Source organism: Oryza glaberrima, chromosome 2 (assembly GCF_000147395.1).
Source record: "Oryza glaberrima chromosome 2, OglaRS2, whole genome shotgun sequence".
NCBI lineage: Eukaryota > Viridiplantae > Streptophyta > Magnoliopsida > Poales > Poaceae > Oryza > Oryza glaberrima.
Window position 1 is genome coordinate 18,928,283 of NC_068327.1, and position 70,812 is coordinate 18,999,094.

The 70,812-nt window shown below is 42.1% G+C and overlaps 6 protein-coding genes across 6 annotated transcripts; 3 read left to right on the forward strand and 3 right to left on the reverse strand.

Annotated features, from left to right (window-relative positions):
* The first annotated feature begins 9,789 nt into the window (after positions 1–9,789).
* On the forward strand, positions 9,790–15,638 carry LOC127761398 (acetyl-coenzyme A synthetase, chloroplastic/glyoxysomal). The gene is made up of 18 exons (XM_052285684.1): positions 9,790–10,290; positions 10,644–10,790; positions 10,880–11,035; positions 11,155–11,277; positions 11,358–11,526; positions 11,985–12,067; positions 12,202–12,303; positions 12,389–12,477; positions 12,599–12,689; positions 13,016–13,129; positions 13,654–13,730; positions 13,817–13,895; positions 13,993–14,061; positions 14,305–14,480; positions 14,592–14,648; positions 14,743–14,833; positions 14,927–15,025; positions 15,161–15,638. Exons 1-18 carry the CDS (start codon positions 10,081–10,083, stop codon positions 15,344–15,346), a joined length of 2,118 nt encoding a protein of 705 aa, XP_052141644.1. The 5' UTR covers positions 9,790–10,080; the 3' UTR covers positions 15,347–15,638.
* A 423-nt stretch (positions 15,639–16,061) lies between these two features.
* LOC127761399 (uncharacterized) lies at positions 16,062–26,394 on the reverse strand. The gene is made up of 14 exons (XM_052285685.1): positions 26,143–26,394; positions 25,774–26,033; positions 18,807–18,944; positions 18,632–18,713; positions 18,394–18,470; positions 18,165–18,271; positions 17,753–17,864; positions 17,548–17,664; positions 17,365–17,456; positions 17,183–17,249; positions 17,014–17,092; positions 16,827–16,918; positions 16,587–16,730; positions 16,062–16,398 (listed from the first exon to the last, which is right to left on the reverse strand). The coding sequence occupies exons 2-14, from the start codon at positions 25,966–25,968 to the stop codon at positions 16,372–16,374; spliced, it is 1,329 nt and encodes a 442-aa protein (XP_052141645.1). The 5' UTR covers positions 25,969–26,033; positions 26,143–26,394; the 3' UTR covers positions 16,062–16,371.
* Positions 26,395–38,428: 12,034 nt separating this feature from the next.
* Positions 38,429–43,490, forward strand: LOC127761881 (chaperone protein ClpD1, chloroplastic). The gene is made up of 12 exons (XM_052286217.1): positions 38,429–39,437; positions 39,865–40,034; positions 40,131–40,360; positions 40,467–40,575; positions 40,668–40,795; positions 40,912–41,013; positions 41,095–41,376; positions 41,470–41,579; positions 41,661–41,955; positions 42,052–42,285; positions 42,515–42,745; positions 42,977–43,490. The coding sequence occupies exons 1-12, from the start codon at positions 38,824–38,826 to the stop codon at positions 43,286–43,288; spliced, it is 2,817 nt and encodes a 938-aa protein (XP_052142177.1). The 5' UTR covers positions 38,429–38,823; the 3' UTR covers positions 43,289–43,490.
* A 733-nt stretch (positions 43,491–44,223) lies between these two features.
* Positions 44,224–47,367, reverse strand: LOC127761883 (chloroplastic import inner membrane translocase subunit HP30-2-like). Its single transcript, XM_052286219.1, has 6 exons — positions 47,007–47,367; positions 46,238–46,353; positions 45,865–45,991; positions 44,887–45,035; positions 44,736–44,798; positions 44,224–44,595 (listed from the first exon to the last, which is right to left on the reverse strand). Exons 1-6 carry the CDS (start codon positions 47,295–47,297, stop codon positions 44,568–44,570), a joined length of 774 nt encoding a protein of 257 aa, XP_052142179.1. The 5' UTR covers positions 47,298–47,367; the 3' UTR covers positions 44,224–44,567.
* Positions 47,368–47,537: 170 nt separating this feature from the next.
* On the forward strand, positions 47,538–49,563 carry LOC127761882 (protein WHAT'S THIS FACTOR 9, mitochondrial-like). Its single transcript, XM_052286218.1, has 2 exons — positions 47,538–48,872; positions 49,263–49,563. Exon 1 carries the CDS (start codon positions 47,538–47,540, stop codon positions 48,732–48,734), a length of 1,197 nt encoding a protein of 398 aa, XP_052142178.1. The 3' UTR covers positions 48,735–48,872; positions 49,263–49,563.
* A 9,198-nt stretch (positions 49,564–58,761) lies between these two features.
* LOC127761234 (uncharacterized) lies at positions 58,762–60,702 on the reverse strand. The gene has a single exon (XM_052285498.1). It carries the CDS (start codon positions 60,302–60,304, stop codon positions 58,949–58,951), a length of 1,356 nt encoding a protein of 451 aa, XP_052141458.1. The 5' UTR covers positions 60,305–60,702; the 3' UTR covers positions 58,762–58,948.
* Positions 60,703–70,812: the final 10,110 nt, after the last annotated feature.

The window sequence follows — 70,812 nt, forward strand, 5'->3', positions numbered from 1 at the left end:
GGACCCACGTACGTAGCGGGGCCGACGTGTCGGGCCGGCCATGTCTACATACTATACGTACTACAGCGACGTGCCATCTGCACCTAGAATTCGTGATGTGTACGCACTTATTCCATTTGGTTATGAAATGTTAGGGTGTGTTTAGTTTCACATTAAAATTGAAAGTTTGAAGAAAAAAGTTAGAAGTTTACGTATGTAGGAAAGTTTTGATGTGATGGAAAAGTTGAAAGTTTGGAACAAACCTCGGCCTTAGTCCACTTCAAGGCCTTGGTCCACTTCAGCTAGCTGGATGTACTGCACGTACGTTCTTATCATTATCGGTGGCAGATTATTCTAGCTAGCAATATAAATATCTTGCTAGTGGTAGTTATGAAAAAGATAATGTGCACATCATCCGGAGTAATCTAGCAACTGATAACTTATATAACCGGCGTGCAGTGATGGATATGAATTGTTAGGAAAAGGATATATATGCGTTCTAGTAGCTGATTAGATCCCTAGCGGAATGATATTTGAACCCAATAGCATGCTAAGTACATATATACCAGTATAACAAACTAGTACTCACTCCGTTTCAGAATGGATTCATTAGCATCAATATAAATATGAAAAATACTATAATAACTTATATTGTGAAACGAAGGAAGTAAGAAACTATAGGATGTGGAAGATATATATAATGTACTTCCTCCGTTTTACAATATAAGTCATTCTAGCATTTTCTATATTCATTAATGGCTAGAATTGAGCCGTGCATCATGGTCTTCAATTATGCGTGGCACCAATCAATTCTGTTGATTTACAATCTAATTAGTTTGATTTTTAATCCCGGTTCTAATAAGAACCGAAACTATTGTGATTGCAAATATCAATTCTCGAGTAGTGGGGCTGGGGGACACACCCCAGTGCTACCTAGAATTCCTGGAAGATCTAGTAGTAGCCCCTTGGAGTAACCAAAGGTTGTTCATCTTGTCAATCGTCATTTCGTCATGGCCTCATGGGTAGAAGTAGCACCTGTGTCTGGCCCATCACAAGTTGATTCATTTTCATTTTCATTTTTCTTTTTGGAACAATTACATCTATGTCTTTACTTTTAAACCTAACTACTGTTTTACCGTATTTTTTAGGGTTTACAGTTTTATCCATATGTTTTAAATCCGAACAAGTCATCTACCCCACTTCTACAGCCGTTTTGTGGGTCCCATGTTTTGTGTTAAAGAAATAAAAAAATTTAAAAAAAGGTTTTATAAAATATTAATTTACCCTTGTACCCTAAGTGAATGGATAGGGATTGAATCCCTCTCCTCCCAACCTGAAATTCTAACCTATCGGCGGCGCGTGGCAGGGCAGCGGCGGCGAGGGCGGGCACGCGGCGCGGCAGCGCCGTTGAGGACATGCAGGCGTGCGCGCCAGCGGCAGCAAGGACGGGCGGGCGTGCGCGGCGCTCCGACGGGCTTCCACGCGGTGGGGGCGGCGGCTGCAGGGCTTTCACGCGGTGGCAAAGAGCCAAAGCGCATGTCGAGAGAAAAGAGAAGGGGATCCAGCGGCGGCGCATCCTCCATCCCTACTGCCCCCGGCAAGACCTCTGGCGCCGCCGTCTCCGTCCTCTCCCTCGTATTGCCGCCATGCAGATATGGCATGGTTGGAGCATAGAGAGGATCCGGTGGCGCCGGTTCGTGTTGCCGCCAGATCTGGTGAGGCAGCGTGAAGACATGCGGACGGCGACGAAGAGCAACTCCTCCATCCCGGCGGCTGCCAGCAAGACCTCCGATCCACCGCCTCTCAGCCATGCCGTTGCATCGGGAGCCTCGGCCTCTCTCACCACACAGGCACACATAGAAGAAGCGCCCGAATCTGGCTTAGCTTCCTCCTCTCACAATCACGGTCACACAATAGTCAATAGGTACAGAATCACACAAGCTGGAAAAAAAAATAGGGGCAAAAATACAATAACCACTAAGGGTATAAATGCCATTTTTCTCTACAACTAACACCGTTAAACCGGCTCTTAGAAGTGGGGGCAGATGGTTGGTTCAGATTAAAAAGCATGCTCCTATTGGGCGATTGATCGCCAGGGGCCGCCAGGGGCGATCGGATAGGGTCTCCTCTCTCTCCACCTGGTTTCCTTTTTTTGGCACCGCATTAATTTCCTATTTTAGTAAATTTATATACCTAAAGTTTATACACCTCAAGTTTACATATCTAAAGGTTAGAGACCCAAAGTTTATAAGTCAAAAGTTTATATATCCGATTCAAATTTGAATTTGAATTCAATTTTTTTTATATATATAGTATTTCTATACATCTAAAGTTTATACACCTAAAGTTTATAGACCCAAAGTTTACAAGTCAAAAGTTTACATACCTGTTTCAAATTTGAATTTGAATCATATCTGATTCAAATTTGAATTTGAATTCAAATATTTTCTATATATAGTATTTTTATGCATCTAAAGTTTATACACCTAAAGTTTATAGACCTAAAGTTTATAAGTCAAAAGTTTACATACCCGATTCAAATTTGAATTTGAATTATATCTGATTCAAATTTGAATTTGAATTCAAATATTTTCTATATATAGTATGTCTATACATCTAAAGTTTATATACCTAAAGTTTATAGACCCAAAGTTTATAAACCAAAAGTTTACATACCCGATTCAAATTTGAATTTGAATTCAAATATTTTATATATATAGTATTTCTATACATAAATTTTTTCAACTTTATTTTTTTATTTTTTTAAATTTATAGTGTAGTAGGAAGAGAAGAAGAGGAGGAAGGAAGGAGAGGTGTGTACAGGGGGCGTGGGGATCGATCGCTCATTAGCCACACCCGGGTAAAACTGCAAACCCTAAAAAATAAGGATAAAATAACAATTGAATTTGAAAGTGGGGGCATAGATGTAATTGTCCCTTTCTTTTTTTGTTTTAGGGTCAATTATCCGGTGGCGATCAAGAGGTTGTCGTCTTGTTCAATTCATGTCTGTCGGGCTTGACGCAATCCAACATTTCCTTTAATGATAGCCAAAGGCCCAATGCTCCAACAAACTAACGGGACTGGTTAGGCTGCTGGGATTGGGCTGGCCTTCTGTGTCCAGCAATCCAGGCTCATCTACGAGACTATGACGACGACTCGACGAGTTCATGCACAACAAAAGCTTGCATCTTTTCATCTTCAGTACACTTATGGAAAAAGTCTGACTTGACTCCCTCAAAATTATATAGATCAGATGTAATTTATATCTCTCAACCGCAAAACCATATGTACCGACTCTCCAACTATTAAAACCGGTGCGAAATGACTCTATCGACAATATTGATGGTGGTTCTCACCAACGTTACATTGCATGACCTGGTCCAATCGACCGAGTCAACATATGGGTCCATGTGTTAGTGTCCTCTCTTTTTTTCTCCCCCTCTCTTTCCTTTCTCTTGCTTTCTCCACACTCTAGTATCATTTCCTCATGTCGGGGCGATGCAAGCCCATGGCGGCACCAGGGAGACGACAGTGTCTAGGGGGAGGAGTTTGAGCGGCTAGCGAATCGACGAAACCCATGGCAAGGCTGGGGTTCTCCGCTCTCACGAATGTGCTTGTCGTCTCCTACCTTAATTGGTGCTTCCTTGGTGGCGCACTGCAACCTCGCCAGGTCACCTGCGTCGTGCTTGACGCACCACCTACGGACCCACTTGTGTCCAACCTCCCTTGTGGCAGCACTCACAGCCATAACCGGACTCGATCGGCTAACGGTTGCTGCAGAGAATGACGGACGACCGCTCGACTACCCCACCAATGTATTGGGACGGCGTGGCAAGCACCTCGTCAAGCTCCCATCCTGTCGCGCCCTACTCAAGCTCCTCCATCATCGGCGAGAACCTGTTGTTCCACGAGCTTTGGGTTTGTAGCTTCCGTGATAGCTGCCTATGGAGAGTGATGTCATTGGACACCTTCTTAATGATCACGCCCTTTGGTCCGACGGGGGAGTGTCTCCTGATGACTACTCTCATGACGCGCAAAGGAGTCAGGGTACATCCTACTCCCGGCCTCCCTGAGCTCCGGTTCAGCACTGGTGCCACCGCCTAGTGTCTAGCAGAAGCACGGTGCTGAACTCCTGTCGGAGAGGACGACGACGATATGGCCGAGACGATGAGATGTACTTGCTGACATATAGGTCATGTAGGTATTTAGTTATTTTTTATATAATCATGTAGATGCCACGTCAGTACATTTGGACCAAGTGAACGTGTCATGTCAGCGAAACCACCATTAATATTGTTGAGAGTCATTTTTCACGGTTTTAATACTTTGAGTAGTGGTTACTACCCGATTTTGCTTCGATCCGATCTATATTTGAGGGTGTTAAATTGGACTTTTTTCTACCCCTACAAAAGTTCATCATCCATGACCATGGGCCTCCTTTCATTTCTGTCCACTGGAGATCTTTTTGTCCCTTCATTTTTTGCCAATTGCTGACTGTTACTGATTATCGGTCCTGACATCCGTTCGCATTTTTGCTGACAGTGCAGAAGCGGCAATGCTGAACTAGGACAAATTACTGATTGCCAAATAACAGTACAACTCAGTGAGTGCATGTATTGGTGATCTTATGGCTGCGAAATTTGCTCTTATTTTCAGTTGTTACGTCCCTCCGGAGTCTGCTTCCGATCGAGGGTCACAAGCAGGAAGAGTATTGCGGCTTTTACCGGCAGGAAATATTCTTTGATCCAACAGAATGCGTAAGTAGAGTATCTGGTCGTTCACAGTTCCACACAAGTGACATCCGAGTATCTGCACAAGCCAGGGGTAATTAAGCATGGCTAAACATATCACAATTCTAGCTAGGTCAACACAAGTGATACAAGCTAGTTAAATTAACATCCCAGGTTATCAAGGATGGAATATCAAGCAAGCATGGTCACAAACAAGCAGAAAGGTAATTCATATTCTCATTATTTAAAAAAAATTAATTTTATTTACAAATGATAAACATTCTATGAAGTAGTCTCAACGTACTAGGGGGGGGGGGGGGGGATGTGTGACTTAGCTTCATGTGATTACTCTCGCTAATTAGCTTCATGCTGACCACCCGGTTTCAGAAGATCCCAGCTTAGAGAACGTGAGTGCCACCTCATTGCTGTTGCATGCATCTCACATTCCCATGGACCCAAAAGAAAAAAAAAGAACTCGTCACTCTAGAATTCCACACAGTCAGCATCAACATGGAGGTATTTAACTCTGAAGAGGATTGCGTACCTAACAAAGTTATACTGCTTTTATATGAATAAAACCCGCAAGTTTATCTGAGACGCTCATCTGAACCGTTCCCTTTTTTACTACTAGTACTACTGTACGTGCCATCCTTCCGAACGCTTAATTGGGCTGTGGCATCAAACGGCAAAGTGGACAAAATCAGTGTGTCGCCATCAATTTGGTCCAGCTAGCGTCCAGTCAGGTTCAAGTCGATCCAAATTGAACAGAGTAACGTCGGCGTCGGTGCCGATCATTTTCATCATGAAGTCAGTGCTGATATTTCATTTGGGGACCTTTCAAATGGATATTTCAATTTTGTCCATACCAAGATATTTCAGTTTGAACATGCAACCAACTCCGTCTTCTCATTTCCTTACCCTTCGCTTTCACTATCCAACATTTCAAGGCTTAGTTTCTTTTTTTTTTTAAAAAAAAAGGGGAACACTTGGTTCTTTTCGGATTATTTACTAGACCGTTGATTTATTCTATGTTTGGAAAAATTAATCTTTTTTCAAAAGACTTTCTTATATTTGTTAAGTCTATTTATTAAAATATTTAATATACCATATAATCAAGTAGATAATTTGATCGGATTGCACGAATGTGTAACACCCTATTCTTGTATATGGACTATGGATGATCGGGAATGAGTTACAACGAGTGGAGTCTAAGGGTGGAAGCTAACTTGCTTCAACGAGAGCTAAGCTATTCGAACTAGTCGAACCCCCCTTTTTGGTGGTGTGTATCCTCCTTTTATATACCAAGGAGTCCAAAATGCCAATACATACATGTGAGATTGGGATAGAGGTGACTGTTTCACCTATCAATTGACAAGTGGAGCGAAGAAGTCAAAGGTTTCTTCATCTGAGTTGTCCACTGGCCTAGCTGCCAGCCTTCGAGGGCAAAGGAGGGCACGTGGAATGCATACTGAGAGGGTGCCATGTTGCTTGTCTTTTTTCTCTAGGGAGACGTGCGCTACAAACGCCGCCATTCCTGCCACGTCATTGGTAGGCTGTGTGATTTTTGATTTTGTCTTAGATGTCTCTAAGCTTGTGAGAGTTGGTTGCCCCGAGCATAGCCCATAGAGGGCCACGCCAGAGGAGAGAAGTGCCCCAAGCACAGCCCATGAAGGACCGCACCCGAGAGCGGATGTGTGAAATCCCAGCCCACGGGGGCCGCGACTAATGAAAGAAGTGCCCCGAGCATAGCCCGTGAGGGACCGTGGCTGGAGGTGAACGTGCCTCGAGTAGCTAGTGATGGGACCCTAGTTCCTATTTCTCCGATAAAACTAAAGACCGTGTTATTTTAAGTCTGTAAGTTTTTACTAATTAGCTACACAAATACGATTAGCATATGACTAAGTGAGTATTAATTATTAAAATTTTAAAAATTAATTAATTTATTTATTAAAGCACATTTTATATATAACTTTTTTCATGAAACATAAAGTTTAACCGTTTAAAAAGCGCATCAACAGAAAATGAGAAGTAGTTAAGCTCAATTAGTTATTTGGAACAGGGCCTGAGCCTAACCAAGATCAGATTTTCTGAACCCATCCAATAAAGGAAAAAAAATTAAAAAATATACTCTTTTTTACTGTTTTTACATAAATATACACGTTTAAAAGAAAATTATAGAAATATACCATTTTTACAGAATGGAAGTGCGAAATCGCGTGTTACCGCGCAAGTTCACGGGGTGAGGGCGAAATAGTTAAAAGAGCTAAGGGTGGTAGATGGATAAATTGACATATGATAAATTGTATGTAGACTATTTCTTTGACATATGATAAATTGGATGTAGATGGATAAAAAAGTAAGGGTGGTGTAAAGTGACACAAAGATAAAAATTACTGATTCAAACTAAACAGTATAGATTAAATATATAAATGGTGATCAAATCCGTACATCCATAATGATAAATAGTTCAAAGTGGAGTACATAGGCATGCTGCAACAAACTTGAAAAGGCACTAGTATTTCACTATTTTGGAACTTTTTGAGAATGATCAAGCTCTGGGGCCACCTGGACAGGAAACTTGAGTCTTACGAGAAGTTAAGTAGGTGTTGGCCAACGCCTGATAAGCTGTAAAAGAAATAACCAAAATAATAATAAAAAATAATTTATAGATAAATTTTGTATTGATATTTTTTAAAAAATTATATCGATGTTCTTAGAAGTTCAAAAATTAATATTGAGAAATAGACTAGGATGAAAAACCATGCAATGAGAGTCATGCACATGTATATATCGTGGAATGGACTAACCTTAAAGTAGGTTGTTGCCGTGTCACCGTCGCAGGTACGAGTTAGTTGCCACCAAACACCACGACATGCCAACCAAATGACTGCAGATGCCTGCACGCATATGGAGTCTCCGACCGAATGGCAAGCTACTAGTTTGAGGATGATTTGTGGGAGCAGGTGGATTGGATTGAAATTAGTATGGTTTCGCACGCATAAAAGAGCGTATGATATGATGAGAAAGGAACGGAAAGAGAATGATTGCGCTTTTAAAGTAGTAGAGAAAACAAAACTGAATAATGAATGATTTTTTTGGAACTGAATAATGAATGATTTGAATTTACCACGCCTCGCTCCTTAATTTGGACTTATAGAGAATTAGTGACCTCTTTGTATAGTACTACTATATCAGAAGTCATTATAACTGGACATAACCTTGTTGACACATGATTTGACCCGTCTGACAGTAATTAAGGGTAGTATCGGACTGCAATATGTCCGTTGTTCAACAGGCCGGCCATGCGGTGCCGGGTTATGGGACCAGTCGAACGCCCGCTGTTCGAATGCAGGCCGTCGATAGGCGGCATGTCGATCCTCCCCCGTTCGATTGGTCTATAGATTTGCGATTTGCCAACCATTTTTGCGATTTTTCATTAAATTAAATTAATAATATTTCTATACAAATATTTCTCTAGATTTGCGATTAGTGCATGATTTGTTGAGTTTTAATTTTTATAAATTTTGAAAATAAAATTATTTAATATTATAAAACAACTTATATATAGAAAAAAATTACACCAAATATATCGATGAACCGTTTAAAAAACGTTCTAAAAAAGATCAAGAATTCAAGAGAAAATATATATCTTAACTAGAAACGTCTACTGTTCATTACCAAGATCATATGCCCCTCGTTTGCATATACAAGTTGCACTCCCACATCACATCTCCAGGAAGGATCGATGATCGTGGTAATAATGTTGACAAAAATGAAAAAAGAAATTCCCAAAGAGATCACATATCATTGACCAACATCACCCTACGGCCAGCTGTGCCATGCTACCACGTCCCGCACGCACTTGTCATGTGGGTACTAATTAATTTACGGATCAATTATACTGACAGCATAGTTTAATTAGCAGTAGCGGTTTGCACGCACCACACCTCCCCATGTTAGATTAACATTAGAACATGTACAATAGCGACTATAAGCCAGCTATAAACATATTTTAAAGAGATAAAAAGAAGAGAGATAATAGCAGCGGGCTACAGATTTGTAGCCAACTGCAGTACGAACTCCAAGATATAATGTGTGTATGACATGTGGGACCAGATATTAATAGTATATTAAGCAACTATTATATGAATTGGCTATTACATTGGTTATAAATGATTTGGGGTTATTAGTGGACTATACTATTAAACTTGCTATTATAGAATCAGGGAGGAAATTGTGCAGCTCGTGCACAGCGAGCAATCGGGTGATAATATATTCTTATCTTGATTACCTCTCTCCAACCAACGTGGATAGATCCAGTGATCCCACCAACCAGCAACAAATGGCAGCCACCAATGCAAATTTATGACGAGTAATGCAAGACTAAGAGTAACCATTGGCACAAACCTGACTTGAGCTTTGACTCTTAAGTAGCGGCCAAATCTGAATTCTAGATTTAATTCATATACCAGGATTTTTTTTCTCACTTTCATCACTTAGTTTTGGCTTTAGAATCGTCAAAGAGTAGCGATATAGAAGTGTTATCCAAAATTATTTTCCCGTAAAAGCTCATACAGGCATCAGCACAAATTTAACAAGCACAGATTCTAGATATTTGTCATGTATTTAGGATATATTTAAATTATTACTAGATAGCTATGAATGAAAGATTAATGCATATATTTAGGATATATATAATACAATACCTTTTAAGTATATTTGTTACACTTTCTTTTTTTTAAGAAAAAGAAAAATAAGTGATCAAAGTTGTAATGAGAACACTATCTAGTGCCAAGTGATATATCTTAGTACTATCATCTGAACATGCTCTTATATCTAGATATTCGTAATACTACAATACAATATGTCACTGTCCGTTTTAAGTTTATTTATTTTAGGATAAACCGAATAAAAATTAACTAAACCCCAACTCCTAACAACTTCAATCTGTTCCAACCTTTTTTCCATGGATGCACGGTGACTTTTTTACAATTCAGCGGGTCACAACTCGATTTTGATTTGGCATCCTCTGAGGAATGAATTGTAAAAACAAAAAAGGGAAAAAAAAAGGAGGGAGAAGAAAACAAAGTCAACCTCTCGTCGGTTACATTACAATTTACAGGAGCAAGCAGCTTAATTAGCAAAGGCTGCGTAGCGTAAACCGATCACCGATGTATCCATCCAGCAATCCATCCAAGATCGATCAACCCCTCGTCGTGATCTCGTCGTCGTACTATTATTTATAGTCCACCGCTAGCCATCGCACTCTGCAGCAGCAGCAGCAGCCGCGCCCCCACACCTCGCCTCCTCCTCGGCTTGGATCTCGCCGCATCATCTGCCGCCGACGACGACGAAGAGGAAGACGACCGCCATGGGGACGGCGAGCGGGGACCAGCCGGCGGGGGCGTCGTCGGACAAGCTGCGGCACGTGGAGTCCATGTCGGAGCTGCCCTCCGGCGCCGGCAGGATCTCCGGGATCAACGCCGTCGTCCTCGGCGAGTCACTCGCCGCCGAGGAGCACGACCTCGTCTACCCCTCCGCCGAGTTCTCCGCCGACGCCCTCGTCCCCTCCCCCAAGAAGGTATAAAACCCCCAACCCCAATACCCAAACCTCGCGTGTGATCCCTCTCGCTTCCCCATTGGGGACGGCCAAGATTGATTGCCATGGCGCTTGCTTTAGCTCCCGGGAGAGATCTTTCCGTTTTGGGGGGTGTCCTCTTGACACTTGGGATCGTACGTCCTGATCAAGATTGTGTGACAAAAGTCAGATAGGGACATGAATATCAATCACTATGCCAAGAGGAATCCTGAAGCTTGGATCCAATCATTTCATCCTAGTGAATTCTTTCTTTCTTTCTTTGTGTTTGGTGATTGTGATGTGCTAAAGGTTGTGATCTTGGTGTGTGTGTGTGTGTGTTTCATGGTGGACATCAGTACCAAAAGATGTATGAGAGGTCAATCAACGACCCGGCCGGGTTCTGGTCGGAGATCGCCGACGCCTTCTACTGGAAGGAGAAGTGGAACCCCAGTGAGGTCTGCTCCGAGAACCTCGACGTCACCAAGGGGCCTGTTCAGATCAGTGTGAGTGCGCGTTGACTAAATTTCTGCATTTCGTTGTGATGGTGATTTTAAGTGGTTCTGAATCATGTGGGTGATTCTTGGGGTTGCAGTGGTTCAAAGGTGGCAAAACAAACATATGTTACAATGCTGTTGATCGCAACATCGAGGCTGGGAACGGAGACAAGATCGCGATGTATTGGGAGGGCAATGAGCCTGGTCAGGATGGGAAGCTCACCTATTCAGAGCTCTTGGACAGGGTTTGCCAGGTAAATGCACGCTCATACCTGAGAACGTATTGAACAATAGGTGTTTAACTGTCAATGTGTGTCATTGGATGTTTGTGGAAAATGCCGTAATGTAACGTGTTGCGTTATCCTTTTCGTAGCTTGCCAATTACTTGAAGAGTGTTGGTGTCGGCAAGGGTGATGCTGTGATCATCTACTTACCAATGTTGCTGGAGCTTCCCATTGCCATGCTTGCTTGTGCCCGTATTGGTGCTGTTCACTCGGTAATGGCCACAGCTAAAAAGCTCTCGTGGTTATCCTGGTTAATCCTTATGATTTAATGCATACTGCAAAAATTTCTCAGGTTGTATTTGCTGGCTTTTCTGCGGATTCCCTGGCCCAAAGGATCGTTGATTGCAAGCCTAAACTTGTGATCACTTGCAATGCAGTCAAAAGAGGGGTGAAGCCCATCCTTCTGAAAGATATAGTGGATGCTGGTCTGGCTGAAAGTGAGAAACAAGGAGTCGCTGTAGGTATGCAGTACAATCTGAATTCTGCATCCACACAGGCAATTCTAAGCTGTTATCGTTTCTTGATTTGCATAAGATGACTTATTACTTATTAGGAGAATAGGAGGTCCATTCTAAATATGTAAACCTTTATAGTGACTGAGCTGTGGGTGATACAATTTATCCAGTTTACTGAAAAATTGAACAGAACACGACTAGGGATTTGAAAAAAAAATCACTATATTTAGTTTTTAACATAGGCGTTAGGTTTTGCAAATTAAATGAACAATAACATTATAACCATTAGTATGTAAATTTCAATATCTATCCAATATTTGCTGCATTTTGGCTGAAAGTTTATATAAATCACAAGATGTTCTTGTTGGAAATTTTCTTATCTTGTGCCATGTGGTTTATTCTGTGAGCACATGAATATAATTGCATACAATATCTTGTTTACTTACTACTACTGTGTTGGACAGGTCTATGTTTGACATATGAAAATCAGTCAGCAATGAAGAGAGAAGACACAAAATGGCAAGCAGGAAGGGATGTTTGGTGGCAGGTGTGTGAGTTTCTTCCTTCAACAGCAACCTTGTTAATACTTCTAATATACATAAGAAAATTTCAGGATAGAGATGTATATTCTTATAACATCAATGTCAATTTTCCATCATCTCCTTGAGTCATACCTTTCAGGATGTTGTGACCAGTTTCCCAACCAAGTGCGATGTAGAATGGGTGGATGCAGAGGACCCATTGTTCCTTCTGTACACAAGTGGCAGTACAGGAAAGCCAAAGGTGCTTATGGCCTTTTAATTGCATATGGCATAGAATTATCCTATTACTGCATTACCCAGATATTAATCTCTTTGAACATATTTAGGGTGTGTTGCATACTACTGGGGGCTACATGGTTTACAGCGCAACAACATTTAAGTATGCATTTGATTACAAGCCGTCGGACATATACTGGTAAAGACAAGTTCTTTTTTTTTTAAGGAGATGGTTATGGCATTTTCATATTTTGGGGAACTACTCCGAGAAACTTCTATTTCCTCATACAATCTTTGGCCTGTGTGTGTCTCAACATCAGGTGCACTGCAGACTGTGGCTGGATTACTGGACACAGCTATGTGACGTATGGTCCACTCCTGAATGGAGCAACAGTTCTCGTTTTTGAAGGGGTATATTCCTAAATACGTTCAAGTTAGTATGTTCTGAAATAATTGTGGTTTTGATATGATTGCAATGTGATGGTAAAATAATCGTGTGGTTTTGATTGTTGTTGGTCTTCATATTTATTTTGTCTGACTTATCTTCTTGACTGACAACTCAGAACAGTCATGCCAAAATCTACTTTTATTTCCCAATCAGTGCTTGACTTCTTTCACTTGTTTTATGAATTTACTTACATGCCATTATGTTTAATTTAATAAGTTCTTTGTTAGGTATTCATTTTCATTTGCCTGTCATCCTTTGCCTGAAGTTTTCCTTTGAACCATAACTGTAGACTCCAAATTACCCTGATTCTGGTCGGTGCTGGGACATTGTGGACAAGTACAAGGTGACAATATTTTACACTGCACCAACACTCGTTCGATCACTCATGCGTGATGGCACCGAGGTACGCATGGTGATTCTGTATTGTGCTCTTTCATTTTTCCAGTACAAGATATACTTTCACAAAATCTGCAAGTGATACGAACGAGCCAATCTGGTGATTCTGGATGGCAGTATTTTAGCCCCCATCATGTCAGTTTGTCTGGACTCAAGTTGATTGACTGCAATCAACCATTGAATTTTGATATTTGATGCTGTTTGCTGAATCCCAACCTTTGCCAACCTAGTTATACTACTAACATGCAAAAAAGAATAATCTTGCTGCATGTGTACTGTGCAGTTAATCTGCATTAGTGGCACACTTACATTATAAAACACAGTGGAACTAATATTAAGTGTACAGACAGATATTTCATGCAGGCATCAGCACTACCTATTTGGTACATTATTTGACTTGCTAAGAAACTTGTGACTTACCAACTTGAAAAATCGAAACTTCTACAAGACTGAATTAATTAGCTAATTCTGAGATATTTTATCTCTGTTTGTGAGTAATCATCACTGATTTTTTGTTTATATGCTTTGCAGTATGTTACACAGCACTCTCGAAAATCTCTTCGAGTCTTGGGAAGTGTTGGTGAGCCTATTAATCCTAGCGCATGGAGGTTTGTGGAGCATTTATCAAGTGCCACAGTACTATATGTATAGAGTTATAAGATATCAGTTTCATGCATGGTTGATTTCATTTCAGATGGTTCTACAATATTGTCGGGGACTCTCGATGCCCTATCTCCGACACCTGGTGGCAGACTGAAACTGGTGGCTTCATGGTAAGTAAACCTCTTTATGTTCCACATCTCTTTCCAGTTTTCTCGTGAGAGTATTAAGTAACTCTGATGATCTTCAATGTTTTGATTTTCTGTATAGATCACTCCTTTACCTGGCGCCTGGCCTCAAAAACCAGGTTCTGCAACCTTTCCTTTCTTTGGTGTTCAGGTAATAATTTATGTCTTAAATGTAAAGACACCATTATAGAATATATTCTCACTACCTTGTAATTATTGTAATTTAGAAAATACCATAATAAATTGGAAGGATTTTTAAAACAGTTACGGTGATGGCATTTTCCTGAGTTCTTCATGTTTGCAATGTGATTTTATTATGTGAGACCTTTGCGATGGGTATTTTCCATGCTGTGTTTCTTTCTAACTAACTTTGCTGTGTCTGTTTGGTATTCAGCCTGTCATTGTTGATGAGAAAGGGAAGGAGATTGAAGGAGAATGCAGTGGATATCTTTGCATAAAGAAATCATGGCCTGGGGCTTTCCGGACTCTCTATGGAGATCATGATAGATATGAGACCACTTACTTCAAGCCATTTGCTGGCTACTATTTTACTGGGGATGGTTGCAGCAGGTAGTGAAGTCTTTCCTTCAATATTATACAGGATTCAGGTGTATTTTTTTAATTGCTTTTGTACTTTTCAGTTTTCCAAACAATTTTAGCTAAATAGTATTTGCATATCAGGGACAAAGACGGTTACCACTGGCTGACTGGAAGAGTAGATGATGTCATCAATGTCAGGTAAGCTGCTTCGTTAGGTCCATGTTACTTGCTATGGTTTAGTTCAGTGTTCGGAAATTATAAAATTAAAACTTTTTGGCTTCTTAATTTGTAGTGGACACCGGATTGGTACAGCAGAGGTTGAGTCTGCGTTGGTTTCACACCCAAAGTGTGCAGAGGCTGCTGTTGTTGCTGTTGAGCATGAGGTATTGTCCACTGTTTTTCCCCCTTGCTCCAATCTCTATTGTGTTGGCTATCCTGCTACATATGATGCTTAATCAATAAATTGTCTGCTTCAGGTGAAAGGTCAAGGAATATATGCTTTTGTAACTTTGGTGGATGGTGTTCCTTATAGTGAAGAACTACGGAAAAGCCTCATATTGACAGTCCGCAACCAGGTCTGCCTTGGTCCTTTTGGATGTTCTTTCTCCATAGTGACACGTGACAATGCTTTTCATTTTTTATTAACTTTGCGCACATCATCAAAAAGCACGAAAAAAAACTTAACATGATTTTATCTTGTCTTGTGGCAGATTGGGGCATTTGCAGCTCCTGACAAGATCCACTGGGCACCAGGACTTCCTAAAACGAGAAGCGGTAAGATAATGCGCAGGATTCTGCGCAAAATTGCCTCAAAACAGCTGGATGAACTTGGTGACACAAGCACCCTTGCTGATCCTGGCGTCGTTGACCAGCTGATTGCGCTCAAAGATTGCTAGATTGTAAAAATTAGATGACAGATGCACTTCCACTGATGCTTGTGCGTTCCATTTCTCTTCCTATATGATGGAGATGCACTTTCTCTTCCTACATTTTAGTGTCCATAGTCTTTCGTTTATTCGGTGGAAGTTTGCTCCTGGTCTAGGGAACTGAAACACGATATGGAATGATCTGAGAGTGTGGTGTTGGACTTCTGTATACTTGTGTTACACATTGAGATGACTTGCTCCATGAATGTATTTGATGGACGCAATAAATCCATTTCAATAAAATATTTTGTATGATTTTCCCCGTTCTAGTTCAAAATAGGCAATCTATTGTTTTTCAATTTAATTTGAGAATCAAGGTATTGCTTTCAGGCCTTATAACAATTCATTGGTAGTGAATCCTCTTGTGCTATTTTGCTTCAAACTGCATGCTCGTCAACCTTTAACATCTACTTCCTGTGTTCTCAAATAACACAGCACTGACTACTTCAGTTCAATTTTGTTCATATAATTACGCTTGAATGCGCTTAATGGATTAGACTACGATGAATGCAAGTTTTGTTTTCTTTTTTTTTTCTTTTTGCAGAAAAGAGAAACGGTCCAAGTTGGAAAATTAATAGTGTTAATTGGCAGTATGTTTTTTTTTAAGAGATTGGCAGTATTTAAAAACGGGTAAATGCTTGATTTTTTTTATGCTGTTCGCAATGCTGGTAGAGTTGCTTGAGTATCCGTCAGAATATGTACTATATATATTCATCTGAATCACAGAGCGCGTCAATCATATACAAGAGCCTCCTCAACATATATTGATATATACAGAAGAGCTCAGGGAGGATACGCTCTGGCATGTGGCAACGACCATTGTTCAGTAGTGTCAGAAGCTGAACATTGCCGTTCTCTAACCACGTAGAAAAAATAACACGGCCTGAACATTTTTTATCTCCATATCCTGGCCATCCAAATAATCTTATATACGGATGTCTAATTATCTAGGAAATTATCTATGGCCTAAGTACTGTTGCGCAGACGAACAAGCTTCATGCCCCAACTCCGATGAACTTCAACTGTTTACAAAGAAAAAAAAATGTCAGGTGCATCAAAGAATGACTTTCACTTATCTGAAAGTATGGAATCTTTCTTCTTTCAAAAAAAAAAAACCTGAATTTTATTTATCTATTATTATTATTGTTTTCTTTTTGAGATGATGAAAGTCTGAAATCTTCAGCTAAGCGAGGTTTGATAAGCAACTTACAAGGTTGTTCTTGGGCTCCCTCCAATAGAAACCATGGATGAAAATGGGCAGGATGTTGCATGCCACTAGCACGTAGATCATCAGCGCGTGCTTACCCATCCACTCCATGGGGATGGTAAGTTTCCTGAATCCATACACGTCCACCTGAAGGTTTCACAGGGTTTTTTCCAATGTTCAGAAATAGTGACAGGTTGCATGGCATTCGCATATGTTTTCTTGGGTCTAATTCAGAGGACTAACCAGTGTGTAGATCCCAGCAAAAAGAAGCCCTGCAGCACCAGAGGTAGCCAAGGCGTAACTTATCGTGTACAGCGGCTTGTTCATACGAATCCCTGAAAAAGAATCATGGAATGTTCTGATCAATCTCATGTTATTAGGATTTAGGAAGAAGGTACATGATGCAGGTTACTGTCTAGTAAGCTCTTACCAATGAAGTCCATTGAGAAGGCCAGTGCTAACATGCTGAAGGAAGGAATTAGCCAATTTATTATCCTTCCCTTGTGTTTCTACAGATCAATTTAAAAAAGAACATAAATTGAGAATATTTCCTCTGTGATAAGAAATATACAGATGTAGTCACAAAACAAGTGTTATACCTCAAAATGTATAATTATATGTCCAAACTGCAGCCCAATCAAGCATGTGACAATTGCCATAACAGAGCTGATAAACGAACAAAAAACAGACTTGTCAGAATTTACAGTAAACAAGCACTTGGAAGAGCTGGCATTCCAAGATGAGCTTTCAGGCAATGATGATGAATGGTTAGTGAACTGACCTGAGGAGGCCTTCAGGATCAAATGGAGCCTGACACCATGATGGAGCATCAGGTGGAAGGGGCCCATTTTGCGGATAGTTTATACTACATTGCTGCAACAAGAAAAGCAAAACATAGATTGAAAAATTGAAAATAGGAAGAAAGAAACAATTCTCTGACAGACCTTGCATCATACTATAGTACCTTTGTACGCGCATAAACCGGTCGTCTGTAGAGATGATCGATCCCCAAGATTGTACGGTCAAGCATTCCAACGGCATTGCAAGCTGGACCAGTGTCTCCTCTTACTCCACATCTCACCTGATAAATCCAATGAAACATGAAGCTCTATGCTTTGCAGAGTGTACTGAATATGTTAAGCAGAAAACCGAAGAGCAGTAACACTTACAGAGAATGATTTCTCTGTGGAACCAGGACCTGATATCTGGTATTCCCAGTCTGGAACGTAGACACCGTGTAAAATAACAGTATACATGGTTGACAGGAGCAATGCTACAACCCTAGCAGAACAATGAATAACAATGTCAGGATTTAGGAGTACTAGTACTAAAAAACCACATATACTGTATGTAAGCTGTTCTCTCTTAGTTACTACTAGAGCAACTGAACAAGTACAACAAGTACTACTAGTCAGGATTTAGGAGTAGAAGAAAGGAATGTCAGGTCAATATCACAAGAAAATAAACTAGAGCACAGCTAACTTGGTCAATGATCTATGACCTGGTAATATTGATTTATGTATTGTTATAACCAGTATTAGTCATGGGCAAACACTTATAATGTGGATGATTCGAACTCACAATTGGTAACGGTATCTCCGTATCACATCGAGTCCACAATCTACATCATCATCTCCCTTGAGCCAAATTTCACAGATTGCAGCCAAAAGATAAGCTATAGCAATTCTCTGCAACATCATAAAATTATCCAAAATGACTTGGGTTTTTCTTTGTCACTTGTCAGACAAAACAGAAGTAGATATACTGTTAGATACAAAATATATATCCTGGATAGTCCAGGGAGATATACCTGAAGTATACCCATCAACCGTATTTTTGTAATATCAACACCAAAAGTGAGACTGCGGACGCCATGGAAAAAACCGCCTGTAAAGATGAAAAACATAATATTTGTGAAGAAGAAAAACATAGTATTTATAACCAGAAGAATATAAAGCCAAAGTTGATCTCTTCATGGCAATGCAAAGATCATTTCTCCAATTTTCCTTTTTTTTCCCATTTAAAATAAATGCACTATCATTTAATACCTTGGAGAACAAGGCCAAGGCAGAACAACTTGAGGGCACGTAGTACAGCCTTCTTAGTAGCCTCCAATTTGTCCGGCACCCTCTGCACAAAGTAGCACAATTACGATCTAGTTTCGGCTCAGAAGAAGAAAACAATTACGACATTGACCACGTCACTGACGTCAGTGGTTCATACCTTGTACGCGAGCGTTAGAGAGATCCCAACCATGAAAAGGAAGAATGGCATGACGAAATCTGCAATGGTTACGCCGTCCCATGGAGAGTGGTTCAGTGCTGGGAGAAAAGCTCCAGCATCATCGACAATGATCATAAGCTGCATCAGGCAAAATAATCATGGGATGTTATACCTTACAAGAAAAAAACACATTTCTTAAATTCATTTAAAAAAATTCCCCCTTGTACAACACCACGATCGTAAGTGATTAGCTATCAATGCTTCCGTGATAACAATTTACAGTCCAGTGATTTTTGTGTGTGTGATTTTTTTAGATAATGTTGTGTGTGTGATTAGAAGAGCGGGAAACTATTTTAACAGCTCGAGTGGATGTCCAACCGTTTATTGCATGTCATCTAAATGGTTATAAAAAAATTAAAAAAATATGAATAAGATAGATCAATATGTAATATGTAATGTATGAATCCACAAACATGCAAGTTAAAATTCAACCTTCCTTATAAACAGAAATAAAACGTTTTGAAAATACACAACTCCCAAAGTCCCAACGCAATCTCAAACCAAAGGAGCGAAGCGAATCAAGCGATGCCGATGGCGACATGTCCAGGACGGCATCGGATTCCATGGCCAGGCCCCAGTTTTCACCGCTATTTTACCTGGAAGAGCCACACGAATATTTTCAGTATTTTGTCACTGGACGGACTACGGACCAGCACTGCCCGGCAGAGACGTTCTTGGATTCCCGGCCTGGTTCATTCAGGCCCCTCTGCCCTGGCCATCGACCAGAGCGAAAATGACATGAGCACCAGAGCGACCAGTTCTTGCCATTGATAAAATCAAGGCGAAATTCGAAACGGGTTTTTTTCCAGATAAATCAGAGATGAATTTGTAGCCACTGTAAACAGCTTCACCAACCGGCAGAGAAGCCGGTTCTTGAAGGTGAGCACTGAAGGATTTGCTCAACATCTGTTTGGCGAGATAATTTCATGTCACTTTTCGGTGACCATATGTATGATGATGTCTTTGAAGCCAACCTTCTGACCAAAACCGTCACTGACTCTTCCAAACCAAGCAAAGATTTTTCACAGCCATTGAAAGGACGATGAAGGTGAAAGCCAAGGCGCAGCTGAAAGTTCAGAGACTGGGACGGGACGGAAACCGTGTGCAGGGGTCAGCAAATGTACCTAGCCGTACAAGTATCCATCAGTAATTTTCAAGCTAATCTTGACTCAGCCGTGTGGTTACAGGTCTTCCTCCTGTCTCAGCTCCAGCAAGCACGACACAGGAAGTGTCGCTTTTTTACACTCGCTTTTTTCTGAAGTTTTCTTCTCCTTGAGGCCTTTGCCCATTCAGCGCGTTTATTTGACCTCGAGTCGTCGACGCAGGCCACTGCAGCTGACAAATACCCAAAGCTGGAACAGGAGGTACAGTACTGTACTGGTACTAGTGTACTGCCCAGACACATGTATAAATTGATTGCTTAGCTAGGCTTGCCATTAAATTGGCTGTCAATTTCGCAATTTATTTGGGGAGTATTGATTGTAGAACCAGGTCTAAGAGACAGGCTGCATTGAAATCGTAGTTGGGGTGTTAACGTCTTCCAGTCGGCTAATGTCTGCAACGTGCAGCAGCTTACCAGTTCTCATGGATGCAGCACACATCCTAGATTTTTGGGTGTCTTTTCTTCTTTTCCTTTTATTCGTTGAGTTTGACATCTTGGGCACTAGTGCTAGTAGCATTTGATTCTTCTACTAAAACATTATATATATTTGACATCTTCACAGCCACGGGAGTGCAATGGCAAAATGGACAGGATAAGATGCATTTTAGATCAAATAAAGTTGGTGGTTCTTGACTGCATGTGTGACAGGTTACTGGACCTAATGTCCATGGACTCGAAATTCAGGGAATCAGATTGCACTTAGCAGATCAAATACTCTTTTGGTGACCAGGTGTCTTCCGTTTCGTGTCTAGCTACAGTTTAGCAAAGGCAACACGACATAGATAACCCATTCGATCTCTCGGTGCTTGACACGACAGTCATCAAGAACAAAAGAAGCAATCAGTACAGCAAAAGCCAAAAAAAGAGGAGGTGTCGCAATGCGCCTCACAGCAATGGTCATCTCACAAATAATTAAGGGAAGAGCTTTCTGTTAAAGCCGTGTTAATTATGAACCGGCCACATCACGCACGTCATGCCCCAGCAGGATCAAGTTGCTGGTGCGATGCCCATTTGGCTCCAAGCCACAAACCTCAGAAAATACCAATGCTTATAGCTTTGATCCAAGGAAGCAACAGAGAAAAAGCAGATCTACTGATGATAAGATTCTTAACCCCATACGTTGCATCCCCTTTAATTTATTTAATTATTGAGTATCTTATGGTCATGCAGTTACCAATGTTGCATAAAGTCGCTAGGGATAACCGGTTTTTCATCTGGCTGCGGGTCAAGATTGAAAGACTTTTTACGATGCTTAATTAGAGAGAGAGAGACAGAGAGACAGAGAGAGAGAGAGATCACTTTTTAATTGGTACGAGAGGTATCAGAAATATTTTAATATAAAAAAAATACTGAGATAACTTAGAGTACTTTTTCAAGAACCATAAAAAGGGGTCTTCTATATGCAATGCAAAAAGGGTTGTGATCCGGAGCTCTTCTAGGCTAAGAAACCATTTTGTAAGGGAGATGTCTTGTCTAAGACGTGTACATAAACATGCTGCAACCGGGGTAGCTTTTGGCCGGTGTGGAGGCCTCGTCCGCTTGCCGCGCTTGTCGGCCAAGAAAAGCAAAGCAAAACCGAAGCAATGTTAGAGAGAGAGCGAGAGAAAGAAGACCAAATAGAGCAATCAGGCTGCAGCGATCGTGAAGCTTATGCAGCGACGGCTGCGTGACAAATGGTCCCGCCGCGCGAGCTCGATCCAGTCAAACATAAGCTACTAAGCATCACTCACAGAATCACTCGCAGGTGCCTAAAAATTTGTCCTCAAAATTCTGTTTTAAAATTGCTAATTAGATTTTTTTTTAAGTGTGAATAGATTCCTCACTACAATAGATATAAAAAAAATGACTTCAATAATAAAAGGTAGTAGCTACTAACAGAAACAGAAATTGCTTTCACCTCTGGTGAACGATCGTCCTCTTTCTTGCGAAGGGATTCTCCACGTGTCATCCTCTCTCTCCCTCCTACTCATGTTTATTGGGAGCCAGAACACTCCTTCACTCATGGAGAGCAAGAAGGATAGAAAAGGGGATTTCAAATTTTTTTGAATCTAACAAGGAAACTATTGGAGACAATTTCCTAAAAGGAAAAAAAAACAAAATTTTGAAATTGAGGGATATATTAGGTATCTGTTGATGATGCTCTGAACCTGTTTAAAGGACGATCTTTTATTCAGCGACCGCAGCAATGTAAACTAATATCTTCAGTTTTTTTTTTCTTTTTCGATACGTTTTAAGCTGTTTGGCAAATGGGATTGAAAATGGATATATCCTAATATATACAATCGTACCTATCCTTTTTTTTTTTGTCCACCTAATTTTATCTAAACGATACGTTCATTTTTATTTTTCTATTCCATATCTCGCATAATCCATTTGTCAAATACAGGCCATGAAGGTAATAAAAGCTAAAGCTGTTGCTATCTACATTTATATATATTCGTTACGTGACTGCACCGACCGGCGAGACGGAGCGACACACATGGCGGCCACACGTGTAAAGGGCGACGACGAAATTGCATCTGCCCGCCGGCGAAAGGCCGGTGCGCGCGCCGCTCGTCGATCCGGTCGGCCAGCCCGCGTGATGATCAGGTGCATGCCATGCGACGCCGAGAAAGAATATGTGCCTCCCTGAGATATTCCTTCTTGTTTGTTTCGCTGCACGATTCCTTTGTCCCACGAATTCCGATCGAGCGCATGATAAGTTGGAATTTCGTTCAGCTACCACAGGAATTCAAATCAGAAGATTTGCCAATGTGGGCCTAAATTCGATTATTGTGAGTAGTGCCTCTACCATAGCTCTGTTTAGATCTAGAGGGCAGCCCTGATCTAGAAGGTAGCTCTCTATTTAAAAGTATTAAACGTATAAATTACTGACAAAACCCGTTCCACAATCCTTGGGCTAATTTGCGAGACGAATCTAATGAGCCTAATTAATCCATGATTTGCTACCGTAATTATCCGCTAATAATAGATTAATATACATCATTAGATTTATTTTGCGAATTAGCCCAAGGGTTATAGAATGGGTTTTGTCAATATCTACATTTAATACTCCTATGTAGAGGCCGGTTTAATCTATTATCTAAAAAACATTTAATACTTCTAAATAGCAAGATTTCGGAGAGCTAAACAGGGGCCATATCTATCAGTAGTTGAAATTGTCAAATCACATGTGATTATTGGTTTCTCCCTTTAGGATACGTTGGACATTACCTTTTTTTTTATGCGCGCACTTCTCGAATTGTTAAACGATATAATTTTTGCTTGAAAAACTATAGAAAAGTAATTTCTAAATCAAATTAATCTACTTGTAAAATTTTTAACTTATAGTACTTAATTTGTTATGCACTAACAAGCAAACTATAATTGCAAACTATAATTCGCTTTTCGTAGGAGGAAATGAATTATGAATCAGCACTATCGAATAACTCGCAGTTAGTGAGAGCCATATCTAGTTGTAAACCAAAGCCTAACAAAGGTGATTTCAAAAAATAAAAAAGCCTAACAAAGGGGTACGGAGTACCTCCTACTCTCTCAGGTGGCTGGCCTAGTGGCCTCTGTACAGAACAGTCAATTTGATTTTGAAAGGTTCATGCTCTGGCATAATTGGCAGTGGTTGGCGTATGGATTGGTGAACTAGAACCGACCTAATACCTTCCCCCCAACACAGCAACATAAACCAGTTCTCGTGGTGCAGAATGACTCTAATTGCAAACTATAATTTGCAAGTTTGCAACTGAAGGTACGTGCACGCGGAACGCTTACGTCACCTCACCGAAGTGGACATCCATAGTGACTAGCTGCATTGCCTTCATCTACAGTTAATGCGCGATTGCTGCCTATAATGAGCTGGTAATTAAGCTCGTGCTCATTAGAAGGGGTGTATTCCGATCTGATCCAGGTTGGCTCAAGAAGATTGATCCATGGAGATATTAATGCACGGTTGCGGCTTTTGATATTTGTACTCCCTCTGTTCTTTTTCATATATTTAGGGATATATTTAGGGATGGATGTAGTAAAGATGCAAATTAACAGAGAAGAAATAATTAAACACAAAGTCAAGCCTAAAAGGAATACTAAATTATTCCCTTCTCCTTTCCTCCCCTGATCATACCTAAATTAAAGGAATACTACATTATTCCCTTCCTTTCCTCCACTGATCATACATGTTTGTCCTATATGACAATATATTCGAGCTCGCATATGGCCCTACGAACGAGAGGCAGGCAGGCACCAGCTAGCCACGGGTACACAGTCCTTTGGACACGGGGAGATTAATTGGCTGCTGTGTACTTACCTCAAATCTAAATAAACAAAGACAAAGAGAGGACGATCCGTGGGAGCGTTAACGCTGCAGTTGCAGTCTTGCAGTACGTACTATACTAAATATAAATGGCTAATTATAGTGATCTCTGCATGCATGTACTCCCTCCATAAAAAAAAAAAGACAAACCTTGAGTTTCTGTGTCTAACTTTGATTGTCTGTCTTATATAAATTTTTTTATAATTCGTATTTTTATTATTGTTAGATGATAAAACATGATTAATATTTTATGCGTGACTTGCCTTTTTAATTTTTTTATAATTTTTTCAAATAAGACGGATGGTCAAACATTGGACACGGAAACTAAAGTTTGTCTTTTTTTGGGACGGAGGAAGTATGCTGTGCTGGTACAGAAAAATGTCCGTGCATGCATGCCGTCTTTGCTCCACTAAAGTACAGTACTTTCTCTGTTTCACAATATAAGACTTTTTAACATTGGTCACATTCATATATATATTAATGAATTTAGACATATGCGTGTGACTAGATTCATTAACATCTATATGAATGTGAACAATCCTATAAAGTCTTACATTATGAAACGGAGGGAGTAACAAGCAATTGTACATAATCAGAAAATCTCCGTGAGTTCCTCTTCACTAAACCCCGTCTGTTTAAGGACATTTGGCCGATTTCCGCTGCTCCGTCCGTCTCACAAATATTATCGTTCTAGGTTAATTATTTATCAAGGGTTGAGTAAAAAACAATAGTTTCTCTTATTAAATGATGGAGAAAAAACTATAGTGCTATTTATTAGTAAATGATGTGTTGCTAGATTGTCCTATGAGTATGCATGTATATATATGTCACGTTTCCATATTGGAGGGAAAATCAGTGCTGTGATGATGGATTAGTTTAAGCAGCCAGGACTGGTTATTTTCTGTGGCCAAATTGACCCCTGACTAGGATACCTCACCTTAGTTTCTTCAGGGCCACTGGTCTCTAGTTCATGACTATTACTAGCTATATTTAATCAAACTTCCTAAGACTTGGTCTTGACTCCTCTTTTTTGGAGGCAAAGCTAGCTATTATCACTTCTAGTGGAAAACAAAGCGAAACAACAACTAACAACCAAGGAAAAAAAAAAGAGAAAAGTTCATGCACAAGGCAACACAACAACCAAAAAAAAAGCTCAGTTCATGCACACTGTGTCGATCAGTTGATCATCATGGAAGGAGGGAAGAAAACGAAATTAGCCGGAGGTGGAGGGCAGCAACAGAGAGGAATCATGGGGGCACACACGCGCGAGACAGTTCACGGATCACGGATCGATTTGGTTGGCCGCGCGCAATCGATCGTGGAGATGGACAGGGAAAGCGCAGCGAGCGCCAATGCGATCGATCGAGCGCCGAATCAAATCAAACAGCGAAAGGAAAACAAATATGTTCTCGGCTGGGGATTTGTGTTTGTGGTGTACGTACCAGCACGGTGATCCCGCGGAAGACGTCGAGGGAGACGAGCCGCTGCCGCGCGCCGCCCTGCGACGGCGGCGATGACGGAGGCCGGGACTTGGCCGAGACGCCGCCGCCGTTGCCGCTGCCGCTGCCGCCGAGCTCGAGATCGGGCGGGCCGGCCGCCGCGGCGTCGTCGCTCCTGACGAGCTCGTACCCGCCCATGGCGCCCGCCGCCGTCCTCCTCTGCCTGCACGACCACGCCGCCGACGCGCCGCCGGGCAATGCCCCTGCATTACTCCCATCCATCGCGCGCGCGCGTCAGTTTACGATCGACCGAGATGATGCGGAGAACCGAGAAGCGAACGGACTCGGATCGTTTCGATCGGTTGCCTTTACCTGATCCGGCTACTGCGTCGTCTTCCTCCCGGACTCTGATCCGGCCGGCTCGCTCCCCAAAAACTATTGTGATATTATCCTCTCAATTTATCTGGTGCGCTTGTTGGGAGATGGGATGAACTGGGGGATTAGTCTAGATTTGCCGCCGTTGCAGATGCCTTTCGGTTTCGGCTGCACGCAGCTAGACCGAGCTGATGGTGGTATATATAGTGGTTACTACTGCCCCGCTCTTCTCTCTGTTATACTATTTGTCTTCTTGTCTTGCCACTTCTTAATTTCTCATGTTCTTATTAGGGACCCTTCTTAATATTACTTCCTCCATCTACTATGTCTAGATTCCAAAATAGAACCACGATGTACAGATTCATAATATTAGAATGGAATATCATTTGATCATCTTAGATAAGATATATTCTAGTACTGTGATGTCTAAATTCGTAGTTATAAGATTTATCTTATATAGTACTATTATGATCCTATATTGATATATTTTTTTTAGAAACACGGTACAAATGCAACGCTCATAATACGCGCACACTTACCTAGTTAAGTAATATTTTTTACGTAGATTTGACCAATCGTTTTGTTAAAAAAAATTATATAAACATATAAATCAGACTTAAAATAAACCATAATAAAATAAATAAGAAATATATTTTTTATAAAAAAATAAGATGTATAATAAATCGTACGTAGTTAATCGTGTGTCCAGAGAAAGTACCAATTCTTCTCACTCTCGTTGTTCGTTTCAGTATTTGTGGTAGCAAAAAGGGGTGTGTGTTGCCATCGCATCGCTCGCTCGCTTGCTTGCTCGCTGCGACCTCGCGCCATCATACCGTTTTGCTGCGTATTAGCCACTGCCTTTCCGTTATGCCCTTTTTATCAGGCCCTCTTTATTTAGACTTATAAGCCAACTTATAAGTCGAAAAGTCTAAGCCAAAATAAACAAGCAGCTTTTTCATTTGGCTTTTTTAAGCTATAAGCCACTCTAACACTATTAAGCCAAAAGCTAGGTTGGATAAGCTTTTTTTTTTGGCTTATATGAGATAGATGTATGACTATACCATTAAATTTAGGACATTAAATCCACTGGCTTATAAATCATATAAGCCAATAAGCTGACTTAAAAGTCTAGGCCAATAAGCCTAAACCTAAACAAAGAGGGCCTTAGTGCCCTCCGAATTGTACTGTTGGCTTTACTTGCTCTGGCTCTGCTCCGCCTCACTGCTCTGCCGTGCCTTCTGTGTAAGATGAGAAGAAACGTGATAAAAGTCTTTTTGAGAGCTAAGATTCTGAGAAGCAGCTAGTGAGAATTTGGAGAAGCGAAACCCAGATTCTAGCTTCCAGTTCATTTTCTGAATTCTACTATTACAATTTATCAAAATGTAAATGAAAATCTAGATTATTTGAGGAGCTTACGACAGTTGCAGCTTCTAAAAAAATTCTCCAGCTGTCAAAAACTCTATAAAATGTCAACATGAATCGGATGCTGCTTTAGCCACGGTGACACCATATTTCCCAATTAAAAAGGGAAGAAGATACTACTTACTTTTGTCATGCATGGACATCAGTATTCGCCCCGAGCGTTGCGGTTTGTATGCGACACGCTAGTTTTCGATACGTTCGTCGCCTCTGGTCACGAGCGAAGAGTGTGGTTATGGAGGTGACACGGTATCAAAGTTGTGATTTGGCCCCTATCATTTGCGCTCTAATATGCCTGTGGAATCTGAGGAATATAGCGCACCCAAATTATTCTCGCATGGACAGTTTTCGCGTGACAAACCAAGATATCTGTGGAGATGATGTTCAGAGAGTGTTCTCTCGTATCATAAGTCATGTGTGTGTAATTTTATCTTCTCCAATGTGTAGTTACATCAACTTTGGAAACATGTTAGTAATAAATACAAAACACATATAATAATTAAAAACAATGTGTAAAAATTATATGTGTGTTGACGAAAAAATCGAACACACCGGCCTGGGAGATCTGCTTAACTCCTGTGCAGGTCCAAATATTGACGAGATGCGGGCATGCCAGTCAGTTTGATCCTGCAACTGACAAGATATACAAATAGTAGATCAAAACAGCTGATCGGCTGACAAGCCGATGGAGTAGTTCCAGCCGATAGCCAATAATAGCCAATGCCGATACCAGCCGATATCGATAGGGTTTAAGCAATCGGCTATATATCCCATGTAGATAATGATATAAAGGCAATCGGCTGATGACCATGTAATGAAATAACAATATAATCCAGTATAAACCAATCGGCTAGCAATGATATGATAAATAAGCATCGATCCGAAGGTCAAAGCACACATCGGCTGGAGGTCCGATGTCATGAAATCTACAAGATTAGATTAAACAGTGAAGCCTTTGTTGTCATCGGCTAAATCCAACTTATATGTATATGCAATCCTTATGAGCCGATGCAACGTCCAGATAACTCACCGGCTGAAACCCCGATGAAACCCTTATTAGCAATCAATAAGCAGGCTAGAGATTATGGTTCTAAGCACGACTTAGTAGATCAAATTTAACTGATGCAGCACTAAGTATGAAAAGAAACATAATATCTAGACAATCAAGCCGTTGACTGATTTTCAGGGTGGTAGATGCCTAGGCTAATCTAATCTAGCAACGCGATTTAGCCGATACCGGCAGAAACCCTAAAGCGAGAGACAGCCGATAGAGCTAAATTGATATACTAAGACTAGATTAACAAAGACATGATAAATAGGTAGGCAAATATATCATCCAAACCAGAGCAATCCAAGAGGTCGAATGTACTGATGCAGCCTTGAACGACGCCGATGTAGATGAGACAATTGCCTGGGCCGACGGAACATTGGACTTACCCCTTCGCCGGAGATCGAAGACGATGCAGCCCCGCGTCGGGTGCCAAGTTCCGCTGGACGATAAAATAAAGTAGAAAAGGTAAAAGGTGGCGATGCGCCGAATTGTATTGATTGTGGAGATTGATTACAATGACCCCAGGTGTACATATTTATACCCATAGGGAGACACTAGTCCTTATCGGACAAGAAAGAAACTAAAAAGGAAAAGATAAAGTCCTTATTGGACACTAAACACACTTTCCTAAAGATAAAAGGAAACTAACAAGCCTAATTAATAGATAACTGTCATGTCGCATCCTTCTTGAACTCGAACTCTTCTAGATAAGCTTCCTTTGATTGATCCGACTCCACCAAGAACACGACATCGTGGCGACTTGACTCCCATCGGCTGATTCTAGAACTTTGAAGCCGATACTGACTCTAAACCGATGGTAACTTTGAGCTTACCAAATTTCACTGTTAACAATGTGTGACGAATATAGGTAATACTGTCCTTACTTCTTAGGAGATGGGCTCCTCCTTGCTTATGTTTCAGCCCACCATGAACCTCCCTCCCGCCCAATTCGCTAATCTTGGAAAAAGTCCAATGTGACTCCCTCTTATATAGGTCAACAGGTCAGAGCTGATACCTTCAACCACCAAACAATGTAAATCAACTCCTCCAACTTTTAAAACCGTCCCGCCCAATTCGCTAATCTTGGGAAAAGTCCAATGTGACTCCCTCTTATATAGGTCAACAGGTCGGAGCTGATACCTTCAACCACCAAACAATGTAAATCAACTCCTCCAACTTTTAAAACCGTCCCGCCCAATTCGCTAATCTTGGAAAAAGTCCAATGTGACTCCCTCTTATATAGGTCAACAGGTCGGAGCTGATACCTTCAACCACCAAACAATGTAAATCAACTCCTCCAACTTTTAAAACCGTGCAAAAAAAAATCTCTTGGTTGTTTTAAGCGTGGTTTTCGTTGACGTGGTGTCCACGTGGCACATTGACCAAGTTTTCATCAACGCAGAACTTACGTGAATCACTATCAGGGGAAAAAAAAGCTAAATGGGACTCAAATATCATCGGTAATTTCACCAAAAAATAAATAAGTGGACACCACAATGTCAGTCACAAGGTGGAGCCCACATGTCATCCTCCCTCTCCATCCCTTCTTTTTCCTTCCTCCCTCCTCCCTCCTCCACTAGTTGGTTAGGCGGCACGAGGTCATCGAACTTGGAGTCGGTGCTAGGAAGGCATTGGCGTCCAAACCCAGGTAGAGGAAAGCGCCCAATAAGGTGACATCCCTAAGGACGAGAGACGGGCAGCAGGGCCAGCGCCCGGTGACGTCCATGGAAAAGAGCAGAGGTGGGAACTCAAGGTAGCATGGACTCATCAGCTAGCAGCAAAGAGGAAGGAGGTTGTGGACTCGTTGCAATGGTGGTCGTGGCATAGTCGAGGCCCGCTCCACCCAGATCTAGCCACCACATTGGTTGCTATATTTCATCACATCGGAGCCAATAAACGCGCCCGCAATAAAGAGCAAGCACACTGAGACTGACCCCAACGACAAGTTCATCCAGGTGCCGCCACCGTCGCTGGCCACACTGTGCCTTGCTCCTAGCCCATTCTTCCTAGCTCCGTCCTTCAAGCTATCGACCGTTGTCCTCCAACTCGAGCTCGTCACATGTGCCCCTCCGCTCGTTTGGGGGAAAAGAGAGGAAGAAAGGAGGAGAAAAGTAAGAAAAAAGAAAGGAGGGGAAGCTGACATGTATGCCCTACATACTAACTCGACTGGTTGGACTAAGTCAACGAGCTACATTAGTGAAAACTATTTTCAAAGGAGTCAAGGGAGTCATTTTCTATCAGTTTCAGGCTGTGTTCATTAGTTCTAGTTCCCAGCCCCCTCTGTCTCATTTTCCGTGCGCACGCTTCTCAAACTGCTAGACGGTGTGTTTTTTGTAAAAAGTTTTTATACGAAAGTTGCTTAAAAAATCATATTGATCCATTTTTGAAAAAAAAAGCTAATATTTAATTAATCACCCGCTAATGTATCGCTCCGTTTTCCATGCGCATCCGGATGGGAACCTCCAGTATCGAATAGAGCCTTAATAGTTGAGGGATCGATATATTCAGTTTTGCGGTTGAGGAATACGTATCTGATTGGACCTGTATTTGAGAGAATCTCCATAGACTTTTTGCGCTAACCTTTGGTTCCTATTTCGGTGGGCCTCCATACCAGCCCATCTATGGGGAAAAGGATTTTCCGGCCCATAAAAATGATGAGCCAGAGTTGGGGCCATCCGAGGCAGGAGGCCATCTAGGCTTATCCATCGCCTGTAGGCCTGGATCCAATCCAGGCATGCATGCAACCAGCCTGGTGGTCGTAGGCTGCATATGGGCCAAGCCCAATTATTTGGATTAGGCCACAAGGGATGTGACAAGTGTGTGTCTAGACTATGGAGACTTAAATAATTCCACTCAAGATCTTTCATTAGCTGGAGATCCAAAAAAATATCTCCGAGAAAAATAGACTAGATGAAAGAGGAGCAATGTGTTGAGTGAAATTGGGAGGAAAAGGTTGGGCTAACTCCTAGGAGTAAGACAGATTGAGTGGCCATGCATTTTTTTTCTTGGGCCCTGTTTAGTTCTAAAATTTTTTTTCTAAACTTCTAATTTTCCATCACATCAAACATTTCATACACACACAATTTTTCAGTCACATCGTTTTAATTTTAATTAAAATTTCAAACTTCAGTGTGAACTAAATAAAGCACGCACACGGTGCGTTGAAACCTCCAAACAGAAAAGGAAAACAGTGCGTCTGCCATCGGAATATCGAGATACATCAAATCGTGTAGGGAAAGAACTGGCACTTGATCTCTTTCGACTTCGTCCGCACGCCATTGCATGTGAAGCTAAGCTCTAGCTACTAGCTTACTCCGGTCGCTTTGTTGCGTTGCGTGTGCAACCGCGCCGCGCGTGCTTGCCATCGCGATCTGGTCCGGTCGAGTACTGGCCAACGAAATTAACCTCCTCGACCGTATGCCATAGTGGACCGAGTGGAGTAGTACTAGTACCTCTCTACACTCTTTTGTTTCTTTCCTTCTTTTCTTTCTAATTTGAGAGAGATGACTAGCAGTACTAATCAAACAGTCAAAGCATATGCATTGGTTCTGCACGCAATGCATATACTAAGGATGTGTTTAGATCACGTTAAAATTAGAAGTTTGGTTGAAATTAAAACGATGTGACGGAAAAGTTAAAAGTTTGTGTGTGTAAGAAAGTTTTGATGTGATGAAAAAATTTAAAGTTTAAAGAAAAAAGTTTGAAATTAAACACGGCCTAAATTAATGAACTGCTCGGTGGCTTGTGCTGCAGCTAGGAAGCAGCCAACGTCAAGGGAAAAAAAAAATACGCGGTGGAAATCATATACATAACGCAAACTTGAAAATTACCTTTCGATAAAAAAATAAACGTCTATCCACGTCATCACGAGTAAAAATCTCGGACGTCCATTTTTTATATAACAGTAGTTTCCAAGTTTCCACTACGTATGTATTTTTCACTACATATTTTCTCCAACATCAACCACGCCAAAACAACCCAAGACAACATTTGGTTGAAATGCCACAGCCATATATTAGCCTTCCGAACATAACCAATCATCGTAACATTAATTGACCGAAACATAAATTCTATAATGGAATTGCTATATATCTTTTGAATGAAATTTGAGGACAAAATCTTATGGATTTTGAACCATTGGATTCATGCCAAGATTCGTGCATCTACTTCTCTCATCCAACTCCGGCGGGCTCCCCTTCTTCTCCAGCGCCGGCGATACCCCCCAACTCCGATAGGGAGGATACGAGTTAGGGTTTGGGGTTGGGGTGAGGGTAGAAGGAGGGTTGGGGGAAGGGGAAGAGGGGAGTTTCCTCGGGGCTTAGAGGGCAACACCCCCTAGCTCCGATAGGGAGCATGCGGGTTAGGGTTTGGGGTTGGGGCGAGGGTAGAAGGAGGGTTGGGGGAAGGGGAAGAGGGGAGTTTTCTCGGGGCTTAGAGGGATGGCCGTGGGCAGCGAAGGACCGGCGGTGGGCGGTGGGCTTCGGTGGGCGGCGAGGCGGCGGTAGGCTGGCGTCGGCGGCGGGGGCAAAGCAAGCGTGCGGTTAGGAGGCGGCGGGTGGTTGCAGATCCGGCGGCGGGGAGCTGCCGGAGACGGGGAAGACGGCGGGGAGGGGCACCTCGCTGTCGCCGCCTTGAGGAGAAAGAGGGGGGAAGGAGGAGAGGGGAGGGGGAGGGGGCTCACCGGGGGGACCTCGCCGGCGCCGTTGACTCTCTCCTGCCAGCCAGTGAGGCGGGCGGCAACACGGTAGGGCGGTGGCGGCGGGGGATCACGCGTGGGACAGGAGGAGGATGGTGGCAGCGTGATCTGAACAGGGGAAGGAGGAGAGGAGTTAGGTTAAGTGGCCTGCACAAATCTTGAAGCATATCCAATGGTCCAAAATTTAAATGATAGAAGGTGTGATTTTCTGTCACAAGTTATATAGACAGCCCCATTCTATAAATTCGCTCATAAATTTTTAACTAACCAAGTTTAATTTGAAAAATTCGGTCATTGGCTTAGATTAACCAATTTGACCGAATAACATAAACATAGTGATATAACGTTTATAATGCCTAAGACAAAAATAAACACTTCGGGCTTATTTAGATGGCAAAAAATTTTTGCCCTTGCGTGTCACATCAAATATACGGACACATATTTAAAGTATTAAACGTAATCTAATAACAAAACAAATTACAGATTCCGCCACGAATTTATTAAGCCTAATCAATCTATTATTAGCAAATGTTTACTGTAGCATCATATTGTTAAATCATGGTACAATTAGGCTTAAAGATTCATCTCATAATTTACATGCAAACTATGTAATTGATTTTTTTTTCATATTTAATACTTGCATGTGTCCAAATATTCGATGTGATGGGGAAAAGTTTTTGTTTCGGGAACTACACATCCCCTTAGTTTATAATGCCTCCCTCTAATCAGTCTCTCATGCGTGTTCCTAATCGACGCTCTGTCATTTGAGTCATGCCCGGCCGCTGATCGTCATGATGGATTGATTGACGGCTACTTTTTTTAATCAAAACGTTTTGGTCATTTCAGTCATGACCAAACATTAGGTCTTTAGTTCGCAAACCAATTTTTTTTTGACGTGTTAGATCAAATATACGTACACACATTTGGAGTATGAAACATAGACTAATAATAAAATAAATTACAGATTCCGTCTGAAAACTGTGAGACAAATTTATTAAGCCTAATTAATATATCATTAGCAAATGTTTACCGTAGCACCACATTATCAAATCATGGCGCAATCATGCTTAAAAGATTAGTCTCGCAATTTACACGCAAACTACGTAATTAGTTTTTTTTTCATATTTAGTACTCCATGCATGTGTCTAAATATTCGATGTGACAGGGTGAATATTTTTCGTTTGGGAACTGAATAAGGCCTTAGACTAAACGGACCGAAACCGAGTAGATATGTCTTCATTTTTAAGTGACCGATTTTTAAATATAAAATCAAAAGAACGAACTGAAATTTTCGTCCGACCAAATGCGTCCGACCAAATGCTTGGGTGGCATTTGAGCAGTGATATTTTGGTAGAGTGGCAAATAGTAAATTCTCCCCATCTTACGTAATCTATCATATAATTAAAACACTCTTGGAAAAAGACACTATATTGGAGGCTAGAAATTTCTATATTAATCGGAGAAAAATAAAAGAAGAGTTTAAATAGCATTACAATTTAGAAAATAACTGAAATTCAGAATTAAAAATAAGCAGTGTTACAAGAAGAAACCAGATAGAACCCAATAGAAGATTAATTAAAATTCAAAATAAAAAATAAAATAAATTATGAATTTAAAAAAGAAAAAAGTGAGTTAACGTAAGAATACAATTTATAAATAACTGCAATTCGAAATTAAGATAAGCAATATTAGAATAAGAACCTATATAGAACGCAATACAAAATTAACTAAAATTTTAAAAAATAAAAAAAGATAGTTCAATTTTGAAATAACAAAAATTAAAAATAGAAAAAGGAATATTGAAATAACTGTCCATCTATAACACTGCACTTTATTAATTAAAATTAGGAATAAAAATAAAACAAATTCCAAAATTAGAAAATGAGAGTTTAAGTAAGAATAAAATTTAAAAATAATTGAAATTCGGAATTTAAAATAAGGAATATTGAAATAATAGCGCATATAAAACCAATATGAGATTAACTAAAATATAAAAAAATAAATGAAATTTAGAAATTATAAAAAAGGAAATAAAATGTTTTTAATACAATTTAGAATTAAATGGAATTCAAAATAGAAATAAGGAATAATGAAAAATAATCCATCTAGAACATAACACGAGATTAATTAAAATTTAGAATAAACAATAGATTCAGAAGTTAGAAAAGTAAAAAATAAGAGTTAGGTAGGAATACAATTTAGAAATAACTAAAATTAGAGGAATAAAAAGGAATATTAAAAAGAGCGATCATCTATAAGACTATAACACAACACGAGATTAATTAAAATTTAAAATAAAAAAAAATAATTCCATAAATTAGAAAATTAGAATTGAGTGTTCAAGTAGGAACAATTGAAAATAGCTGAAATTTATAATTAAATCGTAAACGATTAAATCAATAGTCCATGTAGAATATAATACAAGATTAATTAAAATTTAAAATAAAAAAATAAAATAAATTCCGAAACTAGAAAAAAAAGCTTTTAAGTAGAAACGTAGTCTAAAAATAATAAAAAGTTGAAATAAAAAATAATAAATATTTGAAAGCAGCTCATCTAGAATACATCAGTCGCAAATACCACCAAAAAGAGAATGGGTAGTGAGCGAGCCGTAAAAGAGTAGTATTGTGGCGGTTGATGGAACATCTAAAAATATAAATAAAACCCCCTCAATGACGATTAGGTTTGATTTTAAGAATACTAATGATGATTAAGAGGAAAGGCGGAGGGTAGGCCGTGAAGCACTAGGGTCATGGAGGTTGTCGGGACTGTAAAAATTAAAAATGAAAAAAAAAAGAAGAACCCAATGTTGACCAGGTTCAATTTTTACAATCGCAATAACAATAAAGAGGTAGCGTGTTTTGACATGACTTTTAAAAACAATAAAAAAGAAACCCAACGAGAAAATAAACTCTAAAAGTTATAAGATACGATTTTCAAAGGTGCTAAGGAGAATGAATAGAACCCGTGACATGCCGGATAAGTAAATAAAGGGACGACCAAGAAATAAGAGGTCGATTGGTGTGATTTTTTAGGCACGATTGCCCGAGGAAAATTAGTAGGCGCAAAACAGTGTGCTTTGAGTAAAAAAGTGTTTATAACACTTCCATTAGACAACATTAATCTCTATAGATCATTCCTTCTGATTGGAAACCCTCCCAAAAAAAAAAAGTGTTTCTTCTGATTGCATCGCACGGACCAAACACAATACGACGATGGTGGAATCCAGCAAGGAGGCGGTGGTGGTTTGCATCATCGTGTATTCTTGTTAGGCATTACAGCGGTGATTATCAACCGATGCTGCCGCCTGGAGCTCAGGCCACCTATTTTGGTCGCCTGGACGAGGCTAATTACACCCCTGAGGTGGATCAGGCCAGGCGGGTGGAAAGGGCCCTCAGGCAGCAACCAAACAAGTTCTTAAAAGCCTGGATACCCGATATTCAATTTCTTTTAATATGCTATAAGATGACGAAACGACTGTTTAACAATTTTTGAAAAAAAACATATGTATAAAAACTTTAATAACTTTATATGTGTGCTAGCCACACTATTGCATGGTTCATCCAGCTAGTTTTGTTTGAGAAGTAAAGATATGCCACGCAAATGCTCTCTTAATATACTGTCTAGGAATTCTAATTAATTAACGTGTCATTTGAAACGGCGTTTAAAATGGCTAAGGGGGTGTTTAGATGGGGCTAAAACTTTTTAGCACATGTCACATCGGATGTTTGGACGCTAATTTGGAGTATTAAACATAGAATAGTAAAAAAACTAATTTCATAAATGAGAGCTAATCTGCGAGACGAATTTTTTAAGCCTAATTAATCCATAATTATCAAAAGTTTATTGAAGCATCACATTGTCAAAATCATGGCGTAATTAGACTCAAAAGATTCGTCTCGCGAATTAGTCCAAGGTTATATAATGAGTTTTGTAATTAATGTATGTTTAATACTCTAAATTAGTGTCCAAACATCCGATGTGACAGTGACTTGGAATAAGTCCCTGGAAACCAAATAGGCCCTAAGATATCTTCACGCATGGTTTACAATTTAGTACTAGTAGTACTGCTATACTCTACTACTTAGCTAGGCAGTTGGTATAGGTATTAGGTATACTTTGTTTGCTTGCACACCTGGATTAGTTCAGAAGTCGGTTCCTGGCACTTTGGCACTTTGCGGCGGATCTGTGGAGACTACAGTGAGAGAATCCAACACGTACGCTACCTAGACTGCCCTCTACGGATGAGATTCCCTAAAAGAGCACAAGCAAAACGCTGTAATCTGTAAGCACCACGCACGCAGCATGCATGGCTAACAAAGCACACAAAAACCTCGTTGGAAAGAGCCAAATTGTCGTACCAACACGGCATATGCTCGTCAGCTCGTACGTGCGTACCCACCTTGGGCGCCTTCTCTAGCTCCCGGTGCCAGACAAACACGGTGGAAAACTGGAACTGTATGTGGTTTTCACACACGTGACACGTGTAGCGTAGGTGTAGCCGGCCGGTGAAGAAACTTCCGGTCTGTGCACACACGCGCGCGGCTAGCAGGCAGGCCGGGTTCCGTTCGGTTCGCGATGCGTCGGCCGGCCACGTCGCGCGGCGCGGAAGCGCCGTGACACATGCGCCGACGTGAGCGATCGATCGGCGAGTAGTACATCGCACTGGGGAAGCTGCTCACGTGGACGGAATGGGCGCAGCTGCTGACCTGACACCACCACGGGGCCCCGCGCCCGCGAAACGTTGCCGATATATACTAGAAGAGAAGTCCCCCGCGCGACGTCGACAAGTCGACAAGGGCGAGGAGCTAGCCATGTGGGTCGTGCCCGCGCGCGCCACGGCACGGCAACCCCGGAAACGGCCGAAACAGCGGCCAACGCCAAAAGTCCAAACCTCCCCCGCGCCGCGGCCGCCGATCATCAGAGCCCGCCGACGGCCGCGATCGCGCAGACCGCGCACGGCGTGGCGGGGGGAATCGTCGCAGTCGGACGGAGCGCCACGCCTTTTGACCGCGCGGTGTGGGGGGGGTGGGTGGTGGCGTACGGCGGTAGCCGGCGCGGTAGAACCGATCGATCGATCGATCCCCCCACGCAGATAAAACCAAACCCCCGATCCCTTTCTACCGTCCCAAACTCCCCATTTCCAACTGAATTCCTCCCCCTCCTTCCTTCCTTGCGTGTTCCCTTCGCCTTCCGCCCGGTATTTCTTATACCCCCCCTCGTCCAACCCCGCGCTATTCAATTCACCGATTTCGTTCGTTCACCCACCACAACTCCTCCAGCGAGTCGGGGACTCGGGGTAGATCGTAGAAATACGGAGTATACATACGTACACCGCTACATTTCTAGATTACAGTATTTACAGATACGTGGGCAACGTGATCACGCAGCTTATTAGCATTTGTTAAGTGCGTAGTTCGTTCGTTCGTTGATTGATTGTGTTGAATTAATTGAGAGGGGCTAAAGATAGTAGTAGTGGTTGGTTGGTGCGGTTGCGGCGGGTGATCGAACGATGGAGGTGTGCTGCTGCTCGACGTCGTCGGCCGTGCCCGGGAGGAGGTTCGCGGCGGCCGGGGCGGCAGCGGCGGCGGTGGCGGCGAGGTGGGGCGCCGTGGGGGTCGGGAGGGCGGTGGTGCTGGCGCACCCGCTGCGCCCGGCGCCGCGCGGCGGGCACGCGCACGCGCAGCAGGCGGGCGCGCGGCGGGCGCGGCGCGCGGTCGTCAGGGCGGTGTTCGAGCGGTTCACGGAGCGGGCGGTGAAGGCGGTGGTGCTGTCGCAGCGGGAGGCCAAGGGGCTCGGGGAGGGCGCCGTGGCGCCGCGCCACCTGCTGCTGGGGCTCATCGCCGAGGACCGGTCGGCGGGCGGGTTCCTCTCGTCGGGGATCAACATCGAGCGCGCGCGCGAGGAGTGCCGCGGCATCGGCGCCAGGGACTTGACCCCCGGCGCGCCGTCGCCGTCCGGCTCCGGGCTGGAAATGGACATACCCTTCTCCGGCAGCTGCAAGCGGGTGTTCGAGGTCGCCGTGGAGTTCTCCCGGAACATGGGCTGCAGCTTCATCTCCCCGGAGCACCTCGCCCTCGCGCTCTTCACCCTCGACGATCCCACCACCAACAGCCTCCTCAGGAGGTAGGTAGCTGTTAAACTGCTTAGCTTACTATTATATCCGCTTTGATTCTGTTAGGAAATTTTTATTGCTGCTGTTCATTATCACCTCAATTTCTCATCCGATCCACTCTGATGCCACTTGTCTCTTGTAAGCACAACGACAATCACTCCAATTGTTTGTTTGTTCCTCATAAGAAACACACACCATTTTGTCATCTGATAGTAATATAACCTTTTAGCTAGTTTAGAAAAAGTCCATGGATAATCCATCACCAATCAGTGTTTTAATGCTATACCGAAAGTTTAAGTTGGTACAGAGAGGATCTAATGAATGTAACTCACTGTACTTATGGAAACAATATGATGGAATCATTTTACCATGATAATTTGTTACCCTGTCCTTTTCACCGTCTATGCCAACATAAATAGATCTTGTTATTTGTTGCAGCTTGGGAGCGGATCCGAGTCAACTAGCATCAGTAGCGCTTACCCGACTCCAAGCGGAGCTTGCGAAAGATGGCAGAGAACCTGCAGGAGCATCATCTTTCAAAGTACCCAAGAAATCTCCTGCTGGAGCTGGAAGATCTGCCTTCTCGAAATCTTTAAATTCAAAGAAAGGTCAGGAAGCTGCTGTTTATTGAAGCTCATATGCATGATTGTTGATGGTATTGGCTAAGGAAGTTGAATGCAACTTTGTCATGTTTGCCATTTCAGAAAAGGGTGCGCTTGATCAATTTTGTTTAGATCTGACCACACAAGCTAGTGGCGGGTTTATTGATCCTATCATTGGCCGTGAGGAGGAGATTGAAAGAGTAGTTCAGATAATATGCCGACGGACAAAGAACAATCCTATTCTTTTGGGTGAGGCAGGTGTTGGCAAAACTGCAATCGCTGAAGGGTTGGCTCTTCGAATTGCAAATGGAGATGTCCCCATTTACCTTGTGGTAAGCTTGAATTGCAAATGATGGATGATACAAGAAAATTCGTTTTGTAAAATTCAGCTTTACAACAATAGTATTCTCAGTTCTCACATTTAAAATTACCACACAGGCAAAGCGTATAATGTCATTGGACGTTGGTCTACTTATTGCTGGTGCAAAAGAAAGAGGTGAACTAGAGTCCAGGGTTACTAGTTTAATTCGTGAAGTCCGGGAAGCAGGTCAGCTAGTAATGCTATCTGAATGTTAAATCATACATAAGGCTTTCTGGATTTGATCTTGACATTCAAGGTTGCCTCCAAATTTGGTGCAGGGGATGTTATTCTTTTCATTGATGAGGTTCACAATCTTATTGGATCTGGCACTGTTGGAAAGGGTAAGGGTGCTGGCCTTGACATTGGCAACTTGCTGAAGCCCCCACTTGCTAGAGGTGAATTGCAGGTATTACATTTATCATGTTTCTTACTACACGCTCTTGTTCTATGTAGGAAAGAAAGAACATCTTTCTTAACAACCATATTTCTTATCTTATAGGCAATATTTCTTTTTATTTTTAGTGCATTGCAGCTACAACTCTAGATGAACACAGAATGCATTTTGAGAAGGATAAGGCTTTGGCTCGCCGCTTCCAGCCAATATTAGTAGAGGAGCCTAGTCAGGTATTGCAGATATTTTCATAATGAAGTTAGGTAATTTTACTTGTACATTTGTTTCTCAACCACAATTGGAACACATTGCAGGATGATGCTGTGAAGATATTACTTGGTCTTCGTGAAAAATATGAAACATATCACAAATGCAAATTTACCTTAGAAGCCATCAATGCAGCAGTTTATCTGTCAGCAAGATATATTCCTGACAGGCAGCTCCCTGACAAGGCCATCGATCTGATTGATGAAGCTGGCAGTAGAGCTCGAATGGAATCATTTAATAGGAAGAAGGAAGGGCAGTCTTCAATCCTCTTAAAGTCGCCAGATGAATACTGGCAAGAGATAAGAGCTGCTCAAAACATGCATGAAGTGGTAATGGGGCATTTCCTACTTGTTATATGATGATTTTGTTTGGTCCATCATCAGGTGTTAAATATATAACCTGTTCTGTCCTAAATTACTCAGGTGTCATCAAACCAGATGAAGTATTCCCCTCGTCAAGAGAATGGCAGTGCTGCCATTAAAGCACCAAGCGAGGACATGAATGAGTTGACATCTGAACTCCAAGTTGAGGAGTAAGTTTTCTCATGACAACATGTGCACTATAATCTCCATTATCTGTCCTCTCACAATGGAACTTTATTGGAATAATGCAGACCAATTGTAGTTGGAACAGAGGAAATTGCAAGAGTTGCCTCATTGTGGTCAGGGATACCAGTCCAGCAGTTAACTGCTGATGATAGAAAGCTTCTCGTAGGACTAGATGATGAACTCAGAAAGCGTGTGATTGGTCAAGATGATGCTGTTATGGCAATATCTAGAGCGGTGAAGAGATCACGTGTTGGCCTCAATGATCCTGACAGACCTATTGCCACTCTACTTTTCTGTGGTCCGACAGGAGTTGGTAAAACTGAGCTTACTAAAGCTCTAGCAGCTAGTTATTTTGGATCGGTAAGTCATTCTATCCATGTTGTGATCTGGTTATTTTGACACATTTGCATATGATTCATAGAATGTGGCTTGACAAGGGTTTTTTCTGGTAAACAGGAATCTGCTATGCTTAGATTAGACATGAGCGAGTATATGGAGAGGCACACTGTGAGCAAGCTCATAGGCTCTCCTCCAGGGTACATTGGATATGGTGAAACTGGTACTCTGACAGAAGCTGTCAGGAGAAAGCCATTTACTGTAGTATTACTTGATGAGATAGAGAAAGCTCACCCTGATATTTTCAACATTCTTCTCCAAATTTTTGAAGATGGGCATCTGTCGGACTCACAGGTACTACATCAGTAGATTCTGATATGCAACTGCTTTGTTACATGTCCATTAGTAAGTTTCAAATAGTAGAGTTACATGGACAATTTTTTGCAATGTTCTATCCCTAGAAAGTAAACTAAAAAATGGTTCTGCATTTATATTTCTCATTGTTTTCGGATGAAATTTAAAGTAGTTCATAATCATATGCCGAATATGTTTTATTTACGTTAGAGCTTTGTGTGGACTACAGGGCCGCAGAGTGTCCTTCAAGAACACATTGATTGTCATGACATCAAATGTTGGTTCTACATCAATTTCAAAGGGAAGACGAAGCATGGGTTTCATGACAGAAGATACTGAATCAAGCTCATATGTTGCAATGAAATCTCTAGTAATGGAAGAGTTGAAGGCATTTTTCCGTCCAGAATTGCTCAACAGAATCGATGAGATGGTTGTATTCCGTCCCTTAGAGAAAACTCAGGTTAGTTTCTTACTCTTGGCCCTGAATTTCTTAAAAAAATCTTACATATGCTTAGTCAACTTATATAATAATAACTCCGTTAGTCAGTTACTATAAATACCTGATAAAATATTTTATTTAGCTATGCAACTAGTTAGACACACAACTAAAGTGACATAATTGTCAATGCTAATTCCTATTCTGCAGCTTCTGATCAGATGAGAAACTAATGCCCCATTTACATGATTGCAGATGCTAGCAATTCTTGATATCATCCTACAAGAAGTGAAGGGTAGGCTGTTAGCCCTTGGAATAGGCCTTGAGGTGTCCGATGCAATGAAGGACCTGATTTGCGAAGAAGGCTATGACAAGAGCTACGGTGCGCGGCCACTGAGGAGAGCCGTCACCCACCTGATTGAGGATGTGATCAGCGAAGCAATTCTATTTGGCGAATACAAGCCTGGGGACACGATACTGATGGATATTGATGCCGCGGGGAAACCTTGCATGAGCCACCTGAATGAGAAGGTTGTCCAGTTGTCTGATCCGACACGGACATTCTGAAGTTCTGCATACTGCTTAGTACATTAGAGATCTAATTTTTTATTCTTTCGAGATTACTAATTCTTTTTTTAGGTAGACACGGAATATATTTCATTATGTACATAACAGTTAAGGGATTCGTTCGGGCATATAAATGTCTTAAAACTTGTACCCAACTGTATATTGTTGTTCAATTGATCAAATATATTATTTTGAAACCATAGTTGCGGAATGTTATCGTTGATTCGTCATTAATTTTCTGTTCTGTGTATTCACGAAACAATACTTATTTTAATGGAGTAGCTTACAAGGATACTTCCTCCGTTCATAAATATAAAAGATTTTGGTTAGATATGATGTATTCTAGTACAACGAATCTAGATATAAAGCCTGTCCATATTCGTTATACTAGAGAGTGTCACGTCCCTATAAAATTTCTTATATTATGAGACGTGAGAGTATATAATAAGGCCGACTCAATCTTGTGGGACATACATACAGAGAGACCATCCGTGTGGTGAAATTATACAAACCACAACCTAAGTTATATGTGAAAACTGAAAAGAACATACGCGGAGGTGCTATTGAAATCCTTGAATATACGTACATATAAAACTTCACTATCTAGCTCAAATTCATTTCGAAGATATGAAATCTACGACCATTAGAACGTATAGTATAAATACTACATATTGAAGTTTCACCGTTTCACTCTGTTCATTTCTGTGTTTCTGAATTTCGTTCCTTCAAACTAAATCAAGTTTTAACATCTCTGTTTGTGAATTTCATTCCTTGCAGACTAAATCAAGTTTGATCAAATTTTTGCATGGTTAGAATTGGTGGTCTCCACACAACACATTCCCAATCTGCTAGATGTTGCTCATCCTATTTACTAATTTCTCAACATCGTAGAATGACACGTACAACATCCCAAGTTTTTCCTTGTCAGTTGACACAACAGAATCACCGATGCCTTTACTAGACACAAAAACATTTTATTCGCAAGCATTTTATTCGCCTTGCAAATGATCTGCCTCTTGAACAGGATGTATACAATGTATCACAAGCATGTAACTAATAGTTGCGAAAATTCAATAGGAAGATAAAAACTAATTACCATCCAACAGTAACTAGCCCCCCCCCCCCCCCCCCCCCCCCCCCCACTAAAAAAAAAAAAAAAAACCTTTACGATGAATACGTTGCCTAGGAAGCATATCATAAAAAAAAACAAAGATGGCATAGCTTCAGATAATACAGTCCTACGCAATCCAAGGAGCCATGAGCCAAGGGCTGAGAGGCTTCACCGTGCTTTTCCAAACTCAGGATCCCTGGAAAAAAAAATATAAATGACATCAGACAGAAATTTGGCCTACCTTGCATTGGGTCCCAAAACTAGTTCCGTGTCCTTAATTTTTGAATATAAAACTATCATTTAAGTTGAATGGATTGGGGAGGGACGCTCACAAACCTTTTAATTTGATCGAGTATCAGAAGTCTGGGGCCAGGGGGAATCTTCACATCTCTCAGAGCACTGAAGCAGCAGTCAACATATTAGTGTGGACATGTAAATTTTTCCTTCTTCAGAAATGGTGTTGATTACAAACAAAACAATGACTTGCCTGTCGGTAAGGAGAGGCAAAGTTTGATCAGTGAGTAGACCCTTCTTAAAATTCTTCTCATATTTCTCGAGGCCTAGTTTTTGCAGCATGCTCCTAGCACGGGAGTAGTACAGATCCTCGCTCTGTGGCTTTGAGAACTTCTGCCCAATCTGAACAGAATGAATTAACAGGTAGAACTAGTAAGCTACAAGGAATACTGGATAAAACATCAAAACGTCATATCAATGGTTGAAGGCTAGTGACAAGATAACCAAATAATAGTAAATTTACTAAAATCAAAATGTGCTACTAAAATTATGTGTGATAATTCCACATGCAAAGATACAAGGTAGAAAGAAAAATACTTATAGAACCTGTACTTCAACAGAATTGTTTCATCGGAATATGGGTTTCAAATTTAAACTCACTATAATTTGCTCTCGCGTATCCCATCCAAAATCGTCAAGGTCCTATCCAAATACTTCCATAAACAGCAAAGTAGCTTCTTTTGTACCAAATTTCTTCACTTCTGGAGGCCTAAGGCTAGGAGGTTTGCATGTCTAGCCAAGCTCTATGGATACCTCAAAATGGAGTTTGTAACAACTAACAAGAAAGAAAAAAAGTGGCATGGTGACACTGCCAAAGCTCATTGCTGTCATAAATACTTAGTCTGTTTCATCATTTCCATACATGATAGACTTCAACCGACAAAATAAAATGAAGTATACATGCGGTACCCATATGAATTACATACTCTAGCTAGGCTTAAGCAAGATTGTCAGAAATATACTCCTAAATTAAGCAAAACATTTCAGGAGTCGTTAATATCTGCCAAGTTATAGCAGGTCTCCACAAGGAGGATAAAATTGTATTTCCACAAATAGTGACATACCAAATCAACTTCAGGGTACAGAAGATGTCAAAGGTTAGTAATAAAATGGAACGAGCAGGAAAATGACAACAAAAACCATTAACCAGCAAATACATCTAGATTCTTACCATGAAAAAGCCACCTTGAAATATTGCAAAAGCAGCACCAGTTGTAATTGCATTTGCAACTGGATTGGGAGTTCCCATTCCACTAACTATGGAGAACAGAGCACCAGAACCAAAAGCAGCTGCCATGCTACACATACAGAAAAGACATTTATTTCTCTAGAATAAAGCAACGAGTATGTATTATTAACTCGAACTAATAGTTCCATCCAGAAATCTGAATATGAACAATTTATCCCTGTCTTTAATGGTTCATATCTGGAAATCGCAATCAAGCATTTACAAGATTAATTTGCATATATCAAACACCAAACTAGTTATATAAGTTGCGTTCTTTTAAATGTAGTGCCAATCTAGATGAAATTCCAAGACTCACCTGCCCTGGATGTCCTCACCACCACGTATCCTTCTCATTACACAAGATATGCCTGCATTTGCACCAGTCATAACTGCAAAATTCCGGGCTTGCACCAATGGTCCACCAGCTAAAGCCTACAAATAGATCCAACCTTGATGTGTAAAAATTCAAATACTGGGAGACATCTGTGTGGCCTCTATATGGCCAACATGAAAAATGCCACCCTAAAATTAAGTTCATGATTATATAGTTCATGGGTGAGCCTTTTAATCTATTGTAGATTACTAGATTGTAATCTCAAAGTGAAATCTGTGCTATAGCTACACGCAAGCTTGGAACTAGTGGTCAAACAAATGAATATATTTTCTAGTACATTACAACCATTAATCTACTTCACTCTCCATTCTTTGTTATTGATGTACCGAATTGGCTCCCTTCACCAGCATCTAATTCTATGCCAGACTAACCGATCTTTGTGCTCTAGAAACAATTTGTAGTTTTGTACATAGAAAAACTTCAAACTGCAGTCCGGGAGCAATATCACGCATTAGCAAGATAGCCCACTCTATAAATGGCCATTACGTTGTTAACGATATTCATACAGATGTATCATGATCAATCAATTTAGTAAGCCGAATCTACGAAAGAAAGAGCAGATTGTTCCAGTTGTGTTTAGATTGCAATCTTGATACAGCACGTTGTAAATCGTTAGTAAACATCAGTTTTTTTCACGAAGAATTCATCAAATGCGCCAAAAGGAGAATCGGGTAGAAGATGCGTTGGCAACCTGAGCCTGCTTGAAGGACGCCATGGCTTGCGGGTTCGCGTTGGGCGGCGGCGGCGGCGTCGGGAACGGGGAACCCCCGTCGGCGGTGAGCGTGCCCATGAGGCCCCCCAGCGCCGCCCCCTGCACCGCCCCCACGGCCGTGGTCACCGCGGCCTCGATGTGCGTCGGCTGCTCCGCCATCCACTTGCGGAACCCCGCCTCCAGCGCCTTCACGCGCCCGCTCCACTCCTCCACCAGGTTCCCCCCTCGCGCCGCCGCCGCAGACGCCGACGACGACGACGCCATCGCCATCGTCGCTCACCACACCAACCTCTCTTCTCGCTGCTTCGCTTCTCGTCGTCTTCCTCCGATGGAGACGCACACGCCTTTATCCCCCCCCCCCCCCCCCCCCTTCCCCCCCATCGAAGGCTTCGCTTAACTAGGCCGAGGCCCATTTGCTTCTGCTAACTAGGCCGAGGCCCATTTGGTTCTGTTAACTAGGCCCATTGGTGTGCTACCTCCTCCGCTTGTGCGGAGCGGCGCGAGGTGTTCATGGCGGGGCGGTGGCTGCGGGCGGCGAGGGGGATGGGGGGGAGGAGGAGGAGGGGGTGGTCGGAGGCGCCGGCGTTCGCGGCGGAGCAGCGGGCGACGCTGGTGAACGTGAAGCTGAAGTGGGTGAAGGACCGGGCGCTCGACGGGGCGGTGTCGCGGGAGCGCGACCTGCGCGCCGCCCACCACCTGCTCGACGTCGTGTCCGCCCGGCCAGGCCACCGGGTATCGCGCCCGGAGCTCCTCGCCGATAGCTCTGTGCGCAGGGCGTTCGGGGGCGTGGACGGGGTGGACGCGTTTCTAGCCAGGTACCACACGCTCTTCGCGCTGCGCCGCGGCGGCGGCGTGTCCCTCACGGACGCGGCGCTCGACCTCCGGCGGCGGGAGGTGGACTGCCTCGTCGAATCCGAGCCCGACCTCGTGTCCCGCCTCCGCCGCCTCCTCATGCTCACGCTGCCGCGGTCGCTCCCCCTCCACACCGTCGACCTCCTCCGCTGGGACCTCGGCCTGCCCCGCGACTACCGCGCCTCCATCCTCCGCCGCTACCCCGACCATTTCGCCCTCGACCAGCCCGAGGGCGATGAGCGCGTCTGGCTCCGCCTCCTCTGGTGGGACGACGGTCTTGCCGTCTCCGAGCTCGAGAAGAGCACCGCTGGCGGCGGCGGCGGTGACACCACTTGCCTCCCCTTCCCGGTGAGCTTCACGAAAGGGTTTGGTCTCAGAAGCAAGTGCATCAACTGGCTGAGAGAATGGCAGGCGCTTCCGTACACCAGCCCCTATGCCGATCCCTCAGGCCTCGATCGCCGCACCGATGTGTCGGAGAAGAGGAATGTAGGAGTGTTCCATGAGCTGCTGCACCTCACGGTGGCGAAGAGGACGGAGCGCCGCAATGTGAGCAACATGAGGAAGCTGCTCGGCATGCCGCAGAAGTTCACCAAGGTGTTCGAGCGCCATCCAGGCATTTTTTACCTCTCTAGAGTGCTTGGCACGCAGACAGTTGTGCTCAGGGAAGCTTACGGTGGTGGAAGCCTGCTGCTCGCGAAGCATGCACATCCACTTGCTACTATCAGGGAGGAGTATTCGGCAGTGATGAGGGCGGCATTGCCACCAAGGAGGAGGAGGAGGAGTAGGGAAAGTGACTCGTGCAGCGAGCAGGATGAGGAATGTGTAGGAGGAGAAGAATTTGAACTCACTGAATGAATGCTTCTGTGCAGTGAATCAATTTTGAGTGCACTAAAATGAAGAAGATTTAGTTGGATCACACAATGACTTGTTAGGCCCAAAAGGACTTGGTGAGCCTCATCAGATGGATGCCCTACGATGTCAATGGCTCAGCAGGTATGTTCGGTTGCACACCTTGTCACCTTCATACATTAACCTTGAAGAAAAACTGCAAGATGTTTAGCCTTAAGATTCTACATTGGTTTAGAATTTCTGGCTTCTTCAGTCTGTCATTCAAATTTAATTTTTGGTCTATGTTGTTGGCAATTATGAACCAAGAAATAAGATTTGAGTACCGTATACTTTGACTGAGCATAACGTCTCAATTAATTTATGTTTTGCATGTTGGCACTGAAAGAGTGATTACTTATTTTATTTTCCTTTTCAAAGAAAAGTTGCTTGAAAATTTAACTATTTCCCTTTCACTATTTAAATTTCTGGACAGGAGTTCAAACCAAATCATAAGCATGTAACTTAGACTTGTTATTTTTTGCTACCTGCATGCAGTAATTTGATGAAGAGTGGCTTTGGGACGAGCAGACTGTATGCACATTAGAACTTGCAAAGTTTGAAGCATGCACATTTGCTGCTTGGGCCATGTGAGAATTGGACCTCATCTAATTTGTGCTGCTGGACTTGAGCCAAGCGGCAACATTGCCTACCAGAAATGCTCCAGTGGCACCACCAGCAGGATTTCATCATATGTTACATGAAAAAATCTATAGCATCTATCTGGTTATTTGTGTTCTTGTTAACAGTACTATGTGCATATATGTTCATCTAGTAATGAACTTGTACTTTTATTGCAGCTGTCTTGCTTTGTTGTGTCCATTCATATGTTTCTATGTAGATAGCATACACAGTTGCATATCCATATTATGCGTAAAACTTATTGACCTAGTTTGTAACCCAATAGATAGTTTGCAATTTGATGGTAAAGTGTGTGGAATCAATTGTTCAAACTCCATATTCCTTCCTACTTCCCGGTATATGACTTGCAGCTAGTAGTCTCACTTTCAGGGGGGTTCTGAAGTTATGACAGTTCATAAGTTTATTAATCTAAAACTAAATCGAATAATTCAGTTTCCAAGGATCATAAACAGTTCATTCAATTAGGAGACTCTAGTTATAACAGTCCTTTATGTTTGCTAATGTGATGTAATTTACAAAAACATATTGTTTTCAATCTTTGTTTGAACTTTGAACTGATATTTTCTTTTCTTGTAATATCCATGATATAATCCTTACCAGCCTTACTACTTTCTTCTGCATCATGTTGTTGCTTTCTTTCAATTCTTAAAACAATCAAAATAAAAAGGTTAATGAATCAAGATCCAATTTATATTGTACTGCTACTTAGTTAGCTCATTTTGTACTGTTCTTTTCATACCGTCTAAATTCTCCTCTCCAGTATTATAATTGAAGGGGTATTTAGTTGGACACTCCAAAGGTGCCTTGTTTGAAATTCCAAAGATCCTCTCTTTTCTGAGTATGTGTTCGACAAAAAGTACACTGTATTGAGTTTGTTTAAAAGGTTCTTGAATAGATCGCTTTGACTATTTGCATATGAATGAAAACCCAAAGCCATGACTTGATATGTAGAACTCAGGGGTTCTTTGTGTGATAGAGTTATCACTGATCACTACTCCCTCCGTTTCTGGTTATAAGACGTTTTGACTTTGGTCAAAGTCAAACTGCTTTAAGTTTGACCAAGTTTATAGAAAAAATGAGCATTCCAATAGGTTCAATATATGATTGCATAGAGCCATAGAGTTTACATAGATATATCATATAGCCAAGATATGATTCATGAGTAAGGATCATGACACCTGGGAATGTCATTCATTCATTCTAGTAAGAAGAAAATAGTTTAAAGTTAGGAAAGACAACAGAACTCGATTTTTCATGAGACAATCTGGATCTTCAGTTTAATATTTTATTCCAGCAGTCGTGTTTAACTGAAAATACTCAATTGAATGATTGGATTTAGTTTCTGGGCTCTGAATTCAATAAAAGACTGCAGTAGGTAGGGTTTTGTGTGACGCTCTTCCTAGAAATGTCTTCAGTTAGTGATTTACTCTCCATTCTCAGTTGCACAATGATTGTCTCGTATGATTAAATGCAAATACTCTTATGTTTAGCAGTACAAGGATTATGTGTATATGCATGTCACAGCAAACACTAGGGAAAGGATCAGAGGGCCCTAAGCCTCTGGGATACTGACAATGGTGGAAAAGGTGAAAACCAGAATGGCAGCATAGAGCCAGTTTCAATTGAATCTAGTATTTAGGCTCAGACCAACAAAAGGGCTTCACAAAGTAGGTTTTCGAGGGTCATGCTCATGTGTGACACTCGAACTAAAAAGGCTCTGGTAGTGAGAACTTTCTACCTCTCAATTGTTGCATGGTTATCGTCTCATATGATTACTTCCAATGACCAGTTGGTGACTAGCAGTATTGGTCTGATAATTGATTATTGTAGATTTAACCCATCTTCATGATGGATGTCAATCAGCTAACAGCCATTCTCTGTAGACTTGTTTGTTAGAACTTGAGGACCATTAGCAACAAGTACTGTTTACTGGGCACCTCTTGTCTGCGGATATTATTAATATCGGATGCATCTAATATCACAGATGCCCTGTTAATTATTCACAGACATTTATGGGTATGACTAGACATCCTCATAAACTACTTGTGAAGGGTATGAATCTCTTTTTTCCTGAATAGCTAATAGCCTTGTAATACTAGCTAGCAAGCTTTTGAATTTTCCGCTAGCTTATCGGTCTTGAAGCAATAAAATGTATAGAAGATTAACTAGCAAGCTATGATTTTTTTTTTCAGGCGAGTCATTAGCCACATGAACAAAGTGGTCATTTTGTTGCTGAGGTTTTTTTGTGGCATTTTAGTATTTACTTTTTCTTTTCGCAAAAAGAAAAGTACTTACACTCCAGCATTAGAATCAGAAGGCTTTCTCCTTACAGTACTGCGATTCCATGAAACTGTAGAACTCTTGAGTCTTTTAACTTACAGAACCTCCGTAAAACATTTTTTATATATTCATGAGAAGACTAAAATTTTCATAGGCTTCTATTGGGGGCAACTGGCCTGAGTATCTAAATATTACCCATGGCTGTTAATCTTACTTCACAAAATTATCATGTGTAACTTTACAGATACCAAGTGCGATCCATATTAAGATCATAAAAATATCCTACAGCAAAGAAGCATCAGCATGTTCAAATCAAACTGTATCAGATTAATGACAGATCCTCTTAATTTCGTTCAGTCCCACCTGTTTCTGTTGTAATGTTGTCACATCAAATAGATCTGCATCTAGATATCACTTATTTTTCTAGTCTTGTGCAGATGAGTATTGATTTGTACACTTGCATACTTGGTGAGTCTCTAACGCTTCTATTCACCTGCTAGCAATTTTTTGGGCATCCTGCTAAAGAACCTATGAGCAGATGGAACCAATTTAACATTTTTTTAAGGCAGTACTCTTTTGCTACATTGATCAGGAATACTCTCTTTTACAGCTTGGTGGATGATAGAAAGTCATCTTTTTAGTGGAAAGGTAGAAGATCATCAGAGATCCAAGATATGTGAGCAGCAAAGGCTCCAACAGGCAATCTGAGAGGTACATCAGATACCACAATTATTCCCTCACTGTATGACTGCAAATTTTAGCTTATGCTGAATTATCAACAATCAAGCTGCATGGTATTAACTTTAGTCTGCATCAATCATAAGCTTTGCACTACTGATTACTTGCTATTATAGAACAAGATGGGGGCGCATATTTCATGCATTCATACTGTAATGCTGTTAAAGTGTAGCTATAGCAAGGTCCACCAATGCTATCATGTAGGCTACAAAAGTACAGAACCAAGGTACAACATTCCCTGGCGCCAATGAAAATGTCATTTTCACAAGCATATATCAAATGATATGGTGGTCACCCAACAATGTTTGAAGCTACATTTAGTGGTTGTCTAACATCAGTTAACCTCGGGATTGTTTCAAATGAAATGCGTGAGTCTATTGCAAAAAGTACGAAAGGTGGCCACAGAACTACACCAATGGTCCAACACAACTAGGAGAAGTTGATTGTAGGTAGTGTTTTGTGCCTTATCCAAATGCAGGAACTAGGAAGGCACCCTGCTAGATTAGGGGCACAGGATCATGCAAGAAGGAGAGTGATAGAGTGATGTAGGACGATAGGACCAAGTGTGTTGTGGTGTTTCAAGCCTTTGTAGGAAATTGTCTGTTGGCAACTAGGCAAAATTAGGACTTCGGAGAAAAAGACCAGAGATGATTTGGAGCTTTCAAAACCGGCCTCACATTGATCCATATGGGTGTGTAGGTCATGGACAAAACATGGTATTTAAAATTTTAAATACGAGGGATCTGAAATCCCCCACACCAGGGATACAATGATCCAGAATCACTATGGCCATACTTATCTCAGTGATGATATGTCCCACTTCCATTCACACAGCCTGCACATGCCTTGTACATTTGCAAACCTACCTCACTTTGTATATCACTGTTCCTAGAGGCTATATTTTAGCCAAGCATCAACTCCACAACCAGACAGGACAAAATTCCTAACCCATGCATCTTATAGTCTTGATCACATTCCGAAATCCAGCCTGCACTATTGACAAAACTCAATAGTGTGGAGACCTCACTAGCATTGTTGGTCGGATCCCCAAATAGAGGTGAAAGAACCATATAAAAAGCATGATATCTTACACATCATCAGTTATGTTATAGAAGCACCGTATGTGATCTTAAAGTCTATAACAGTTCTATGACCTTCATGAACAAAAGATTGTAGAATCAGAATTACCTGGAAACATTACAGTTACCTAAATAGTTGGTGGAGACAGATACTACCACAAAAGCATGGGGTCGACTGACTAGTCAATCAGGGAAGAAACACCTAAATAGTGTAGAAACCGTAAGGATCCAACGGGACTAAATGGCATGTTTGGCCTATTGAGGTATCATATTATAAGATATTGTGTTAATGTGTTATTGAAATTATAGCAACAAGTTGGATGAGGTAGCTTATAGGAAATGAATACTTAAGCTTGTAGGCCCCATAAATCAACCTGCTTGTTGCTTCAGTTTTTCTTTGGAGGTAGAGAGAAATTTGAAGAGCAAGAACAATCCCTGGATGAGAAGTCAAGTCTTTTTTTGGCCTAGTGTACCCTATGAATACTACAACTTTACAAGTTCAGGAACAAGAGTATACGGCTAATCAAGTACTACTATTTACACTTTAATTCTGATTATATTAGCATTCCTGCAAGTCACATTTCTATGTTCCAACAATGTATGGTAGGCACTAATTTAGTCACTGGATACAAGCATCGAGCTCTGACGTCTCAAGTCAATTTGTCAAAATGAATTTCCTTTTCAACTATACTACATTTTCTATGACATTTCTTATCTGCATTTCACAGGGTGGGCTAAACATCAAAATGTGTCGTTCATGAAATTTTAATCTAATGAAAAACATGAGATAGTTGCTCTTTGTCGGGGTTGTCTGCTGATAGTAAGAGGTAAGTTTGCTCCTCAGGATGTTGTTTCTGTTTTTTTTTTTTTTACCCTGGAACTATTGATTGATTGTTTCTGTTCACACTTTTGGGCAAGAATAGCACATGGGTGATGGGTCTATCCTGCTTGTACTGCTGCTATAGCAACGCATCAATGGCATCAGGTACACATTGTAATATTCTGCAAGGCTACAACCGCAGCTATATGGCTGTATCATCTTGATCTGCTGTTACCAGTACTCTACATTGTAATGGAACAGTACTCATCCGGGGGGACCATTCGTTTGGTCAATACCACTCCCAAATAAATACGGTTGCTGCATGTGAGACTGCATCTGAGCTCACTGGCCGGAGAATCCTAAAGCATTTTCTATTGATTGTTAGCCCAGGGCAAGGCGAAGATGAAGATAAAAAAGAAGGTCCATATGGGCGATGGGCACTCCTACCGTGCATGTTCCCCTCAAGCGACGCCTTCAATAACTGTGCTCTGATCTATCTTAACCTCCCTATTGAATCACAGGTTAGCTTGATCTGGTCACCCCCCCACTCTCTGCACAATGCAAAGCAAGGCATTCCCTTCCTCTACTCTCGAGACAGGAGTGTATATATTATACGCTTGGCCGTGTGTTGCGTACAACGATGGATTCTTGCATTGTGACAAAGGCACGAATTCAGCTGAGCCAGGTGCGTGCTACACTACGCCGTTGCTCAGCCTATCAGCAGCCGTCTTTGATTCACTCGAGGATAAAAACAACCATCCACTTTTGTTCTGTACTTCCTCCGTCCCAAAATAAGTGCAGTTTTGCACTATCTACGTTCAACATTTGACCGTTCGTCTTATTTGAAAAATTTTTATGATTAGTATTTTTATTATTATTAGATGATAAAATATGAATAGTACTTATGTGGGACTAAATATTTTTAAATTTTTCAAATAAGATGAATGGTCAACGTTGAGCATGAATATCTACGGCTGTACTTATTTTGGGACGGAGATAATACTAACTTCCGTTGCACATTTCCACCCAATTGGTGACGAAAAACTATCCACGGGGCTCAGAGCACCACCAGCCAGCAATCGCGCGCAAGTTGTGACACGGCCCTACTATTACTGTACTACCCTTGCAGTTGCAGCCAAGGAGGAGAGGAGCTAGAGGACACTGGAGTCGACACGGGTGAGTGGCGTGTCAATCGCCGGGCGACCGGCTGCCGTCCCAGTGACCAACAAGACACGCATGCAGCGAGCAAAATGGGACTACGTACGTACGTACTGTACGTGGTGGTGTGGTGCTGGTGTGCACGCGCTAGCTGGCCTCCTCTGTTCCAGAAGCCAACACCGGGAGGGAGGGGATGCCGTGTGCGGCGCACAGGCAGGCCGGGGATCAGCAAATGATTGGCGATGACACGGTGGTGGATCCGTGGATGGATGGATTCGCTCGGGGAGAAACAGCAGCGGGGAAATAATTGGGGTGGTGGTGCCTGGTGCGACTGGTCATGGCAGGCATGGACGGACGGCCGAGCTGGAAATAATCCAATCCAAATCGTGTTCACAAGTGCAAGGTTGGAGCTGTGTGTTTGTGTAGCGCGAGTGGTGTGATGAGTCCGTAGCAACAATGATGGGGTCGTGCCGTGCTGCGGTTGGCCGGTCAAAGCCTCAAAGCTGGCGCAGCCTTCTGTGCTGCCGCTACGTGACAAGTAGTAGCAGCTCCCGTCCAGCTCGAAGCTTGGGTTTGGAACGGGGCTCGGAGTCCGGAAGAATCTGTACTCTACTACTCCCTCCGTCCCAAAATAAGTGTAGTTTTGTACTATTCACGTTTAACGTTTGACCGTTTGTTTTATTTGAAAAATTTTTATGATTAGTATTTTTATTACTATTAGATGATAAAACATGAATAGTGCTTTATGTGTGACTAATTATTTTTAAATTTTTCACAAATTTTTCAAATAAGACGGACGGTTAAACGTTGGGCTCGGATATCCACGGCTGCACTTATTTTATGACGGAGGTAGAACTGTCCTGCACACTGCACTGCAGATGAGGTGAGAGCGAGGGTTTTAACTTCCCAATGGGATGGAGGAGGAGAGGCAGCAAAGACGACCGGAGCTTTCTTCTTCGCAGTGGCTTCAAAAGCCACACCAAGCTTGTCCTTCTGCTGTCGTCGACCTGTCCACCATCGCGAGAATCTAAAATGCAACAGTAATCAGGATTTTGGGGCTGGAGTCAGTGGTTTCTGCGTGCCTCTGTGGTATAGTGTCAGGCTGTTTAAGCCGGCCCGGTCGTTGTTTCCACCTGGGGGCAGAATCATGCTTACTTGGACCCTGATATGACTTCGCTCCTCTCCGATGAGCCTGATCACAGCTGCTCAGCTGCAGCTTCCTTCCGTCGAAATGATGATCTCCAGTACTCATGCCTTCAGCATGTGTTTCTCTCGTGGCTGGCTGGAGACAGTAAGCATCTTTTTCGTTTCACTCTAACCTCTACAACGACTGTACTACGCCATTGCCGCAACAACGGATGCATATGCTTAATGCTTTGCACCGGAGGAGAGGCTCGACGATCTGAGAGACGGGAGGAGGAGAGAAAAAGGAAGCATGGAACGAGACAAACGGGAGCATATCTGCGGCATATGCATGGGACCCCTCGCGGCAGCAGCGGCCAGAGCCATCACGTGCCCGCCCAACCCAACCCAACCCCAGCTCACGCCAATGGACTAGTACTGCACAGTCCTGCTGCTGCCACTGCAAGCACTACTACCAGTCGGCCTCACCGTTGTTGATCCATCGACGCCATCCCGGCACGCTTGTACCCCGCCGCTAGCGGCTTCCAACTTCCAATCCCTCATCATGCTACTTGTACTATCACACAAGATTGTGAGTGAGTTTGTGAGTGATCGAATCAATTATTCGACTCCGATACGAGCTACAGTACTACTCCTTCCGTTTCACAATGTAAAATTTTCTAGCATTGCTCATATACATATAGATGTTGATGAATCTAAACATATATATATGTCTAGATTTATTAACATCTAAATGAATGTGAGCAATATTAGAAAGTTTTACATTCTGAAGGGGGTACTACATTGCAAAAAATTGCAGCAGCTGCAAGGGCATAAAAATTACAGGACGTAGTACGTTGGTTAGCTTTAGCTCGCCGAGACAAGATCCGGGAAAGGAGAGTGTGTACTGGTGGTAGTAGTATTGATTAGTGGAGAGAGTGGAGGGGCCCCTTTCCCAGAATGATAAGCCACTGATACCGCACGCACCCGGACGAGGGCTGCGACCCCATGCTCATGGCCGATAGTGCCCGTGCAACGCAACGTGCGTGCATGCATGCATGGACATGGGCTACGACGACGACGAGACCAACAATTGAATTGAATTCGGACCAGTGCAGGAGTAGAAGAAAGGTCGCTCTCTCCTCTCCCCATGCACTGCGGCGTCCGCAACTCCGCCCCATGTCTCGTCGTCGTCGTGGCTGGCTGCCATGGCCAGCCACACAGTGACACAGATACAGTTGTCTACATGTACTCCTAGTGTACAGTGTTGGCGTGCATCGCCTTCGCTGTGTCGTTTTTTTTCCCATCGCAGTATCACACCCAATTACCCCCATGATAGTTTGACCATTTGTCATATTTGAAAATTAATGTAAATATAAAAAAGATAAATCATAAATAATGTACTTTATATTTTGATAATAAAGAAAGACACAAACAAAATATATAATAATTATATATTTTTTAAATAAGACAAATGATTAAATGTTACAAAAAAAAAATCAAAGCCACGGAGTACATGTATTTGGAACGGATTAACTAGTAGTACTACAATTCAGAGGTTAGCGAAGACCTTTCCCGGACACCTTTTCATTTAGTAGTATCGTGCAGCGTTATTACCGGTCGCCGTCGTCCACCGGAGTGAAGAGGCGTTTGCATTGAGGTCCGTGCGGCGCAGCGAGAAAGCTGCAGCGGGTCAGGGTCACGGGCTGCGTTTTGCAGCGCGGCGCGGGGCGGCCCGTGTTGTAATTGCGGCTTGGCGTTGCGTACGTAGAGTACGCTACGCGTGGTCAAAACTGTGCTTGTACTTGCATGTAGGGTTTGTGAAGGCTGGCCACCTACTGAACTGACAAAATGGTCACACTGTCACTGACAAATTGGCCTGCCTGCCTGGCAGTAACAATTCTTGGCTTGGGTTCATCTTTCTGGTTCTTCTTCCACTACCACGCCACCATCCCCCAACCACCCACCAAAGAATGGAGTAGTTAATGGTGAACTTAAAACGGATGGTTGGGTTCATCAATGGCTTTGAGTTGAATGTCACATTCATAGGAGTATCTGAAATCCGATGGAAAGGAAAGATTGTTTACGGTGGATTAGTGCTAGACTGCCTAGACAAAGCGACGAAATGGATGGTGATTCGAGGAACGAGTCGAAGAAATTTGACAGCAAAATCAACCCGAAATCCACAGCACATTTCAACTTATGAGCAGCAGTTTTGTTCCATCTTGAAATTACAGACGAAAAAAGAAGGCGGCAAAATGGGGAAATGTATACGGCTCAAGAAAGTGGCGGGAAGAGAGAGGGGGGGGGGGGGGGGGGGGGGTAATTAACCGGCCGCGCGTCTTTCAATCCGTCGCCGCCGTCGACGATGCTGGCACCGGGGATGATATGGACAATGCCGCCGCCGGCGTGCTGCCGTTGCTGTGCGCGACGACGTGGCTGGAATGCACGGCCGTGATGGTCTTCGTGGTGGTGGTGGTGGTGGAGCTCGTCTGCCTCAGCGCCCTCATCGGGCTGGCCAGCGCCGTCCACGCCCAGCTCCGGTGGCTCCGGCCGCCCGACTTCCTCGCGCCGCCGACGCCGCCGGCGGTGGCAGCGCCCTCTGCCGCGGAGAGCCAGTAGGAGGGAGTGGGGCCCATGCCGCCGAAGAACCCCGCGCACTTGATCCGGTGCTGGTGCTGGTACACGTCGTCGTCGTCGTCGTCATCGTCGGCGCCGCCGCCACCGCCGCCGCCCAGGTGGCCGAGCGCGCGCATCTTGTTGGGCTTGGGCTCGCGCTGGGACTCGACGCGCCGGAGCGTGCAGTCGCCGAAGCCGTTGGAGATGCGCTCCAGGAAGTCGCCGGAGAAGCTGCGGCTGCCGCACCCGACGGAGCGCGACCGCGCCACCTTCCGCCCGAAGGACGACGACGACGACACCTGGCTCGGGCTCTCCGGCTCGCCGATGGCCTCCAGCCTCCGCCCCGACACCGAAGAGGTCGCCGCCGCCCGTGGCTGCTGCTGCTCATGCGCGCCGGCAGCGGAGCCACCCCTCGACGCCCACGCCGCCGACGCCACGGACACCGACTTCCTCCTCGCGGCGGCGGCGGCGCCACCGTTGGCGCCGTACGACGTGGAGGTGACGGCCTGGTGCGTGTACGGCGACGAGGAGGAGAGGTAGAGGAAGGACCAGAAGCTCTTCTTCCGCGGGCTCTCCGCCGTCACGGACGACGCCGACGACGAGTAGTGCTCCTCGGGCCGCGGCGCCACCGACTTGCTCCGCTTCAGCCCGCCGCCGGCCAGCGCCACCGACGCGGAGGAGGACGAGGAGGAGCTCGACGACGACGCCTTCCTCCTGCCGAACGGGATCAGCTTGCGGGAGGCGCCCGAGGAGGAGCGGAGCGGCGGCGGGGGCTCCGCCACCACCGCCGCGGCGCGGCGGAAGGACGGCGGCGACGACGGCGAGGCGGACGGCGGAGGGTGGCCGCCGAGGGGGAAGAAGGGGCTGGACTTGGACGACGACACCAGCCTCCCCAGCTTCTCCTGCAGGCAGAAGGCGCATATCCCTCCACCGGCGACCGCCGCCGCCGCCGCCCCAGGCCGGTAGGGATGCTCGCTGCAGTACTGAATGCCATCCATCCCCGCCGCCGCCGCCGCCGCCGCGGCGACGCCGCCGTCCTGATCCTCCACTCCCGCCGCCGCCTCACTCACCTTCTCCCCCATCCTTCTCCTTCTTGGCCGGAATACTACCCCGCCTCAGGATCTAGCTCAAGCTCGTAGACCAGCTAGGTAGCTAGCTAGGTAAGGCGACGTGATTGATTTGCCTCCGCCACTGGACACCTCTCCTGTTCTTGATCCCCCTCCTCCGCCGCCGCACGACGACACGGACGAACAAGCAGAGCAAATCTCTGGAGGAAGAGGAGGAGAGCAAGTGGAATCTAGTGCTGCACGGAGAGAGAGAAAGAGAGAAGATGAGGAGAGGAGTGTGTGTGTTTGGCTGTGTCTGCTCTGCTCTGCTGCGGCTGCTGGCTCACTCTAATTTAGCGCCATTTCTGCGACTTTTTTTCGATTATTTCCATGGGCTGGGGCTGGGAGGGAGTGGCCTGGAATTCGAGGCCCGGGGGTGCGGTGACCGAGCAGGAAGGCCACGTGGGGGCCGACCTCTTTTCACGCAGCGGGGGCACCGGACAGTATTATGTTATGTATATGTACGCGTACATGTACTCGTAGTCGTAGTCGACCCGTATGCCACGGGCATATGGGCTCCACGTTGCAGTGACAGACCGATCACCCGGTGAGTTGTGTGCGTGTGCGTGTGTGTGTGTGTTTTTTTTGCAAGAGGAGTTGAGGATCTTGTTGTGAGGTGGCTGGGATGGAGATTTTTTATTGTACCTTGGTCTTGGTTGACCGATGACATTTATAGGTGAAATTTCCCCGGTGATTGGGGGGATGCACACGGCGCATCCCACCGCACCAACACATGCATGACAGCCCACCCTGGAGTGCACGCTTTAAACATACTGACTGATAAGATGAGCATTATGGTTTTCGATGTATGTTTGTGTTCAAACTTAGGGCCGCCGTCTATTTTTTATTTTTTTTATTGGACTAGAAAAAACGTACTCCCTACGAGAGAAAAAAAAGACAAACCCGGATTTCTATGTACAACGTTTGACTATCCGTCTTATATAATTTTTTTTATAATTAGTATTTTCATTGTTGTTAGATGATAAAACATGATTAATACTTTATGCATGACTTGTCTTTTTAAATTTTTTTCATAATTTTTTCAAATAAGATGGATGGTTAAATGTTGGACTCGGAAACCCAGGGTTTGTCTTTTTTTTAGGACGGAGGGAGTATTGCGCTGCAGCGCCTGAAAGCAATTTTAATCATATTATTGTTAGATTTATCTAAAAATATATATGGGATTTTTTTATAGTATTGATATCTAATTTGAAAATTTTATTGGGATGATGGTCATATCATGTACTATGTTGCTTTCTTATGGTCTTGTAAGAATTTTAAAGCAACTAGAAGTCCAACTCTCGTCCCAAATTAACATGTGAGCTTTTTTGAAAATGATTTCTTATTCAATTTCCTTATGTATTTCTAAAAGTAAACGAACTTAAAAATTGACTCAAATACGAACGACATACAAAAGTATCAGCAGAAACATCTTTAATTTTTATAATAGTATATAGAATAGTTATCTCAAAATCATTTTTATAATTTTTTGATTTTGACGTATTTTATTTAGCATTTGGGAAAAAAAATCAAAATGCCACTAGAAAATATAAACGGCTCAACAAAGTGATTTCTGGTATTTTAATCTAGTCAGTGTTATTTTCTCTAAGGCTGTGTTTAGATCAGGGGTGAATTTTTTTCCATGTCATATCGGATATACGGACACATATTTAAAGTATTAAACATAGTCTAATAAAAAATAATTACAGAATCCATCAGTAAACCGCGAGACGAATTTATTAAGCCTAATTAATCCGTCATTAGCAAATGTTTACTGTGGCACTACATTGTCAAATCATGGAACAATTAGGTTTAAAAGATTTGTCACGCAAATTAATCGCAATCTATGTAATTAATTATTTTTTTAGTCTATATTTAATACTTTATATATGTGTTAAACGTTCGATGTGATAGGGTGAAAAATTTTAAGGTAAACAGGGCCTAGGCCCTATATTGTGCTTGCAGTGTACTCCATCATTTGACAGAGCCTTAGTCACAGCACAGATCATGATGGCCGATTGGCCGCCTTGATCATTCATTATATGATATATATATTTATCATTCGTTATATACTACCTTTGTTTCAAAATAAATACAACCATGGTATTCGTGTCTAACATTTAACCGTCCATATTATTTAAAAATTTTATGAATATTTTTAAAAAATAGTCACACATAAAGCAATATTCATGTTTTATCATCTAATAACAAAAAAAATACTAATTATACAAAAAAAAACAAATAAAGCGAACGATCAAATGTTGAATATAACAGTGCAAAACAGCACTTATTTTTTTTAGATAATGGAATAGATAACATCTCAGCCTTTGCTCAACAGAGCTACAGCCAATTATTACAATCTAATACTTGAACAAATAGTGTAGTTCAAATAGAATTAAACACATCCAAACATTATAAAAGTGACCAGACCAAAATAAGGAACACACAATTATTCAAGTCTATTTATGAACCTCTATCCATGGTTGGCAAAAAAGTTGCATAACCGTCGTCTCAAGCTTACGGCATGCAACCTTCAAGAGCTCTCTATCTTCATCACACTTTTGCAGCTGTGCCCAAAATCGGAGCCAATATGTTACCCTGAAAATTGCCTACATATATGAAGTAGATGCTGATTTGTCAAAAACCATATCATTTCCTACACAACCACAGAGCCCAACATATAGTAGTAGCTCCTACAAGAATTAGTTTCTCTTTTTCTTGTCAACCCCTTAAAGCCAACCATCAAACATATGGGATATGGAAGAAAGGAGGTATAAACTAAAAGAAAATTGTACCGCTCTCCAAACAAATTTTGCAAAATGACAATCCATAAAAAGATGTTGAATAGTCTCATTTTTCATGCAGAAACAACATCTTAAGCTGCCATTCCAATTTCGTTTTGCTAAATTGTCTTTGGTTAACACAACCCCTTTAAACAAGTACCACATAAAGATCTTAATTTTAAGCGGTATCTTAAGTTTCCAAATAAACTTATTTTATCATTATAACCATAATTAATTAAGGCTAGATACATCGACCTTACTGAAAACAAACCATCTTGATGATAATTCCATCTAAAAATGCCAGGAGCTTGATTCAACTGAATATGTACAATAAAAATGCACAACTCATGCCAATAAACAAGATTCTGACCAAATAAAGCTCTTCTAAAAGAAACATTAAGCGGAACAGATCTCATGACATTAGCAATTGAAGAACTTTTCCTTCGAACTATAGAAAATAAAGATGGATATTTTTCTTTTAGAGCTACATTTCCTAGCCATTTATCTTCCCAAAACCTTATTTGTTCCCTGTTATTCACAATCCAAGAACCCATATTTAAAAAAGTGCTTTTAACTTTCAAGAGGCCTGACTAAAAATGTGAATCACCATGTTTTCTATCAACTTATGTTATAGACTGATTATAGAGATACTTTCTCTTCAATAAAGTTTGCCATACACCTTCCTCATTTATCAACTTAAACAACCACTTACTCAAAAGACACTTATTTTGTATTTCCAAATTATGAATCCCCAGACCACCCTGATCTTTGGGCTGACAAACGATATCCCATCTAGCAAGTCTGTACTTCTTTTTATGATCATCCCCTTGCCAAAAGAAATGTGATCTATAATAATCAATCTTTTGAAGAACACCTTTCGGAATCTCAAAAAATGATAACATAAACATAGTTAAGCTTGAAAGTACAGAGTTAATCAAAACCACTCTACCCCCAACAGACATATGCTTACCTTTCCAACTACTTAGTTTTTCTCAATTCTTTGCTCAATGACTTTCCAATCTTTATTACTCAATTTTCTAAAATGCATTGGAATACCAAGGTATTTGACAGGAAAGGAACCTAACTTATAACCAAAGATATTTGAATACTGATCATAGAACTCGCTAGCTTGACCAAAACAAAATAATTCACTTTTGTGAAAAAAAAAAATTTCAGGCCAGATAACTTTTCAAACACAGATAAAATCAATTTCAAATTCTTTGCTTGTTGTAACTCATGCTCCAAAAAAAATGATAGTATCATCTGCATACTGCAAAATAGACAAACCATCATCCACCAAGTGAGGGATTACCCCCTCAAGAGTCCCAGCTTCTTTAGCCCTCTTGATTAATAAAGCAAGCATATCCGCTACTATATTAAAGAGGATTGGAGATAAATGATCACCTTGCCTAAGACCTTTATAAGTTTGAAAATTATTACCAATTTGGTCATTTACTTTAACACCAACATGACCCCCTTGAATGAAAGAAACTATCCACTCACACCATTTAGGAGAGAAGCCCTTCATCCTTAATGTTTGTTGTACAAAAGACCATTTAACGTTATCATAAGCTTTTTCAAAATCAATCTTAAAAATTACAGCACTTTTGTTTTTACGATGCAATTCATACATAGTTTCATGTAGAATAACAACCCCTTCCATAATGTTTCTACCGGGTAAAAGAACAGTTTGAGTAGGACTAATCATCTTCTGAGCAACACCCATTATTCTATTTGTAGCAACCTTAGTAAATATTTTAAAACTAACATTAAGTAAGAATATAGGCCTATATTGTTGAATTTTCATGGCCTCAACGCACTTAGGCAAAAGAATAATAGTACCAAAGTTAAGAGAAAATAAAGGCAAAGTACCATTATGGAAATCACTAAAAAGATTTAATAAGTCATCTCTGATAACATTCCAAAAGACTTGATAAAACTCAGCCGGAAATCCATTAGGACCCGGGGCTTTGTTATGTTCCATTTGGAAAATGGCCTCCTTGATCTCTTTTTCAGTGAATTCCTGTGTTAAAGCTTCATTCTCCAATTGAGATACTTGAGGAATATCTACAAATTTATTCTCATCAAACTGGAGATCATAATCATCAGGCGGGCCAAATAATCCTTTATAATAAGTGGTAACATGCGATTTTAAATTCACATCACCATTTATTAATTGGTCACCATCATGTAATTGAAAAATTCTGGTTTTCCTATGTTTACCATTTGCAACCAAATGAAAAAACTTTGTATTAGAGTCGCCCTCAAGAATATCTTTAGTTTTAGCCCTTTGATACCACTTAATTTCCTCTTCTCTTAGAAGCGAGGACAATCTATTCCTATAATACCATCTAATATCAATTTCTTCCTGAGACAAAAGGATTGTTTCTGCTTTTTTATCAAGCAAATCCAACTTATCCAAAATCTCCTTTTTCTCTTTTTTGTAGACACCACTAGTATGTTTAGCCCATCCCCTCAGGTGTTGTCTTAAACGATGAAATTTTGCCTGCCAGCGCTCCATAGAGGAATTACCTTCATCAACACTAGACCAAATCTCCTTCACCATATCAACAAAACCCTCCCGTAACAGCCAACCAAATTCAAACTTAAAACTATGTTGAGCATTACCCTTCAAACTTAAAACTATATTGAGCATTACCCAGTGAGGACGAATTTGTATTTAAGAATAAAGGAGTATGATCCGATATATCTCTATTAAGAGCAACCACCAAGGATAAAGGAAATTTATGTTCCCACTCCGTTGACATTAAGATCCTATCAAGCTTCTCATACGTATACGTTGGGTTTGCTCAATTATTTGCCTAAGTAAAATTCCTACTGGACATTTGCAACTCCCTAAGACATAGCCCATCAATAATAGCATTAAAAAGAAATGGCCATCTATCATCATAATTATCATTATTTTTTTCATCCGGGCTACGAAATATATTAAAATCACCACCAATAAGAATTGATAAGGTTTCATGACTGCACAAATTAACTAATTCAACAAGAAATTGATCCTTAAACTCATTTTGGGCCAGTCCATAAACCAAAACTAAAGCCCATTTAAAATTATCAACTATGTTATGTATATGGAACTTAATATAAAAATCACCCTTATCAATTAAACCAATATCAGCATTAAGTAAATTGATGCCTAAAATAAGCCCACCAGACCTACCTCTAGGGGTTTACAGTGCCACAAAAAATCTTTACCAGCACAAAGATTTTTAAGTGCAGCTGGAGAGAAATCTTTCTTAACAGTCTCAGATAATGCTATAAAGTCAAGTTGATGTTCTTTGGTTAAGTCAGAAATAAACTTATGTATTTTCGGGTCCTTAAACCCATCACAATTCCAAAAGACTCCCTTCATTTGAAATTAATTTTTAAAATTCTTCTTCTTTTTTTTAACCCTTCTACCTTTCTTGTTAGTAGTAGGAGAGGATGACATAGAAGTCATAGTGTTTTGTCTAGTGCTGTCACAGTCAGCACTTATTTTTATACAGAGGGAATACATTCTCAGGCGACATTTCCTTTTCCAAGGAGGGATATGACTCTGGTCATCATATCCTCGCAAAACTTCATCCATCCAATCTGGACTCTAAGCGTGTGTTTGGTTTGGGGACAAAGTGGGATGGGTTAGACCTATCACAGTTTTCTAGGATGCGATGGTTCCAGTTATCTGTTTGGTTTGTGGTATGGGATGGTTATAGTTTTTTGTTTGGTAGAAGGGATTGAGGTGGGATGGGATGGAGAACTTTCACGGACCATTAGGGCCGTCTGGCTCCCAGCGGCTAGCTCGCAGACGAGCGGAGGCGGTCGTTCACGGAGGCGGAGGAGGTTGCAGACGAGGCGGCGGCCGGACGTGGAGGCGCGCGCGGCGGCAGTCGCGGACGAGGCGGCGGCCGCGCACGGAGGCGGAGGCGGTCGCAGAGGCGAGGCGAGGCCCGGACGAGCGGCAGCGGTCGGTTGCGGAGGTGGAGGCGGCGGCGGTTGAGGACGAGGCGGCGGCCGGACGCGGAGGTGGCGGCGGTCTCGGACAAGTCGGCAGCCGCGGACAAGGCGGCGGCCGCGCACGGAGGCGGAGGCGAGGAGAGGCGCAGACGAGCGGCGGCAGTCGGCCGCGGAGGCGGAGGCGGTTGCGGACGAGGCGGCGTCGGACGCGGAGGCGGCGGCGGCCGCGCACGGAGGCGGAGGCGAGGAGAGGCGCGGATGAGCGGCGGCAGTCGGTCGTGGAGGCAGAGGCGGTTGCAGACGAGGCGGCGGCCGGTCACGGAGGCAGAGGCGGTCGCGGACGAAGCGGCGGCTGGTCCTGGAGGCGGCGGCGGTCGCGGGGGCAAGGCGGCGGCGGGCGCGGATGAGGCGGCGTCGGTTGTAGACGAGCAGCGGCAGTCACGGACGAGCTGATGCCGTGCGCTCGTCCCAGGTGGGACGAGTTCGTCCGGCTCTTTTTCCCGGATCGATTGGTCCCGGATCTGAGAGGAATATTCCTCTCCTGGGACCAATTCATCCCACCCACCCCTCAACCAAACACCCCTAAAAGTGGGTTCGTCCCATCCCATCCCATCTCATCCCAGCAACCAAACACTACCTAAAGTCACTGCTCCCTCGGTCCCAATGTCTCTTTTTTTTTATGGGATAGAGGGAGTACTTCTAGTCACTGGTTTTTCCTCATACATCTTTTTAGAGGTATTGGTGTATAAAACCCTTATCCTATAATAAGTATAATCCTAGATTTAAATTACATTTTAAAATAAATATAATCCTACCTCACTTATCACATCTATCACATCATATTTAATTTTTTATATATCTTACCCTCAACTACCATCCCACTGACCCACTCCATAATCCTTACCATCCTTCACTCAATAGGGTGTTTGGGTTTTTTTTTTTCCTCTTATTTTTCCCTCACTGCTAAAATGCACTTACAGTGGAACGGAGAGAATAATAAATAGAGTAATAGGTTATATTTGATACTAGTATAGGCTGGGAACGTTCTCCTTCCCACATAAAATAGAGTGATGGGTTACCTCATGACTAACTACTTATTAGCTAAAAAAATTATAAAAATATATTAATATGATTTTCAAGTAACTTTTCCAAAAAAAAAAAGTGCTCCGTTTAGTAGTTCGGAAAGCACACGCGCGTGGAAAATGAGGGGGTGGAGGTTGGGAAAAGGTAGAAACGAACTCACCCTTCGTACACAATGAAGCCTGATAGAAGATGTCATTGATAAATATTCAGATTACCCTAGTTTAGAAAAAAAAAACTAGTCGTAATGCATATTGTATATAGTATTGTTGGATTTCATCTTGTTTATATGAAATCTAAGAAACTTTGAAAAATCAATGTAGGATTGTAATTACCATGAATTATATGCTAGAGTACGAATCTTTGTGTTATTGATACATCAGTCAAGCATGCGGTCTCTTTGAAGGACCTCTGAAAAAACTTATTCTAGGAATGAACTATTTTCACAGCGCCAGCATAATTGGCGCCATAGTCTAACATGATGGCATCCATGACCATGGTGCCTTCCCTCTCGTCACCCCTTCCGAAGCTGTCAGTTATATGAAGTTGGTCAGCGCCGAGTACCTATTTGAAAAAAGAAATCTCAAAAAAACCTATTTATAATAAAAAAAATTACAAATATTTCCTAGAGGTTGAGTACCCATTTGTAAATATCGTTTTGCAAATAGTTCATTTTTTTATTAAAAATAGGTCCTCTGTGCTAATGTCATTGGCGTTTACCCCTTGCCGGGGGTAGGGGGACGACGCCAATGTCATTGGCACCGTCATATTCGACCACAGTGCCTATAACACTGGCGCCACAAAAAAGCTCCATTCCAGGAATACGAAAAAGTTTTTTTCTAGAGATTTATTTGTAAAATAAGTTTTCAAAAAGGTCTAAAATATAAAAGATTCAGTCTCCGTTGCCCAGGTTGTAGTTGTATTAATGTATTATATCTTTCCTATTGTATTCGTTCTCTCCACCGCTAGGTGTGATATGAGAATACTCATGCTAGCTGCTCATGTACCGCACGTGCTAGTAGTAATTTTTTAATCGCTCTCCATAACTATAAGGGTGTATTTGGTTAGCTCAATATCCCTCGATAGGAGATAGCAATCAAAATTTTAAGTGTGTTTGGTTGGTGGTCAAGGCCATGAGACGGAATATTGTATGAAGATGTTGGATGAGCTCATCCACCAAATTGGCCGAACGATGATACCGATATTTTCTAATCTCAATATTTAGTAATTGATTATTGATAATTAACACTTTTGGTTGTTACTTAATATATATAATTAATCTAATTTGTTGTTAATTAGTATAGCCTATGCTTAGATTAATGATAATTAACATATCTTATTATTAATTAATAGTTTATTGTTATCATTCTATCCATCCTCATCCATCTAACAAAAAACTAAATGGCCATATTCATGCAACCAAAGAAAAGGTTGGATCACCATATCCCTAAAAATATGGATGGTTATATCCTATCCAACCTTAATCATGAACCAAACACAAGCTAAGTTACTCTCCAAATCCACCCAATATTTTAACAAACAGTGTGCATATGTTGATTGGACAATATGGTAAGTTCATAGAGACTTAAATATGACCTATGAACTATTGCAACTGCGTGAAATGATAAGGAACGTAGCCCTCGAGATATATAACACAGGATGGTTGCAGAAGAGATGATCAAGCAAGGTCGTGGAAGAAGATAAGTGAGGCTAGAGTAAGAACAGAGCCATGTGATTTTATCCCCAATGTAACACCCGTGTATTAGCTACTAACTATTTAACTATTAAGTAAGCTGAAATTTGAAATTTGAAATGGCCAAAGTTGCATGCTTTGGCATAAGCTTTTAGGGGCTTCCTCTAGTTTCTTTATGAATCATTTTTTTTAGTGTGCATTACGCCTTCAAATACTCTCAATTGATTGATGTGCTACTGCTTTGAAATTACCCATTTTATGCGAAATCCAATAAATTTTGTACAAATGTTGTTGCTTGCAAACAATCCAGGAAACGAATCAATTGAATGATGTGCTACTGCTTTGAAATTACCCATTTTGTGCGAAATCCAATAAATTTTGTACAAATATTGTTACTTGCAAACAATCCAGGGAGCTTCGTTTCTTTGGCCAACCATGTGTTGTGACTAGCGGACTTCTTCATCGACATCATAGGCTGCACGATCGGCCTCATCCTCTAAGCCATAACTGTGTTGCCGAGCACATGCGTACCATGCTTGAGCTACTATAATGCTCTATACTTGCTAAGCTTCACAAAGATTGTATTCTGCACCGTGCATGCCTCCGTCATTAGCTTAGCTCTGTGGATACTTGGGTACAACAAGAGGATTGATGAGTTGTCGGCAACGAGCGGGCGGTGGTGCTGGCGTGAGATCTTGATCGACATCCTGCCTTGTGCTGCGTAATTCGCCATTCTAATTTTAATTATTATATTGTTCTCATTGCAACTGGCATGTTCTTGTGTTTGGTATTAGTCAAGTACCTTGTGATCGCCTTGGAAAAAGTCGTCACTTTCATTACGATCATGTGGTTCATAATGAGTTCATATGTTGTCATTAGTTAGTAATGACCTAGTTAATTAACAATATCACAATAACTCCATTTGTATGCCGCAATAACTCTATTTATCTCACTATATTTCAACAGTGATG

What these genes read in the sequence shown, in the direction of transcription:
- LOC127761398 (XM_052285684.1), top strand. Translation starts at nt 10,081, where the DNA reads ATGGGGACGGCGAGCGGGGACCAGCCGGCGGGGGCGTCGTCGGACAAG. An exon ending in AAGCCGTCGGACATATACTG is followed by an intron (nt 12,478 to 12,598) that starts GTAAAGACAAGT and finishes TCTCAACATCAG; the next exon opens with GTGCACTGCAGACTGTGGCT. An exon ending in TTCCTTTCTTTGGTGTTCAG is followed by an intron (nt 14,062 to 14,304) that starts GTAATAATTTAT and finishes TTTGGTATTCAG; the next exon opens with CCTGTCATTGTTGATGAGAA.
- LOC127761399 (XM_052285685.1), bottom strand. Translation starts at nt 25,968, where the DNA reads ATGGGCGGGTACGAGCTCGTCAGGAGCGACGACGCCGCGGCGGCCGGC. An exon ending in ATATAATTATACATTTTGAG is followed by an intron (nt 17,093 to 17,182) that starts GTATAACACTTG and finishes ATTGATCTGTAG; the next exon opens with AAACACAAGGGAAGGATAAT. An exon ending in TTGCTGGGATCTACACACTG is followed by an intron (nt 16,731 to 16,826) that starts GTTAGTCCTCTG and finishes TGAAACCTTCAG; the next exon opens with GTGGACGTGTATGGATTCAG.
- LOC127761882 (XM_052286218.1), top strand. Translation starts at nt 47,538, where the DNA reads ATGGCGGGGCGGTGGCTGCGGGCGGCGAGGGGGATGGGGGGGAGGAGG.
- LOC127761881 (XM_052286217.1), top strand. Translation starts at nt 38,824, where the DNA reads ATGGAGGTGTGCTGCTGCTCGACGTCGTCGGCCGTGCCCGGGAGGAGG. An exon ending in TCGTGAAGTCCGGGAAGCAG is followed by an intron (nt 40,576 to 40,667) that starts GTCAGCTAGTAA and finishes AATTTGGTGCAG; the next exon opens with GGGATGTTATTCTTTTCATT. An exon ending in TCTGAACTCCAAGTTGAGGA is followed by an intron (nt 41,580 to 41,660) that starts GTAAGTTTTCTC and finishes GGAATAATGCAG; the next exon opens with ACCAATTGTAGTTGGAACAG.
- LOC127761234 (XM_052285498.1), bottom strand. Translation starts at nt 60,304, where the DNA reads ATGGGGGAGAAGGTGAGTGAGGCGGCGGCGGGAGTGGAGGATCAGGAC.
- LOC127761883 (XM_052286219.1), bottom strand. Translation starts at nt 47,297, where the DNA reads ATGGCGATGGCGTCGTCGTCGTCGGCGTCTGCGGCGGCGGCGCGAGGG. An exon ending in TTGCCTCTCCTTACCGACAG is followed by an intron (nt 44,799 to 44,886) that starts GCAAGTCATTGT and finishes CTGCTGCTTCAG; the next exon opens with TGCTCTGAGAGATGTGAAGA. An exon ending in ATACTCGATCAAATTAAAAG is followed by an intron (nt 44,596 to 44,735) that starts GTTTGTGAGCGT and finishes TTTTTTTTCCAG; the next exon opens with GGATCCTGAGTTTGGAAAAG.